Below are 61,723 nucleotides of genomic sequence, written 5' to 3'. Positions count from 1 at the left end.
TGACCCCGGCAGGATGATGACTTTATGATCCTGTGACCTGCAAAGCTAATGCCATTCCCAACAGCCTCAGCTGTACTTTGTGTGTAGCACTAACGGAGCTCAGGAGGTGCCATAGAGAGACAAAAAAACATACATAGAGGCCACGTTTTACGACGCTGAGCCTTTCAAATGTTATTACATGTGCATGAGATACAATCTGTTCCCATATTTTGGTTCATTTGTGTGCATAAATGTGTAAACAGAGAGCCAGATCTATGAGACAGCAATGATTTTCCCAACCTGCTGTAGATGAAAACACGCCCACTTCCATATGAGGAAAGCACATGAGTGATATGGGACACTGAATTTGATGAATTCACTGTTTGTCAGACTGCAAATGAGACAAGAATTAGGTTGGAAAAGTGATAGTTGCTGCCAGAGTTTCTGGGGGCCAGGCCTGCCTGATTACTGCACAAAAACTCAACTTTATAGCTTTATTCACTGATTTTGGTGAATCTGGATCACAGAACTGGGCCCAGAAACCTCCCAGTGAATGCTGAACCAGGACCTATACACCACCTGTGAGACCGACAGAGGCCTATTTCATGACTGGGAGGATTCTGCGGTTCTGACTCTGGGGACGATGAAGACACGGCAAGTTCAGGCAGGGACAGGAGAGACGTGCATCAGTCAGCACATACCTTCAGAGGTAGGGGTTATGGCGGGGTTGACCCTGCGGTGGCAGGAGCCAAACCCAGCAAGAAACCCTCTCAGTGCATGAAAGTCAGTGCCCCATACTGCTATTTTCCAAGCTACTGTAGCTATCACATGCAGTTGAGGTTTTCAACATATGCAAGTGGTTTCATGTAACGTAGGTTGGGGGAAAAAAAAAGAAATGCATCCTGTTGCACTGGTTCTCTGTATACACTTATCTTAAAAAAAATAACCAAAACATGGAAAGGAATTGTATCTCATGCACACAAATTCAGCAAAAAGGTGGGAACAAGTTGTACCTCATGTGCTAGCAACAGCTTTTCAAGCGCTCGATTTAGTGAAACGTGGCCTGGATATTTTTTGTCTTCTCTATGACAAGCTCTGTAAAATTAAGATGGAAAACACGGTACGCATTACACCTGCTAAACATCAGGGTTTAACAGGTAGCATGGCTGTACACTTTTAGTCTTGTTAAGGTCTCACTGTGAGCAGTTTTAATTGAGACAAGTTTTTACCCAAGAAAGAGTCCCTGTGAGGACTGTTGACAGTCAGCTCTGAGCATTATCCAGAGAAAGGCACGGCGTCTGGAAAGACGAGATACTGAAACAGTCTCTCAAAGCTTTGTGTGTCAGTGCCAGACGTCACCTGATGACAACCTGCATTTAGACATTTGGTTCCACAGATTACATGAGTCACAGTTATGTAAGTGAATGAGTTTGTCATCATAACATGTAAATGAGACATATTTAATGTGACATGTCACGACTAAAGAAAGAAGGAACTATATTTTATAATGTCGGTTTTGATCAAGTGTTAGTCCACCACCAGCCTCCAGAGCAGCTTCAGTGCTCCTTCTCGTAGATCCTCCATGTCTGTGGAACTTATTCCCTTATTGTTATTGTGTGCGATGGTGGTGGAGGACTCCATGGGTTTTCAGTGGGTTGAGTTCTGGTAACTGCAAAATCAAACCATTCACCCTGTATGGAGTCATCTGCATTCACTGTGTGTCTTCACTTATTTACTCATGTTTTTTCCTTTGATTTGTCACCCAGCTGTAGATATAGTGTAGACAGCAGAGTGTGACAGTTCAGTAGCTTTCTCCCAAGACATTGTAGTGAAAAACAGAAACTTCATGCAGCCTGCAGCTGCTATAAGACAGACTTTTACACACACTGTGGCAGGGAATGATGTTTTTATTGGACACAATCCTGGAAATGTTAAAATAATCAGTGCACAAGCTGCCCGCCAAGTGCAACCAGAACCAGTAATCTACTGAGTACAATCAAGGTATTTTGAATTTTTAACATCCATGCAAACACTTTGGCAGCATCCGGGATTGTGCAATAAAAAGCCAGTCATGTGTAACTATTTGCACTTAACCTCGTGTGTTTTCTGCGTATTAATCTACTTGCTAAAGCCCTCACAGAGCCGGAGGTGACCTGATCAAGATCTGCAGTGGCTGGCTGGCTCCTCAGTGAGAAATGGGCCAGGCTGACGTGTGTCAGCCATGATAAATGAGCAGGTGTTTGGGTCAGTGTTAAGTAAATGGAGTCATTATTGATGACCTCAGAGCTCCCTGTGTGTTGCCAGTATCAGTGATGACTTCCAGGCCCCTGCTGCAGTAAAAGGGGATGTTGTGATTCCGTGGGTCAGGGAAGGACTCACAGCCTCGGGGCCAGGCTGGTGTGTCTGCCATGGCGGGGTTAAGTTGAGTTACATGCACTGATGACCTCAAAGAGGGAAGTTCATCGGCACTGAAGCTCTGTGGCAGACTACGTGTGGCCTGGCTGTTACTTGTTCCTGTCAGAGCTCAAAATTACATTTATGTTTTTACATTACTTTATTCCCTTTACAGAGAAATAAACAGTTAAATGATGGTGAAAAAAAGATGAATGATTTGTCACAATATGTGCAGCAAAACACAAGGTTTCATGTACAGTGAGTGAGCCTTTGTTGTGTGCAATAAGAGTAATAATTAGAATTAGAAGAAAAAAATGAATTAGAAAAAATACACAAAGGGTAACAAAAGTGAAAGGATAAAGCCACACTAGGAGCTAGATGAGGCTCTATTCAGGCGCTCTAGCTCAATGCTAGGTAGAAGTTATGGATCAATTTGCTGTTTTGAGTTGTTTCAGTGAATTTTACAATTGAACAGAATGTTCGCATTGTTTGAAATCATGCCACCACTTCACCGTTCAAATCCACTTCAGTATGTACATCAGTAAGTGAATGCAGCACAACATTCTGCGCTGATTCTGCCTGTCGTCAGTTCAGGAGTACATTCACTGTTTCATGTGTATGTCCACTAGTTATCAAGACATTTTGCTTAAACCAAAAAATGTCAAAAAAATTGTTGAAAAATTATAAATATATGTAATATAAGTGTCGTGTACTGTATATTGACCCAATGTGTTGGTGGATTGTGCAGTTTCAGGATACAGAAATACAAACTATGTCACAGGTGAAGGCAAACTAAACAAGGCAAACAGCCATCAATATGAATCCAAATCAGTTAAAAGTGCCGCTTTAAAATTTATTTAAGATGTATGTCAGCCAATAAAGTGGTTGAAATGCATCTCATATATAAAAAGGCTTAAAACGTATTGGGCACAAGTTTACCTTCCACTCCATCGCTGTAGATTTCCAGGCAGGAGAAGAAGTGCATGTGGAAAGCCTGAATGGATGAGACGTGATATCATCATCACTCTCAGCAGCAGTTTCTGTTGTCTTCCTCCATATGAAAAACACGGCCAGCCCTCTGTCACTGTCACCTGGGCCAGATACTGTTATCCCATAGGACTGAAGGTATTTGTCACCTCCAGTGTGATGTGTAAGCGTGCCACTCGGTTACACGTCTCTCAGGATAATCTGTGTTTTAATTTACATCGATATGATTACATAACATGCTCCATCTGGTGCCTCTTGCTAGCGCAGGGGGGAGACAAACATGCATATCTTTACACAGGCAAGAATTTAATAATTCAATTAGGGACCATATTGAATGAATAACTGATTCACCACAGTTTACATAATAACATACAGATCATTACTGCCTCTGTAATGCAATTTAGGACGACCATGGAGGACTCATCATTCATGGGAATGTACACTTTCTTGCCCCCCATTACCCTGCAGTAATCTGAAAGTGCTATCATTAATATAAATGACTGTGAACTGAATGGGTTTTAATATGTATTGCATGGCTCATATTGATGAAATTAAAGAATCACAGCATTTGCATTAACCCGTCCATTAACCAACATGTCCTTTTTTACATAAATCTCACTCCTGACTCTTATTGGAATTGATTAAGAAGGTCTTCATGTTCTCTTTCTGGTGTGAGAAAAGCTTGTTGTGCAAGTGAACACTTGGCAAAAAAAGGTGGGGGTAGCCTGTAGTTGGAGGGACGGAGGTGGGGGAGAAGTAGACAAAGCCTGCTGAGCTCCAGAGGTTAAGTCCCCCCACCACCAACAGGCCCACAGGAATGTGTGTGTGAGAGAGTATTGGAGGCAGCATTGTTGTCTGTGGTGCATCCTGCTCTGCAAACAGAGCTGCCATACCCCAAGACTCTGAGGCTTGCACTTGGGAAGGAGCCTGTAATGTGGGAGGTCTGGATACCAAACAGCCCAACAAGGCATCATGTGATATAGTTGCTGTTTGTTGTGTGAAAGCAAACAAACCTCTGTGGAGCAGTTGTTAAGTCATAGATGAACTTTTCCTCTCTTAAGAAAAAGTGCACTGATGCTGTTTAAGACACAGTGAACACAACAAACCTCTAGAACTCAGCAGCCAAGGCCATGGCCATGGCAGTCTTTGAATTATCCTCCTTTCTGTCTTTATTGTTTCCACTTTCACTGCATCAAGTGCAGATTTTTGATTCTGTGTACACACCCTGCTTTCTTCTTCACTTTCTAGACTTGTCTGGTTTGTTGGTGTTTTGTTTTGTTTTTTTCTGCCTATGCTTATGTGATCATTCCGATAAAAAATGTATGGAAAAAAATGATGTAATGAGGCAGGAAGAGGTGAAAGAAAAGGAACCTGAAATCGAACAATCCAGAATGAACAAAGATTGCATCCAGTTTTACTCTGCACAAAGGAAAGTTTGAGATTTAATAATAATAATATTGATTAATATTACAGTTAGCTTATCTTAGCATTACAACTTGAAATAGTACAGATTTTAAAAAAAAAAAAAACAAGATAAAACATGTTAACTACTGAGCTGTAGAAGTGTTGGTATGTGAATTTTGTGACTGTTGGGCAGACCCATGCTAGCTGTTTCCCTCTCTTTCCAGTGTGTACGCTATGCTAAGCTAAGTGGCCACTGGTGGTAGCTTCAGACAGACAGACACGACAGTGCTATCAATGCCATCTAACTCTCAGCAAGAAAGCCTATGCGCGTGTTTCCCAAAATATCAAAGCATAGTCTTAAAGTCTAGATGACATCCTATACATTTGGTTCCTTTGCCATCAATTGTTATGCAGATGATACAGTTCTACATGCCCGTGGTTCCCCTCCAGCCCAGCCTCTTCTCATCTTCAGTCTGCCTTTAATGCCTCCAGATGTCCCTTCTTAATTACAGACTAGTTTTAATTGCAGACGAGATCAAGTACATGGTATTCTCTACATCCATCTGTGTCTCTGACTATTCTGCCATTTACATTTTATATGTATCATATCATTTTTGCCAAGTCATACAACTTGACAGCAGACTCATTCAAAATCAACATTTTTGAACCAAAGCTTTAAAATCAAACAAGGCTTTCTGTGTAGAATAAAAGGAATAATTCAAGATTTTGGGAAGTAAGCTTATTCACGTTCTTGCCATCAGTTGCCACTCTCATGTCTGTGCAGCTGGAGCGAGCAGCCGGTGCAGAAAGACTGGAGGCAGCTAGCCTGGCTCTTTGCAAAGGCAACAAAATCTGCTTAGCAGCGCCACCAGACCTTAATAATTAACATATTATATCTTAATGATTAATCCATACAAGAAGTGTGGAAAAACAAGAGTGTTCCATTTTCTGGAGGGTAATGTGTTTGACTATTCCTGACCAGGACTAGTTGTCAGGCAACTAGCGGAGACTCCAGGAAGTTACTGGTGCTAGCTTATAAAAAAGGGCAGCACACAATCCCCTCTAAAACAGCAAATTGTAGTTTTTACAGTTCAGCTTTGGTATGCATTAAATGAACATGATATAACATGTTAATTAGTGAGCTTTAGAGGTGTTGATAGTTGAATTTCTTTTCCCAGTCTTTATGGTAAGCTAAGCTAACTGACTGCTGGCTCCAGCTACATATTTACACCGAACACACGAGACTGAAAATCCTCATCTATCTCTCAGCATGACAGCAAAGTGTACTTCTCAAAATTGTGAAATAGTCCTTTTACTGTTCAGATTTTACATACCTGCCTTTGATTATAGATGCATTCTAGAGATATCATGCAGCTGGATGGACTTGCTTTACTCATTGTCATCAGATTTATAAAAGGCTCTGCCGTTAAAGCTTCCAGACTACCTCTCCTTACACCTTAGATATTCCATATGTACGCACTCATCTTTTCACACATACTTTAGAGTACTATGGACCTTATAGATGGAATGAACTGCAAACTGCCCTCAAGCTGCATTTGACAGGTTTACTGTCTGATGTTTCCTTATGACTCTTGTGAGCAGTTTGACTGCTAATATGTTGTTGCTTGACTGTCGGTTGTCTGGCGTTAGACGTGCTGTTCTTGCATGTTGCTTGCTTGTTTGTGTGCCTATGAAAGTTTCTTGTTCTCAGGTCTTGCTTGAAATCTTGCTCTCAGTGTGACTGCCTGATTAAACAAAGCCACCTTATGAATGAATCCCGCCTCTGGAAGTAAGAAAACTAAAATAAATGTGTCAAGGATTTTCCTGCTTCAGCACTATTGATCATTGTGACTAGTTCCTCCTCTGCTGTACTTAATATTGTTTAAGTCAGAGCTATTTGTGCATGTTAATGGCCTTGTTGGAGGCCCCTGCTTGAAATGTAGTTACACTTAAAACAACTGTTAACCACAGCAGGACCATTGATTTGTCAAACAGAGTAGTTCTCCACATTTTCCTCCCTGTCTCTCCACCACTTATGTCTGGTGTACAAGTGTACTCTGCGGCACTCTTAAGCACTTCTGGGTTCAAGTGAAGGAGGTGATGTTTTCAGGAAGATTTCAGACAGGAGGAGCTGGAAGGAGCGTGAGAGGTGTCTGGCTTGACTTTCAGCTCAGCGCCGACAAGCTGCACTTCACCTTCCAGCTGCTCTCTGTCCCTTTGGATTCAAGGCAGGGGAGGGAGCAGGGAGGAAGGGTGGGAGGAGGGGTTTGGATGGTGGTGGGGGTCACTGGACGGGTGGGGGCACGCTCTTGGGCGGACAGGCCCTGGAAATTTCCGTTGTATGTTTCAGCGCTTTTCAGGATGGGAGGGGTTTGGAGTTGGAGTTGGAGTTTGAGTTGAGGGGGGGAGTGGTTGGTTTGGGGTCTGGGGACTTGGCAGCCAGCCAGCCACAGCAGGAAGCTTGCTAGTTTCACACGGACAAAAAAAGCTGTCCTGGACACTGCCTGGCTATCTGAGCGCAGCACTCCAGTCATCACCCAAAAAAACAGGAACTCAGAAATGAGGTCTGCACGGGTGGTGGCACATATTGACTGCGACTTACTCACAGCTGCACTCAACATTCAGATTTCCTTATTTTATGTCGACAAAGTAAAAGGCTAGAGAGGATGCATTTCCCGTTTTTCCTTTCAGCTGAGTCACTTCCAGACTTCCATTTGATTATGTCTTATTCTTCAGTTGTCATCAATTCACCCAATGTCCACCTGGCATTTCCACTGTACAGAAGCAGCCAAAGCTGCCAAGGATTCAGTATGGGTTAATATTAATTAGTCATGTGTCAAGTGGCCTTGTTTACTTGGAAAATGTCCTCAGCTGGACTCAATATGTAAACATCCTCATTTACTGAACCTAAACAGGCAATCAATCAGATCCTATTTTAAGTACATTTCACAATAGGGGATCTGACATGTAACTGCAAAGGGATCTAGAACCAAAACAACAGCAGAACCTATTCATAGGCTGTGTGGAAATGGGCCACCTCACAATTAAATATCTGGAAACAAAAAAACAACAGCAACATCAACAAAACAAGCATGGTAATTGTAGCATGAAATGTTTTTTTTTTTTAGACTGAAAGGGATGCCGTAAGTTTATTTGGCTTGGCAAAGGTCCAGCCTTTAAACCGGAGGCAGGAAGAAGTGGAGCAGAGCAAGAGCCAGCAGGCCCGACAGCAGGCCTGGAGAGCAGGAGGTGCTGCTGTGCATCAGGTGGACGGGATGTGTGTGTGTGTGTGTGTGTGTGTGTGTGTGTGTGTGTGTGTGTGTGTGTGTGTGTGTGTGTGTGTGTGTGTTGGAGAGGGGAGGGTTGCAGGGGGCAGGTGGACACTGGTGCAGCTTGCTTGGGGCTCAGGGCCCCTAGCAGGTGGATGCTCAGAGAATAGAAATTAAAAAAGGAGGGATTAAGGGGATGAAAGGAAGCTACGGATTACTTGTCTCCTTTTCTTCACCAAAGATAGAATACAGGCCATGGCTCTCATACCAAAACATCCATTTGTGGGTGGGGGCCACTTTTATTACCGAATGCAACACATTTACAACCACATAGATGACCAGAAACTGCTCATGTTTAGGAAAGCAATGTTTTAAAACAGGCACTGACATGTACAATTTTCCTGTGTGCAGTGTAGCAGTGATTAGTGAAAAGTCCACTAGTCTTAGCCACAAATGTTACATTTTAAACATAAATGCAAATAAGGGATGCATAGTTATTGTTTTTACCATTGATAGATCTATCATTTATTTGTTAACTGTTTAGTCTGCACAAGGTTGAATAATTGTGAAAAATATCAGTCACTCTGGGAAGAAAGAGCCAAAGATATCTAATTTACATCGAGAAAAATCATCACATTTGACATTTTTCCTTAATAAATTGACTTAGAGCAGTAGTTCAAGATTTTGATACTTATTGGTTGTCTTTAGATGAGGAGCTTGATAACATAGTTGTCTGTTAAATATGGAGCTGGAGCAAGTAGGTGGTTATCTTAACATAAAGACTGGAAACAGGCAAACAGCTAGAAGGGCTTTGTTTGAAGGTAATAAACTCCAGTTACCAGTTATCACTAATTAACACATTATATCATTTTTTAGACTGCACAAAAACTGAAGTGTTAAAAGGACAAGTAAGACAATAAGCATTAAACATATATAATGTCTTGATTAGTGAGCTTTGGAGGTGCTGGTAGGCAGGATTTACTAACTCCGGACAGAGCCGGGCCAGATGTTTCCCCTTTTTCAGTGTTAATGCTAAGCTATGCTAACCAGCTGCTGTCTGTAGTTCATATTTACGGTATAGACACGAGGGTGATATTCTCATCTAACTTTCTGCAAGAAAGCAAATAAGCACATCTCCAAAATGGAAAACCATTCCTTTAAACGGTTTAGCAATTAGCAGAGTTGCTATGCATTATTTTTCCCTCAATCAGCTAATCAATTACTTGACTTATCATTTGGATATTTGAAAATACTTTTATACAGCATACATGACTTTTATATTGTACACATATTGTCCCATAATGCTTTCTAACACCTTATAAAAGGTGAACTCCAATAAAGATGTGTGTAAAATGAAGATTAAGTGAATGCATCCTCCTTTACATGCCTGCCCTCATTCCTCCAATTACTAAAGAAGTTGACAGCACTCATGTGGAATAAAGTAAAAGTCTTCAACTTGTGATTCTGCCTTCATTTTTCTGAATGGAAATTAACAGAATCTTATTACATGACAGTGAAATGATTCTTTACTCCCCCACCCTCATGCCCAGGTTAGTTTGTTTCTGTTGTTGTGTATTGGCAAACATGGCCTCTGCAGTGGATTATGGCACACAACATTATTTATTAATGGCCGGGAATGATAGAGCTTCCCCTGATTGTCCATCTGTTAGCTGGCCCACTGTACACACTAATGTAATATGTGAGTCCTCAGGAGGCGCCCTAATAGCCGTTCATGTGTTAACGCTTCACACTATTTATCTGTGTAATAACACTAGCGTTAATTATAATTAGTGCCTTGTCGTTGGAATGTGATTTATCTGTCCCTGAAGAAGTGCAAGACAAACAGCGAGTAAAGCGTGACCTTACCGGTTTTATTTGATCACCACTGTGCTGACAGCAGTTCACCCTCTCACAAGACACCTCTAACATGGGAAAACCTCAGGTCTAATTGCTCCCTATAAGACACTTTATAATCCGTCTCTGAGGACTGCTGTACACATCATTTTACACAAAGCTGCAGATAATTTAATTTCCACCCAGGGAGCTTTCAGCATTAACCTGTAATAGAAAAGGGAGATTGCTGCCAGATTTCTGACACAAGTGCCTCTGTATCATATGATCATGAAATTGAAGCTGCAAAATCAGTTTTCCTCTATTGATTGTTTTTCCTCAGGATAAGAAGAAGGGTATACTTAAGTCGCTCTGAACTCCCCCAAGGCAAATTCATATATTATGTTGGTAATTTGTGATACTTTTTAAATCCTTTTGCAGAAGGCTTTGTGTTCTGAGCATGATTAAGAGACTCACTTGTAACATTGTAGTTTTGAATTTTTTCCACAAATTAGGCCTAAATGTATCCATAATGAGCACATATTCAGCGCAAATTACTTTGAAAGTGAGCACACTACACATTCAAATGCACTGAGTGATACCTTTTACATTATGTTGCTTCCATCTGTCACCAGATGCTGTAATTTATGTTGCACCGAGAGCTCTAAAAAAAAAAAGAAAAAGAAAAGAAAAAAACACCCTCCTTTCTCCAAACATAAATTATAAGGAAAAGGTGTTAGACTCAGCTGCCATTTAATGAAATGTAACAACGTGGATCGGCTGCAGACAGTTTACATAATAATTTTCTTTGGTGGGAAGATAATACTGTTTCACAGTCTGATGAGCAATGCATCAGTAAACTACTCTGCATAGACAGATAATAACATGCTTTATCATGTACGGTAATACTCCAGATAGCTACACAGCAACATCTGATCATCTCTGGAGACTGGATCTGTGTGGCTCGCTTCCCATCTTCATCTTAACAAACACACAGCTGCTACAATAGACTGCAGTGTGGAGGGCTGTCTCACTTTGATCTTTAAATACCCTCTAACGTTAAGGCACGCTCATTGGCTTTGATTTTTTTTTTTTTTTTTTTTTTTTACAACTGCTGGGCAAAATGCAGACGCTCCCTTGAATCTCCCTCTATGTGGCTGTAGTATGGCAGAGAATGCATGAACACCTATCCTCTCTTTTTATTTTTTTCTCCCTCCAACACCACCACCATCTGTCCCTTTCTTCCATTTCATGTGCTCCAGCAATATCCACACCCCTCTCATAGCAACAGCACAACGCCGCCGCCCCCCGCGCCTTGCAGTGAATTTTTCTTCCCCTGGATCTTCGCCTCGCACCATGCAGACGGTCCCTTGGCCCTGCCTGACGGTTCAGTGTTCCCCCCTCCCCCACCAGCCGTGCTCCTGTTTCACTCAAAGATGGCGTCGGCTCTAGAACCCCTGGTCTGTGGCTGCATTTTTAGGCTTGTTGTTGTCTCCGTTTCGCACGGTTTTGGCACCTTCTCCTCGGCGGCTCGACACGAAATTCCGGTGAGTAGCAGCGGAAGCCGGAATGGCGGGGGGCATGAGATTTTTTTTCCACGGTCTGCTTTACCCGAGCTTCCCTCGTAAACCAGAACCGGACCAGCTCGGGCTTTCTGGGGAACCGCGAGAGGTAGAGGGAGAGAGGGGTACGGAGGGATGATGATCGCGGAGGTGGGTGGGGGGCATGGAGGGGGGAGCCGAGGCCTAGCTACTCCGCTCCAGCGGCCTTGTCTTCACCGCACCGCAGGCTGTAGCGTTTACGTGGGAGGGCGGTTGATGGAGGGAGGAAGTAAGCGAGGTGGGGACCGCTTGTAGGGACGCGTCTAAGCGGGCAGAGGCTTCTCGCCCATAGCGACGGCTGAGAAGGAGGCCGCAGAGCATGGAACACTGCAGAATCCGCGGCTATGATATCTTCTTTTGCACTTGCCCGCTAGCCGAGATGGCCGTCTGCAAGTTGCATTGTGCCTTTTACAAGGCCGCGATCTCACGTTAATATCTGAATGACATTCAAGAGGAGATTATTCGCTGTGTTTGCTGCGGTGCGAAGGTTCGTAATGTCTGAAACATCGGACGAAGGAGAAAATGTTGTGTTTTTGAGCCGGAGCGCTGGCTAACCTCTCGTTTCATGCTGTTTACGTTTGGGGTTAGCAGTAACGTTAGTAACATAATCGTAACGTTAGCTCCTTGGCTAGCTTCTAACGTTAGCTTGCTAAACAACAGCTGTTAGCGGGAAGGCTTGTTGTCAAATACTTAGCTGCCTAATATCATATCAGCAACACTAAACTGCACCGCAATAGACTGTTTGGCAATGCGACAATTGACTTAGCTGCGACTTTTAGCTAGCCTCTCAGCTAATGTTTGCTAACAGTCTGTGTTTTGACTGCATCATGTTTACGTTAGCAACTCTCCCAGCCCAGTGGTCAACTTGCTCGTGCAGTTTTAGGGATGATGTTTACTCTTTTCATATCTCATCGTTCCCATCATTAAATGCTATTTCCAGTGGTTATTAGAGGCTGTGAACAGGCTTATTCGTTGGCAGTTTTTGTGTGAGTCTGGCTTTGGTTTGGCAGAGATTGTTTACAAAAATGATAGCTGTTAAGAGGTAACATGCATCAGTAGAATGAATGCTCCTCGTCCTAATTTCCAGTTTTGTTAGTATTGCGTGGCTAAACCTCATGGTGCCTTCTGAGGGGATGCATGGCTTTGTTTATGTCTCTTTGTGCAGCCACTTTGTAGTGTGCCAGTGTTGTCTTAAAAGATGTGTGTTACCCTCTCTCAGGTTGTCTGAATCTCATTGTCTCAATTCATCATCTGTTAAAGGCAACTTTTTGCCATATTTTCTGCTGCATTCTCAAACAATGTTTCACTTTTCTCTTCAAGGTTTTGCTGACCTCTGTCTGTGTGTTAATTTCTCTTTTTGTGCAGGGTTCCTCAGCTACCGAAGTGCAATAGGCATGAAGGTGATCAGCCCTGGCTGCTCCCTGGGGTGAGATATCTGTTCCGTCCCAGAGCTGAGAGGCCCAGACTGCTGGAAGAGAGAACAACTAAAGACAAGGAAACACGGATGCAGGAAAAATCTTCCGGAATTTTATACTACACAGAAAACAGATTTACTGTGTTGCCCTCACCTTTATTGTTGAAACACTAATTTCACATCTTGGAGACCATAAACATCTTCCACAAGTGACATCAACACTTGGCTTGTTTGCCACTGACAGGAAACTGAATGAACAGTTTTTATTGTCCATGCATTGGTATTTTGTGACAGGCAGAGTAGGAAACACCATATTTTTGTGAAAGTCCCTTTTTTTGACCACATCTTTTCTACCCTGACTTGTGTACTGTGGGAGTTTAAGTTGCTAATACACCTGCTACTTCCTCCACTCCACCTGCTTCTCGCCAGGGACTTTCACCTGGCTTGGAGTGGGTGGTGGGTACACTTAATTTTATTGGGTAGGGGGTTGTCTTGGGGTTTGTGCTATGGTCAGCTGCTCATTACCGTGCTGCTCATACTCAGCTTCTGAGGGACTCTCTGTGCGACCCCAGGACAAGGGATAGTAAGCAGGCAGAGGGCAAAGAGGAGGAGGCCGCGGCGCTACGGCGCAGGCCAGGTGTTTCCTTGGCTTACAGTCCCTGTTTTTTGTGTGTGGTCATTTTGGTAAGGCCTTGGGGCCCCCGCACCCACTCAGACCGCAGCCATGGTGAAACTGGCCAACCCAATGTACACCCAATGGATCCTGGAGGCCATCAAGAAGGTGAAGAAGCAGAAGCAGCGACCGTCAGAGGAGCGCATTTGCAATGCTGTCTCCATGTCCCATGGCCTGGACCGCAAAACAGTTCTGGAACAGTTGGAGCTTAGTGTGAAGGATGGTACCATCCTTAAGGTCACCAACAAAGGCCTCAACTCCTATAAGGACCCCGACAACCCTGGGCGCTTGGCTCTGCCCAAGGCCAAAAGTAGTGGCAGCTCTGGAGGAGGTGGAGGAGGAGGCGGCGGCGGCAGCAGCAGCAGCAGTGGTGGTGGTGGTAGTAGCAGCTCTCACTCCCATTCAGGGAAGAAACCGGGACTCGACTGGAACAAGTTGATCAAGCGGGCACTGGAGGGGCTCCATGAGCCTGGCGGCTCCACCTTAAAGAACATTGAACGCTTTCTCAAGTGCCAGGCTGATGTGGCAGCCTACTTGTCAGGCAGTGGCTCCATGGGGCCCGGCCTCTTCCACCAGCAGCTGAGGGTGGCCCTGAAGAGGGCCGTGGCCCATGGACGCGTGGCCAAGCAGGGTCCACTGTTCCAGCTCGTCAGCCGTAGCAGCTCCCTGGATGACGGGACTGGGACAGTGTCTCTGGAATCACTGCCACCTGTCCGGTTGTTGCCCCATGAGAAAGACAAGGTATTGTCTCTACATATACCTCTACAACAAACAAACATCCCAAACTATGTACACACACCTCAAACTTAACACATGTTGATGAAATTCATTAAATTGTAAACACCTGGTCACATTTATTTTGGGCTTTATTGGTCAGAAGGATGTGACATTTACTGTCTGGATATTGTTGATCATTGTTGATAGAAAAAGTTTTATATAAATGCAATGCATGTAAAAAGAGAAATGTGTGTAAAGCACTTTGGTCCGTTGGCATCACATGTGTCTGATCACTAATATCGTTGTGAAACAACATTAGCTGAGGCAATTGTGACAAGAAATCAAGAAATTGGAACCGATGAGAAGTGATCAGTGAAAAAAGAAAACATTTTCTCTGGGTCTTTCTGCAATCCATACAACACACATCCCACTTACATAACTGCTGCTGCACATTTAGAATTGTCCATATCTATCAACTGGCACTTCCCAAGATGTTTGCGCTGCATTTTCTCTGCTTCTGCAACTTGGTCATGGCCTACAAGGTTGTAATTACTGCAGCTCAGTAAGGCCTTTGACTGTGAATATTAGTCGCAAGTTTTCATCCAGCATATGGTATAGTGGTTTACCCCAGATAGCATATTGCAGTTATTTTAGAAGTGGCTGAGAAGAGTATTTGTAAGATCAGGCAGATGCCAGATTGAGCATCTTCCCACGAACTGCGGTGTTTTTTGTTGAAGACATTTTCAATGTGTGCTGGGGAGACTGGGTAAGAGGACGTGTTAGAAAGACTTTGACCAGTTGGTCACTGTTACATTGCTTTGTTGAGTGAATCTATGAGTGACAAAATTCCAGGTGTGCGTGCATGTGTGTGCCAAGGTCCAGGCGAGCAATACTGGATTGATACTTTGTGGGCGGCTAGTGGGCCAGTGTTCAGCAGAGAAGGTAGAGGAAGAGGTCAGGGGAGAGAGTCACATGGCTCCCAGCCTCCTGCTGGGAGTGTGGACCAGCTGCAGGGCTGCTCCCTGTCTGGAGCTGTCAGGAGATAGGAGGAAGAAAGGAAGAGAGGGAACGGGAGAAACACAGACAAGTGAGAGAGAGGTGGTCTGTAGTGGTGCCAGAGGAAGAGGCCGGGATGACGCAAGCTCCAGGCCTCTGTAACCAGAAAGGGAGAGAGAGGCAGAGACACAGAGGGAGAAGAAAGCAAGAGAGAGGGAGAGGGAGAGGCAGACATGCAGGCGACAGAGGAGAGCGGGAACACACCCACTTTTGTAACCTGATCAGAGAGAGCAGCCGGCTGTTACCCTCTGCTTCTAAGGGCTACAGATATGTGTACACACACACGCACACACACAGAAAACAAAAAAGCATACAACTGCATGCAAAGAAAGCAACATAGAATGACATACACAACCTGAGGGCATACTCACACAAGACCACACACAGTTCACATGTCACAAATCCTCTACTTCAGATGCCCACAGATATGCAAACATGCATTCCAACAGCCAGCTTGTAACTAAACTCATTAGAGCTACACACTGTCTGCCAGGCTAGTGGCCCGTTGTTGGATCATATGTCTGTCAGATTATCAGACGACCAGTAGATCTGGAAGACACTAGCCGGACCCAAAACACTATTTTGACTGGCTCCTGGCTTTATCTGGCCCCTATGTGTGTGTGTGTGTAGAAGGCCGTGCAGCCACAGAAGCTCCGGGTAAGGGCGCTCATACACATACACACAAAGCAGGATTAGCCTAGAGAGCAGGCTGGAGTCACATGGGGTCTGCCTAACACAGTGACCTGCTTGGCTGTGGATGGCCTGCCTCTTAAGACGCACAGAGATCAACCTCCTCTTTCTCTCTGACTCAGCTGCTGATCAGCCTGCTGCTCTGCTTCACAGAGCCAAATGAAAACACAAGCAAATTAATTAATATGTCAATGTGAAGACAGTGTTTCTGTGCAGGTAAATTGTTGATGGAGCTTCATATTGCAGCAGTAAGCTCTACCAGATCCTGTAAAGTCAAACTCGACACTGGCACAAAGTGAATTTTAACACAAGCAGTTTTTCTTTTTGAGAAAAATGGTACCCTGTTGCATCAGTGACATTATTCATCTGTCAAAGATTATGAACGTGTGAGTGTGAATAGGGATGTTTTGTTGTTTGTGACTTTCGTCTACTGGCTAGATGGGGCATGGAGAAGCTGCTGCAGCAGTGAGGAAGTTAACATTTGTGTCTGGCATTTACACAAGCCCGTTCACTCTTCTTCCTGCGATGTTTCCTTCATATATCTCTCCAGAGAATGCAACCGTATTGTTGCTCTATCACGAGTGTCTTGCGAGTGGCTGTTGGTGTGTTGTTGATGTATATGTTAGTCTGTGTCTAAGAGATAGTAACTGCACACAAAAGACAGAGTCGGGTGGTGCACGATCACTCTCCTCCATTCCCCTACTCTTCCACTGATGCATCATTGCCATATCGCCCCGCATGATTGCTAACATTTATGAGTGTGAGAGTGTGCGAGTGAAGGTAAGGGGGGTGGAGGAAAATCAAAACAAATGGCTCAGCACTGGCTGTGACCCCATTTGCGGGGAGATTTGTGTACTCAACGCGCTGGTGTTTGTGTCAGAGCGCTTCATTCAAACGGGATCCCAGACCCTATTTCTGTCTCCCCCGTCTCACCCTAATAGGGTACCATTGCCAGGTCATGAAGGGGGAGGTGAATGGGGGAGTGAAGTCAACCAGGGGTCATGGATATATAGATGGCAAACCTCATTGCCTCCCTGAGCGCCCGTTAGCAGTATGAGGCTATGGCTATTAGGTGGGATGGGCTTGACGCTGAGCTTTTGTGTGTGTGTATCCGCGTGGGTATGGAGTTGTGTGTGAGTGAGATGTTCATCCCGTCATAATAGGCGAGAGCAATATCCCTGCCCCGCGGTTGCCCTCTCTTCAACAGCTGGAGTGGGGTGAACCAGAGTTCTCGATGTGGACGTGCAGTGTCACCGTGAGGACGTGTGAAAAAAGTGACTCGTGGACACCACACACACACGGTCACATTTTCGGCTCATACGTGGTGTTATGCTCGCGCTGATTTCCCTCCAAAATGTCCCACTGACCCCTTAGCAGAGGGGCATCCTACGGCTAATGTTTGCTCTGCTGGTCGTGGTTGTGGAGCTGCTGTATTAGGCATCTCTTATTATGAACCATAATAGATATATTTATCAGCTGTAATTCATTCCACTTTACCGGTATTGGAACGACCCCCACCTCCCTGTAACATCACACACATTACCTCTGCTTATGTTTGCTCAAGGTGAAGACATCATGCATGTATCGCCACTCGGACATCGATTATGTGCCCAGGGCGCAACCTGCCTCTTCGTCATTTTCTCTCTCTCGCCTTCCCATCCCCCGTTGCTGTTGCATCATGTGTAGTCACAGGAGATGGTTTTGTGTGTTCGCTGGACGGGTGGAAACATTCTCAGGGTTAGTGCTACACCACAGCAATGCTGGGAAGATGAAGTTGGGTGCCATGAAATGGTCTCTCTTGACTCTGTTGTCAACTTTTCTAGTTGTTCAGTTTTTGGACCATTTATTTTCTTAAAGGAAGAGATGAAAACGTCTTTATTTCTGCCTGCATTTCCTTGGCAGTTTCCATTTTGCCAGAGCTGAGGCCTCAGTTGACCTATTATTAGTGCCTAAAGTTGAAAAGGTTTTTTTCCACTGTCTGATGGCACCGGCTTTAACATTGTGCTGCGCTGCTACCACAGACCCACTTCTTGTTTGACAGTCAGCGGTACACACCAGGGGAGAAATGGAAAAAAAACTGTTGAGCATTCATTTTGTTAAAAGAGCCAGTTCACACAAATCACACTGAACATATTTTCCTCTTTAACTTCAGTGATATCTTACAATTTGTGCATTTTTTGTGATATTTTAATCTGACGTCTGCTGCCACCCCAAATACAATCATCAGGAATAGAATTTTGTTTGTGGTTTAAGCAATGTGTTTTTACTCAAGCTACCAAAGATAATCCGCAGACCTCACTCTCAACAGTTTTCATCTGTCTTTTGACATAATTATGATAAAGGTCTGTGCCACATGCAAAACAGATGCTGGACAGTGCGCATAAACAGTGCCAAAGCTTCGCCAGCGTGTAGACTCAGCCATCATTTGTCTTTTTGGTGAAGGCGTTCCGGTTTGACCCTGCTGGCTGCAGAAGAGCAACCAGGAACAGACACTGCTAGCCGCGAGTCTATAGAAACTGCATTAGCAGCAGTGTCACAGCCCAGGAGGGAGCAGTTACCTCGAGCTCACCAGTGACTGTGATGTGAATGTCATTTGGCACGGGAAGTGTAGCTGTGTGAGGCCTTGCGTATGGCTAACCTCACCACCCCGCAAATAGAGCCAATGTGTTGAGCAGCTGTGGAAGTGACGGCTGGAGAGCTGCCAGGCCCGCTCCGTTTGATGCAGTGATTTAGCTTTGTGCTCCCTGGCTAACCTCCATTTTTAATGGAGGGTGATGCTTGGCTGAAGGGAGGGCATGTTGGCACAACACAGGGTCTTCCTCAGACTGTCAAGGAAATGTAGACCAGTTCATTTCCAGGCAAGCGGGGCTGCAGGGATTTCAGTCAGCTAATGTCACTTAAACGTCCATGCATGCATGTTGGCGCGCTGTTATATGAAAAAGTGACGAAAGTATGTCAAGGCGTGTCTCATGGCTGCGAGCGCTTAGTGCATCTAATGACTTTTGGAACAAGTGCGTACGTGTTTGTGTGTTGCTCTGCTGGCAGAGAATGTCCTGTAAAAGTGATCAATGCGTTTGTGTTTGAGGTGGGTGCAGCCATAAGGGAAGTGTGGTGGTGGAGGGGGGCTGCTGAAATTGGGTTCCCATGTTAATGAGATCCTTGACTTGAGACAAGGACAACAGCAACGCTTTTCCCTTTTTCTCTTTTCTCCTATTGGCTTTTATCCTTTCTCCCCTCCTCCATCATTTCTTCTTCTCCTTTCGTCCTTCCTCCATTGTTCTCTCCTTCCTGTCTCACTCTCATGTCCTCTGTCTTTGGATAACAGAAGCCAGTTTATAAAGGGGAAACGGGGCCACCACTGGTTGTTTTCTATAACCTATTATCTCCCTGTACAGTGTTTCAGACAATGCTACATATTGACCCAAGTATTAATTTCAGCCATATGAAAACAAGAGCTGGAGCACAATGCTCCAGATGATATGGACTGGGTTTGACAATGTTGTGATCCATAAAGCACGGGTAGGTTTTGTCATCTTGGTCAGACATGGGCCCCTTCACCTGCGCGTTTGTGTACAGGCGTGTATTTGTAGAGGAGCCTGTATCCCGTAAGACATGTTTGTATGGTATTTCAAGTCAACCCAGTCACTGCAGCTAGTTGCTAACAGTTGCCACAAGGCGTGTCTTTTTGGCTCAGAACAACATTTTGTTCCTGAATCCTCCTTACGTTGGGGAAAAAGAAAAGAGCAGATGCCAAAGCATGACCACACAGGCTTAAAATAGATACGCACGCCTCCACACACACACACACAAACACACACACACACACACACACACACACACACACACACACGTCTCAAGTCAAATGTCGGCCGTGACACTTAACTCAAACAGTCAGTCGCTGTGAGAAATTTCTAGAGCGGCGCTGTGGTGTAAGAACAGTCCTGGCAGCCAGTGCTGGCTGAGGTAGAAAAGGCTGAAACAGGGAGGAAAAACGGCTCTCAGGAGGAATTTGAGGATTGTGTTTCGCTATTCCAATATCCCTGTCGTGGAGGGAGGATTAGCTTTTCATTTTTTAGTATCTGTTGGGGATTAATTTACAGTGGCAGCCAGTAACTGAAGCCTCACTGTAACGCGCTTCTCTGTACAAGGTGTCTGTGTGTGCGTGAAAGGTGACGCTCGCTCGTTTTCGGCTGCTGTTTACTCGAGCGCTCACAGGGCCAGTGGGAGCAGTTGACCTCGTCCAGCGGGGAAGGGGTTAAGCGTCAGGAATGATTGAGGTGTTGGTTGCACACAGGCTGCTCAGAGGACTGCCGCTGCAGATTTTCTCTTTCTTTACACTTTCCATTTCCATCCGCGCTCTTGCCCTCTGGATTCTTATTTTTGTCCTCGCTCCGTCTTTTTCCACGCTGCTCTACTCCTCTTTTCTTTCTTCCTGTTGCCGACTTCCATTTCTCTCCACTCACTGTTTGTTTTGCGGGCCAATATAGGTGTTTTTCATTGTGCACTGGGATCATATGGAGATTGATAGTGACTTGCGTTGGAGTCTTGTAGGATAACCCAGCACATGATCACCATTGCATATCTTTCTTTCCTGGGTGAATGTAAAACGGTCTCAGATATAAGAGAGCTGATGCTTACACTTATCCTCTCTAAGGCTCAGTCTTCCTCTGCATCCTGCTAATCTGCCTCTCTCTTCACTTTTCATTCTTTACAACCTCCGTCCCTCTGTTTACCTCTTTCTTCCCTTGCTCCCTCACTCCATACCTTTTGTTTCTCTTTCTCTCTGCGGCCCTGTGCTGTTAGGTGGGGGGGTGGGGATGTTGGAAGCAGCCTGACTCAGAAGGAAATGAACCCAATAAATCAAGCTCTTGTCCCTGTCTCCTCCCTGCCAGGACCTGCTGCCTACCCAGCTCTCTGCAGCTATGTGAATTTTCACTGTTGTCTTGCTGAAAACCTCGTAACTCCATCTTCAGTGAATGTCATGTTGTTGTTTTTCCCATTTTAAGAAAATGATGGGGCTGTCCCCAGTGGGTTGAAGTGCATGTCGTGACCACAAATGCAAGCCTCCTGCAAAGTTTCCAAAGATTTCTGATGCACTAAAATGTGCAGAATAGTTTAACGGAATTCCCCCGCCGTGGGATTAATGAAGTCTTATCTTATTTTATGGAAGTTAAGTTGTGATAGAAATGATGTGCATGTGAGAGGACGGAGAGGGAAAGATGTCATGTGTGGCTCTCCTATAAACTCAGCCGTTCTATTAGTGGTTTGCCATGTGATGATTACAGTATCCGCCTCTTAAAATCTGACATTAACACAGGCTAACTTTGTGCTAAGAGCATGAGTGCCGCCAAATGAATTTAGAAGAATGACATGCTTGTGTTACTGACCAGCAGCTAGCTCATAAAATTGCATTAATTGAACAAGCTTCTACCGTCTCAACAAAGAACAAACACGGGCTTCTGAAACAAAGTGTGCAAAGCATGTCTGCTCGTTGCTTCTTCGTAAGCACATCAAAATCCTTCTTTCACTCAGATACTTGAACCACGCAATGTCGGGAGCTCTGTGTGTTAAAAGGGTATTTTATACAAAAGATGCTTCATTATGAAGTGTCTTGAGTGTATCTTGTTTCACAGTATTGAAATATCTGGCTTTGTTATGTCTGGAAAACCGTTCTCGTGCCCCAGGTTTTTTGTTATGTTTTGTTGTGTTACGCCTTAGAATAATTAGTGGCATAATTAAGCTTTTATTGACCCTGATGAACACAAAACGAGGAGGTCAAATTTAAAACAGATCTGCAGATTAATTAGAATTAAGCATGAATAAAGTCACACAAAAAAATGAATTCTCAGCAATTATCCTCTTCAAGTCAGGTTTTGATTGAGTGCAGGTAGACTGTTTCAGGTAGACTGGGAGTGAGCAGCAATGTTCAAGCTCTGGGTTGGATTGAGGTCTGTATCGTGCCTCCAGGACATTGTTGTTTTCAAGCTTGGGCTTTATATTTGGGCATGTGCCTTGTCCCATGTGGTAGTTCTCTTACAGATCTTGCTGCGGTCCTGTTGCCCTCTACCTTCAGCATCCTGCTGCCTGCTGCTGCTGAGAAGCATCCCCACAGCATGTTGCTACCATGCAGTGTTTGCACTGACATGCAGCGCAGAATCACACCGAACATTAAAGTTTAGTAAGACGGCCAAAAAGCTCCACTTTGGTGTCATCAGATCAAAGAAACTTCCTGCACTTTGTCTCGTATGTTGCTGCTGGAAAACACGAGCCCAGATGTCATGTGTGCGTCTGTCTCTTTGTGCTCTGCCATAAAGCTGAGAATGTGGAAGCAGTGGGCCAACAGATGTTCGATGCAGTGTCTCCCATTTTCCTGTCGCTCCTTCAGAGTAGCCATCACTTGTTCTCTCCTCACTCAGTTTTTAGGACAGCTTGCTCTGGGCAGGCTGTGCCACAGTTACATCTTTTTCCTCTTCAACATACTGCACTCGGGGGAGAGTCAGTGCCTTGAAATGGTCTTGCACTCTTCTTCTCTTGATTGGTGCTTTTTAAATGAACCTCAGATTTGTTTGGTGAAATGTTGAAGGTACAAGGTTCATTCATTTATTATTCTGCGACACAGGGTTGTGTAACAAAATGCTTATTGTGTCCCTTTATGCTCCTCACAAATGAGACATCATAAAAGGAAAGCTATTTTTATAGTAAATAAAATGCGTGTAATAGTAAAACCCTATTTTTTATTGTTATTTTTTTTTTTAGAATTGCATCCTCTTTTTGGCAATTTCTGCGGCATTGTGTGTTTTACATGCAATTCCATTTTTATGATCAAATTGTGCGATTCCGTGCGTGTTTTCTGCATGGTGGAGATCATAGGGCCCTCCATGATTTGAGGAGTCTCACAGCCTGAGGAAAGAAGCTGCTCTGTAGTCTGGTGCTACTGCCGCAGATGCTTCTATATCACTTGCCAGACTCCACAGGATTAACAGGTTTGTCTTCATGACAGGATTTTTGTCATAAAATTGACTTTGCATTCGTTCCACCTTTCACCAAATATATCTTGCAGGTGTATTTAACCTAAATTCACTCCTCGATCGCACACAGATGAGCTTCATTTCAGCCCACTGTGTGTCATCTAGAAACAACTGGCTGTACCAGTGATCATGTAAGCGGCTGGTTACTGGAGCTGTTGATTATTTTGCACTTCAGTGAAGAGTTTTGTGGTTAAATTGTGACTGTAATACAAACCTGATTGATATCTGTTGGGTACTACCCAGCAGTAAACAGAATGTGTTGCTGAAAATGTGGTATACTCCCAGGTAGCGCTAAGCTACCACTTCCCCTCAGGGCTTCCAGGCTCCAGCAACTTTCAAGGAGAGTCACCCCATGGCCCCTCCCTCTCGTGTTTGTGCCTGTGTGAAGTGCACCTGTGGTGCTTCAGGGATGTGATTTTTCAGCTTTATTGGTCACACAATTCCTATTTGATACCAGAACAACATGTTAAGTGTTATCCTGCCTTTTGTTTTTGTGGACACAGACCCGGTGTAGGTTTGTGCTTGTGTGCATATCAGTTAGCGTGTTTGTTTTGTGTCCTGAGCACACACCTGCTGACGTGGTTTGTGTTTTCCGGGACACACTTTAAGTTTTAATGCGGCCCCAGAACTGAATGTCTGATGGCATGTTTCAGAATAAGTGTCAAAATGGGACACGGTGCTCTGGAATGAAACTCCTCAGCCAGTACAAGCAAAGGAACTGAGATACAGCTTTTGATCAAAGATCACAGGAGTCAGCAGAGACAATGACACACGATGGCAGCCTCTAACGTGACATGTCGCATAAATTATGGAAGCTCACTCATCACAGTCCCTCTCATTCTCTTCATTATCATGAACTCTCTGTTCACAGATCCACATGCTGTATGGTGTCTTTGTCGTTTTCAGTTCTTGGCTGGTTACTACACACAGCCACAGTCATCCGCTGTGGCAGGACACACAAGGCCACTTTGTTGTTTTCATTTGTACAATTAAGCTGTTAAGTTGACTGACAGTCTCCACTTTCTCTCCCGTGTCCCCCTTTCCCTTCTGCTCTGTCCCTCTGCCAGCCGGTGGCAGAGCCCATCCCCATCTGCAGCTTCTGTCTGGGGACCAAGGAGCAGAATCGCGATAAGAGGCCGGAGGAACTCATCTCCTGCGCCGACTGTGGCAATAGTGGTGAGTGTTGCTTTGTGACCAGTAAGACCTGTGATTCTTTAAAACACCACAGTATACACCATAATGCTGTGTACAGCAGTGTACCAGTGACAGTCTCAAAGTGGGTTTAATCAATGTCAGGAGAGGAATTAACATTTTTTTTTTTTTTTGTAAAAATGCTTTTGCATTTGTTAAAAACAAACACAAGCACAATGCTAAGCACACATCCTGGAGCTGTGCAAAGATTGCTGTGAGTATAATTTTATGAACCCGCACTCTTAACTCTTTCCAGCACACACACTTGAACTACCTCAGGCACTTCAATACTTCTTCCAACTGACAATTGAACTGAAGTATAACCACCGAAAATGTAGTTACACGTCAGCTTGCATTGCAACTGCCTTCATCTGCTTTTAATCTTGAACTGAGTCTGAGTCTTCAACTGATTATTCAGCAGCTCACAGGAATTCTGTCAGTTTATATTTTACCTGCCTTCATCTTTTACTCTTCGACTGCTTTCAGTGTTTATATGACAACTTGCAGTCTCACTGTTTACAATTCATATTGTTTAACTTAACACCTCTCTCATTCACCAATGATGAAGGTAGCACTGTTGCTTTCATTTGTGAGAGCTGTCCTGCCGTCAGTGGTCAGAGCTAGCTTGTCGGCTCTGGCTAGCTTGACTTTTAGCTCATCCTTCTTCTGCACAAAGTGTTTTTCAGTGTGTTTAGTCACAGTAGCTCTGAATGGCATAATCTACCTGGACTCAAGGTACCAAACAAGCGCTTTGAGTTCCTCGCCCTCTACCACACTGACTGACAGCATATAGGTCTCAATTTTTCAGCACACAAACTAGTTGATGACCTTTGACCGGTGCGCATCACGGTTTCTCCCCGTGACCAGCAGTGTGGTCGTGATCTTTGCCTGCAAGCCATCCTTGGACATGGCTGTCAGGCGCTTGTTCTTAATGTGGCTAAAATCGTCAATCACGGTATATAGAATTTTCTATCACAGTAACAGTATATTTCACAATTTAGTAATTATGTATTTTCAATTAAGAAATGATTTAACCATGCCATACCATACTTTGTCATATTTGATTATTCTCTTATTTGGACCTCCCATACCAACAGAAACAACTACCTCACATGAGACAATATCTGAGTTAAAAACCGAAGACTCAGTAAAACAGTAAAATGAATCATCTTTCAAAATTTAAGCTCTGAGGTTTCAGATGAGAGCAACAGAGATGCATTGGAGGTGCATCATCACCACCAACTGTCGCCCTCACATGGTTCACACACCCAAATCATGTGACCTTGCACAGCAGCTGTATTGCTGCATCGCGCTGCCGTCCCGAATATATAACAGATATGAACTCTGGAAAAATGTCCGCAGAATTAGGTTTAGCATTGATATCGTTGATATCCATACTACATGTACATGGAAGCATTGCACTATCAAGGAAAGAGTAGACAGTAATATACAGGCTGGCAGAAAAGAGTACGAAGCAGCCACAACGTCATCAACGCGCCCACTCGCTTGCTGTGTAGCACTGGCAGTGTCTGGTAAGGCTTAAGAGATGGCTCGGTATTGCCAAATCTCAACCAGTGGACGCAGTTCTACTGTTGCACGGTATATACCGTTATACCACCCTACCCTGTGGTGCAGCATACATTTAGCTTTGTTAGCTTTCTGGAGGAAATGTTCCCACATCAAGCTTTGTTTAGCGCACTTCATTTCTGAGTTTGTAGGCTTTTCACACTGCACTTAGCCTGAGGCTAAGGGAGCTGGTAGCTCCAGGCTATCGAAATTGTTTGTGGAGTGAGTGTGTGTATGCAAATTATCCTATAGACCAGTGGTCCTCAATGACATTTGTCCAAGGGCCAGGAACTTTCAAAGCAGACACCGTGGGGGCCAGACGTTCAGTTAAAAAAAAATGTTGTAAGCCCATATCAGTGTGAACAGACCACTGAAACCCATAGAAAACTCATAACTATACTTATCTAGAAAATGCTCTCAGGCCAAGGAGGCAGTTAACTGAGGGGTTAATTAAACCACTTTCTATTTTTTCTTTAATTGACTGAGAAGTTTTGGTTCTACTTTTAACAGCACAAAAAGAGAAAACTGACAGTGCAGAGGAGGCAGAGATGCTGCTGCCAGAGGAGCCGATGACCCTTGTCTGTCCGTGTGTTGTCAGCGTTCCCCCTTCACGCCATTATCTCTTAAAAATGTTTTTCACTACTTGAAGAAATGGACATGTGGCGCGAGAGCTTGTGACAAGTGTCAGCTACATGAGTTTCATGACCAGTTGAAGATCACTGCTATAGACCAACATGCTTAAACTTAAACTATGAACTAAGATGAACATAATGCTTGAACACACAGATACTGGCACAGGTCTATGTTTTCAGAAAAAAATGTGTTCCCTTCAAAATCTCTCTTTCTCTACCAGGAGTTGTAGTATTGTCACAAAGGCCCGACATCGCTTCGTGAAAGCAGAGGAGAGATAGTGTTGCTCCTCTTTCCTCAGTGGTTTTCTGTCCCAGACAATGTCGTCTTGTTTGCTATTCTTCAAACAGAGCAAAAGCATGGCTCTGACAGATTGTCATTTATGTTTGAACACTCCTTATGCAGCCAGGTTTGATTCAGTGAGGGCTTTCAATTCCAAAAGGAGCTTGTTTCTCGTACAATGATGCAAGTGGGTCATGGCTGTCAGTCAGCAGCGACGAAAAAAGTCTGTGACGTTGACGCGCTTGTTTGTGTATGCGTGTCTGTCTACCTGCAGGCCACCCGTCCTGTCTCAAGTTCTCCCCAGAGCTCACAGCGCGAGTCAAGGCTCTGTGGTGGCAGTGCATCGAATGCAAGACTTGCAGCAGCTGTCAAGATCAAGGAAAGAATGCGGTGAGTGGATGAGTGAATATGGCGGACTGGCAGCTTAACAGTGTCTCTGATCGCTCACTTCTCCGCTTAAGTGCCAGATAGAGATGCTGATAGACATATCTGTGGTCCTGGGATTGAACTATTTTAGTCAACCTCTGCATGATTTTACTCTTTTCTCTTACTTGTCAAGTGAGGAATCATTGTTATTCAAATGTTTGTAGGGAGGTTTAACGGTGAGAAGAAATGCACAACATACTGCCATCTGTGAGATGGAGGATAAAATAGGAACCAAGTATGGTTCAAATGTGAGTAGCAAATTCAAGTATTTTAATACATTTTTGGCCATAAATGTGTGAAAGCTCATCAAAAGTTAGAAAGTGCTTCAAGTTGTAGGGACATAAATGTGTTCACACAGTCACATTGTGGGGACTCGCCTTCCTTATGGGGCCAAAATGCAAGTCCCCATAATGTAAATCATTCACTTTTAGGGTGAAGATTTGGTTTAAGGTTAGGGTGAGACAAGTAGTGGTTATGGAAATGAATGCAAGTCTATGTAATGTCCCCAAAAATGATGGAAACACGACTGTGTGTGCTGCACAGGACAACATGTTGTTCTGTGACTCCTGTGACCGGGGCTTCCACATGGAGTGCTGTGATCCTCCCCTCACGCGGATGCCAAAAGGTACATGAGCAGGACAGCTCTGTAAACTCTGAAGCCGTACACAAAGCTCATACATTAAATGACTTCTTGAGTTGTTGCTTCTTCCTCTTCACGAAGTACTAATGTATTCAGTACGTCCTGTTGGTGTCTGCCTTGTCTAACGTGTGTGTTTTCTGTTCCTCTCCCAGGCATGTGGATTTGTCAAATCTGCCAACCCAGGAAAAAGGGAAAGAAGCTTTTACATGAAAAGGCAGCACAAATCAAACGGCGCTACAACGCACCGCTGGGACGGCCCAAGAACAGGTAAAGCAACACCTTCAGCTAATGGTGTCGAGCAGCAGCACGATGCCATGTCTGTGCTTTACCAGTGCGGAGGAGCTTACAGCTGCAACGCCTACTCTCCAGAATGAGCTTCCAGCTATTTTTTCTTTTATTGCCATTTCTCTTCTCTGTGTAATTTAGAAATATCTATATATATATATATATATATATAACAACATAGTATAGGGTACAGTTGTGGTCCATTCGGCACATATGTGGTCCCATAAGCAGAACTCTGGACCCAGCGAGCTTTATTACCCCCTCACACAGTCTCTGCTACACTCCTCTCTTTTCCTTCCACAGGCCGGGGCGGCCCTTCAAGAAGCTGGGCGGGCGTGGCCGACGGAAGCGCTCGGCCTCAGCCAACTCATCCTCCAGCTCGTCATGTGAGGGTTACCCTGGTGATGACCGGCTGCTCTTTTCGCTGCGGGACGATGACGACCTGTCGCAGAGCAGCCTGCGCTTCAACAACAAGACCAAGGGCCTTATCGACGCCCTCACAAAGTTCTTCACGCCATCGCCCGAGGGACGTAAGGCACGGCAGGAAGTGGTGGATTACTCTCAGCAGTGCCGCATCCGAAAGAAAGCCCATCGCAAAGGAGAAGGAGATGATAGGGGGGGTAAGGATTAGCTGTGTTTGTCTGCTTAGACCACATCGCTTCACTGCTATGGCTCGATGAATTTTAGTCTGCAGTTTAACAGCTGGTTGATGTGAGATGTTAGATTTTGCTATAAATTTAAGTATGTTACGAATATGTCATTGTAAATTGAAATTAAGTTCCCGTGTTTGAAATGGATTTCATAAATGGCTGTGGAACTGCAGTCAATGTAAGTGATGCATATGAAGCTATGTGAATGCACTGTGTTGTGTTTATACATAAAACTGTGTATATGCTTAGAAACTATATGTATTGTGTAAGCAATGTATGCTCTTTCCATGTCAGTCCATTAGAGACTTGGTTCACATGATTGTGTCATGTGACTGCACTGTGCATATCTAAGGTAGCCTCGGATACTGTTACTTTTGTCTGATGAAGAGCAGCTGTGCTCGAAATCTCACGTGGCTGCAGTAAATAAGTGGACATCGGAGGCCTGCAGCATGTGAACTGTTTTAAAACTGTTTCTACAATAGCCCAGAGCGGACAAACTACAGAGCACCTTTCACATTTTTCACGAGTTCTGCGGCCACCACAGGTTCTCCTGCCCACGTGGAAAGGGAGGGATGAGGCAAGGGGTATTCAGTTGGTTGCAGACCCGCAAGACCTTATCGCTAGATGTCACTAAATCCTACACACTGATTCTTGAAGTACAGCACAGTAGAAGAGTCTATGCTGTGCTTTACTTGTGTATCGAGAGACTCACATGCAGCATAAACAGGCAAAGCAGGTAACATGTTCACCTTCACTGGTGAACACCACCTAAATGAAGTGGGACACATTCTCTGAGCACTTCATGTCCTGTGGGTTTGAAGGCTTAACTTTGAGCTCAGTCCAGTTGAATTGTTTCGGAAAGAGGAGAGCAAAGGGTGTAGAAATAACAGGGCAGGTGATGTTTCACTCCCATCCCCTGTGGTAAACTAACAAAATTCTTTAGAAAGAAGATATTGTTTATCAGGGTTAATTTTAAGAGAACTGTCAACAGTGTATAAATGCCTCAATGTCCGCCTCCTGTGGCAGTAGCACCATTGTGAAAATCAATCAGTAGACATCTTGGCACCCTGTCTAACAAGCTGCTTACTAGGTTGGCATTAATGTCGGCTGTGTTTCCATCCTCAGACAATCAGGAAGGCAGCGACTGGCGTGATGAAGATGACAAACTGCCTGGTCACGAGAACCTGACTGAAAAAGACATCGAACTGTTCAGACACATCCAGGAGCTGGCACTACAGGTACACAGACAAAATATTAAATGGCTTCAAAATGTGGGGAATGAACGGAGATGGGACAGTGGTTACGCTGATGAAGGGGCCAGATAAAATTGTGGAGTGAGGCAGCATCAGCAGGGGAACCTGGCAGAGACTTGTGCGTCTGTGATTGAGGCTGGAGTCATTGCACGTCATCTTATGTAAACCCACGGTGTCGTGGGGGAGCTGGATTTTAGCTGTGGTGAGAGTGTGGTCAGAAAGAGCAGAGTCAACAACACCCAGGTGTTAAAGATGAAGTCACTGGCTCAGACGAGGCCTGTAGGAGGCAGCCACGTTTGTGGGAGGAAAAGTCAATGAGCTGTGAGAGAGACAGATAGAAATTAATTTTGTCATGAAACAGCCGCCAGATTCAGCACATATATCCAAATCACCCATTATCATAGATGATGAGTGAAGGATTTTTGTGAGGATCAAAAGTTTGGTTTTAAATCAACGCTCGATGGAAATAATGAGGGGTAACTCAAGGACATCAGCTTCAGTCCAGGATAATGAGACGTGTAGGGTTGTCATTGGAAATTTGCTTGAATTTCACATCCTTCTTGTGAGTGACGGCAAACCCTGCTCCGTGTTTGAAAGGATGGGGCTGGTCATTGACCATCGAGTGCATGCCATGTCTCAGTAAGGCACATAAAGTTAGTGCTGGTATCAGAGAACATGTTTGATGGAGTGAACATTGAGCAGAGCAGCTCAGTGTAGTTACCCTAAAGGGGAGACGTAAAGTAGCCACATTAATGACCATTTTCATGCAGCGCCGCTGTAGATTGACCCGAGAGCCATTTGCTTGGCCAGTGTCATGGGACTCATATAAAACACTATCCCAGATAATGACTGGAATATTCACACCAGTATTTAAGTGTTCGATGCAGGCAGAGTAGTAAGAGTTAATGGTGTGTGAAAAGGGTCGATGTGATTATCTAGGCTGAGTAGCAGTGGATTAGACTACATGATCATCATAAAAGACAGGCAGGGATGTGCAAACGGGTCTTTAGAAATTTTGAGGCAGTGCTTTTCCACAGCTCCACTTGGAGCTCCATCACCAAGTAGCAGGTAGCTTAATCTCTCCGACAGTTCAGAAGTAATCTTGATCTTTTCCTGGGTCCTGGTTTGCCTGTATTACCGATGTGTTTGTTAGACACCCATTGTTCTCCCTAGCTGTCACACTAGAGTGTAAGATCCTCGGCCAGTAGTCCCTGGTGTGTAATCTACTTACCTCATGATCTGCTAATCTCTCTCGTAGTAAACCTGGAACTGACCTTACATGTCTCTCCTTCCCTTTCTTCCTTCATCTTTGTTGCTTATCCAAACAGAAAGTCGGGGTGACGGGTCCACCAGACCCTCAGATGCGCTGTCCATCAGTCATCGAATTTGGCAAGTTTGAAATCCAGACATGGTATTCGTCTCCCTACCCCCAGGAGTACAGCAGGTAAACTAATGCACCATAATGAAGCACAACAGCATAATGCACTTAGCTTCCAGTTCCGCTTGTAGGCATAGAAATCACCACCAGCTTAATGGAGCTCAATTACAAGGTTGTTTGCTTTACCACCTACTAGCCAGTGAGGTGATTTGATTCAAATATCCTGATGGTGTATATTGTATTCCATCATCTGTGTGTATTGATGAGACTGTTGAATACAATCTGACATACCATTTTGCTTGCCAAATGTGCTTTGAGTAGGTATTTGAATATTGACCCCCTCAGAACAAAAATATCTCTATTGACCTTTAAAATGTACCAATCCTGTTGTGCTGTGAAAAGGCTTGAGAGACTAGAACCATACAATGCTTAAAAAATGCCAACAAATATTGTCAAAATAGTTGCCCCTAAATGTTCTGTCAATTGTCCATTAATGGAAAATTCATTACAGCTCCAGCAGTCTATTTGTAACCATGCTTCATGTTTCCATTTTTCATTGCACTCCACTTCCCTTTCTCTTTCCAGACTACCCAAACTCTACTTGTGTGAGTTTTGCCTGCGCTACATGAAGAGTCGCAGCATCCTTTACCAGCACATGAAGAAGTGCAACTGGTTCCACCCCCCTGCTAATGAGATCTACAGGAAGGATGACGTCTCTGTGTTTGAGGTGAGGGGCTGTTCAGAAAGACCAGAAGAAAGATGAAATAATGTGAGTGACGGTGGATGACGCTGTAACAGAGACGGATAGGCCTCCTTTGAGCAGGCAAACCACAGCTAGTTAGAGCCACGGTCTTTGTGAAAGAACCTCACATTTGTACCTAATGTTCTAACTATAGCCCTGGTAGTCACCTCAGTCTACACACAGTCGTCAAAAATGGATTCCATGCTCCCATACTATTACCAGGACCCACTAATATTTATTTTTAACCACGGGCAATTTATCATGTGACCACATAATCACAACTTTATAAATATACAGCATGCTGATCGGTCATATTCCTAAGGTGATTAATTGGCAATATTATTTTGTTTCTGACATCAGTGAAAGTCACTGTTTTTAGGAGAATTCATAATTAACAATTAACTCTGGAGCTGTTTTTGTGGGTCTCATAGCGCAGCAGCAGATTAATTCAGTGGATTGCTGTCTGCAGGCCATGGCCACTGCAGCTTCTGTTTCCCCGCTCTGCAGTCCATCCTCGCTCAGAGGAGAGCAGAGATAGCTGGCGAGCTGCCAGCCTGAGCCTCCCTCCCTCTCTTTCTCTTTACAGCTCTTTGTTTCTCTCCTCCACCCTCTCTGTCTGCTGGGGTCTCCAGAGACACAGCTGAGATCATTGCCTGACACTAACTTCTTCTCCATTCACCTTCACTTTGTTCCACAGCTCTCGAATAGCAGCTTAAAGATGAACTTCTGGACAGTCGTGTTTCTGGGACTGAGCAGTAGTCATTTAGGATACTTTGTGTCGTGGTGTTGTACTGATGTGTTTTCTCACTAATCCACAACAGGTTGATGGGAACGTGAGCACAATCTACTGTCAGAACCTGTGTCTGCTGGCCAAACTGTTCCTGGACCACAAGACCCTCTACTATGATGTGGAGCCCTTCCTTTTCTATGTTCTTACCCAGAATGACGGCAAAGGTTGCCACCTCGTTGGCTACTTCTCCAAGGTATGGCCAAGATGCTCCCAGCTTCATCATGGATTTCTAGTTAGAATTTTGTATCATCAGTGTCCACACTACCACCAGTACCTTGCCCTTTTCACGTTGAAAAAATACATACCTCTGTAACAACTGCATGAACCAAAGTGGAGAAAAAAAATACTTTTAAATCAAATGGAATTGAAATTCAATGGCATCTCTCCACGCGGGTACATTCCTACAAACATACAAATGCTCGTGTTGTGTCCTATAAACACTGGGTGCTGTGAGCTCCGTTGCCCCTCTGTGGAGTTTGCAGTTGCAGGTGCTCCCATTAACATACCACCTCCCTGCCAAAACACAGCAGTTAGTGAGCGGACGCAGCATCACCAACACCCTGCTGCACACCCACACAGGCCTGCTCTGTGATGTAGTTTCCATGATTTGTTTTCCAGTGATGGAATGTGTGTGTGTCTTTCCCTCTTCTCCAGGAGAAGCACTGTCAACAGAAATACAACGTATCATGCATCATGATTCTTCCACAGTACCAGCGCAAGGGCTATGGACGCTTTCTCATCGACTTCAGTAAGGGCTTTAGCCTTACACACACACGCACAGTGACAACGCCAATAACTGGGAAATATATCTGTTGATACCCTTTTTGATTGAAAACAAAATTTTCAAAAATAGAAAACTATACTATACTATACTGTGGCGTACATCTTTGATGGCTCATGATGTCCATATCATTGGTTTGTTTTTTCCTCCCTCCTTGCAGGCTACTTATTGTCCAAGCGCGAGGGCCAGCCAGGATCTCCAGAGAAGCCTCTGTCGGACCTAGGTAGGCTGTCTTACATGGCCTACTGGCGCAGTGTGGTGCTGGAGTGTCTCCATGAGGTCCGTGACCGGCAGATCACCATACGTCAACTTAGCAAATTGACTGGGATCTGCCCGCAGGACATCACCACCACCCTGCACAGCCTCAACATGCTGGAGCAGCGAGGAGACAGGTCAGACACAGGACTGACATACACCCACAAGAACACCACATTATTTGGTTCCATATTAAATGGGCCAAGGATGCACTCCAGTGGTTCAGTGTAGTCCCACATAGTTCTCCACATTGCATAGTGTTACATTGTGAGGTAAAGAAGATTCTTAGTGAGCTGTACTTGCTCATAATTTTCATCATTTCCCCTGCATGAGCATGCTATATAAGGTACTACAGTGCAGAGCGGAAAGGAGGATCTGGTTGCCAGACGGTACTCACTCACAAAGTATTAAAGGCTCTTGTAAAGCTTAACCCAAAGGAAGCAGAATATGGCTAGTAGCCAGGTTACACCTTGCATGTAAACAAAGCCACTATTTAAAGTGTCCTTTAAGGGCTCACGTTGTCGATATAATAATATGTGGATGGAGCCTAATGTATTTAGATTCCACTGACCATCAATACACGATAGGTATCCTGCTGCCGCCTTCATAAATTGACTTCAGTTTGAATCCCTGGTAATACTTTGTTCAAAATAGACAGTAGGAAGCATGATAGGCAGTTGACTAAGTGTATTAGCAGTGTTTATGCCAGTTGCTAATGTACTCAATGTCGGGCAGTATTGACATATATAAGATGGTTTTGAGTCATAGTGATATGAACAAAGACAAAATCAGTGGCATCACCAGAAAAAAGTAGTAAAGTTTGACGGAAAGTTGACATTATGAAGCTTTAGTGTATAACACATACATCAACAGGCTTCCCAATGCGAGTATGCATTAAAGTGTCGTAAATGTACATATGCATGTTTATCTACTTCCACACAAGTAACCAAACACATCATCACGCAACACTTCATGTGGGCTCTGCAAGCGGACATCGGTGTGGATGCACACGTACATATTCTGACATACATGATCCTATTCATCCAATTTCTCTATACTTACATGTAGAAAAACATGCATGAAGTGTTATAAAGTTCCTGTTTTTCTGTGCTGTGGTTCTGTAAGGCTGGTACTGGTGCGAAGGGAGAAGCTGGTGGTTAGTCACATGACTCGTCTCAAGGCCCGGCCACGGCAGCTAGAGGTCGACCCTGAGTGTCTCCGCTGGACTCCCGTCATTGTAACCAACACTGTGGTCTCTGACGCCGATGGAGATGATGATGAGGATGAGGATGATGAGGAACCACAGGAGGACAACCGCAAGGAGGTAAATGTTGAATTTATATTTACTCTAGGTGTGTTGATAGATTGATCTCAAGTTTGCTGTATTTTTTTAATTAATTTTTAAATTTTATTTTACTTTTTAATAGATCAAACCAAGTCACAAGGTCGCACCAATGCCCTGGCACATGCGCCAAGGGAAGAAGAGGGACGAGGAGGAGGAGGAAGATGAAGAAGAGGAAAGAAAGGGCTTCCTGGGTTTTCCCATTAGCCAAAGCTCTCCAGCTTCCCCTCCCATTCGCTGTCCACCTCCTGTCTCAGAACCAACACGACCCCCTCCCCCAACTAACGGAGAACGCAGACCACGGGGGCGCCCACCCAAAAACTGGCCTTGGGGCAAGGTCAAAGACAGCACACGGGTGGGACGGCCGCCTAAGATCCGCCCAGTGGAGGATGAGGATGATGAAGATGAGAGAACAGAGGGAGGAAAAAACACAGGCTCTGCCAGCAGCCCCCCCTCCCTTTTCTCCCTGGACAGACAAGCAGAGTCCACAGCTTTTCACTCATTGGACATGGTCAGGCACCCCTCCATAACCCCCACACGAAGAGGGCGGCCCCCAAGGAAAAAGAGAGGCCCTAAGCCCAGACTGACAGAAGGGCCTGGAGAGGGGCTGGCACAGCTTCCTGTGGTTTCCAGGTTGAATGAGTCTCCACCTGTCAGGAAGAGCTGCTTCAGTGAAAGCAGTGAAGAAGAGGAGGAGGATGATGATGAAGATGATGAAGAGAGGAGGGCATGCTCCCCACCCATCCTCACCAAGCCTGCAATGGGGCTGAAATGCAAGGTAAGGAACTGATAGTGTTCAGATTTACTGGTACTGAAATAATGTTTAAAATCACAGAATTAAGAATAATTCATGTTCATAAACTCAAATAATCCAAATGAATTCGCATTCGGTTGTATTTATAACTGGATTTGTGTCCATGACATGCACTTAAATATAATCTTATTGATTTCAGACTGTGTCTTTTAAGTCTGTGGTTGTCATTTTAAACAAACTTTCAAAGGCACACCTAATTCCCTGTCCTGCTTCTACCTAGAAGCCACTGAGGAAACGCCGCTTTCGCCAGCGAAGCCACCCTCACAGCAGCGTGGTGACAGAGACCATTTCTGAGACCACAGAGGTGTTGGACGAGCCCTTTGTAGACTCAGACTCAGAGAGGCCTATGCCAAGGCTGGAGGAGGAGACACCCCTGGGCCACCCACTGCACCGCTACCCCCCAGCCCGCTCTGCTCTGAGACTGTCTGACCCAGCACCCAAAAGGGGCCGACACTCCAACCTCACGGATTCAGAGGAAGACGGTGAGCAGACACAGGCTTTTGATGCCAAAATTTGCAGGGCTGGATTATTGCTTTGTGTATACACAGACATGTGTGCCGCTTATCTAACACTGGGTTTTCTTCTTGCCTCCTCTTAGAGCTGACACCTGTGCTGAAACCTGTGGCTACTCTGCCAGCAACACCATCAGAGACCCTAGTGTCTAACCCTGAGGTCCCAGTCAAGAAGAAGAAAGGCTGGCCCAAGGGGAAGAGCCGCAAGCCGCTGCACTGGAAGAAAAGGGGACCGGGGAAACTACCTAGCGGTGGGCCCAACCAGCAAGCAACCGCAGACAACCAGGCCCAAAGTGGGGATCCTCCTCCACCCAAAATCAAGATGAAGCCTGGCCGCAAACCACGGAGCTGGTATCTGCAGCGCGCCCAGGAGGAGGCAGAGAGACAGGAGCAGGAAAGACAAAGGCTATTGCAGCAGCAGCTGGACAAAGATCCTCAGCTGCTTCAGACAGATGACCGCAAGCGAGTCTGCAGAACCAACACTAACAGAGACAACAAACAGAAAGATTCTGATGAAGAAGATGACTATCTCCCTAAGCCTGTTGAGCAGAAGGTGCCAAAGAGGCGAGGGAGACCGCCCAAGAACCGCGCCCTGCGGCAGCCACCCCAGCCTGCCCCCAAACCACCTCCCACCTCTGAGCCAGAAGAGGAAGAGGATGAGGAGGAGGAGACTGAAAGAGCTTGGGAAGAAGACAAACCCAGCCGTCCACCATCTCGCCCCCTGCTGTCCCCTTCTTCCTCTTCTTCCACCTCAGGGCCCCGGGCCCCACAGTCCCGGCCTCAGGACACAGATATGGGTGACAGGGAAGAAGACGATGACGATGAAGAGAGGGAGGAAGAGGAATACGGCAGCATGGGTAGTGGTGCTGTTAATATCAATAGACGACCAGAAGTCACGCCAGGTTCAGGAAGCAGGCGCAGTGAAGACCATGATGCAGATGATGAAGGTGACGGACACTTGGAGAACAAAAGCAGCAGCAGCAACAATGGTAGTAAGAAGAGAAAAAGTCCAGACTCTGAAGATGAAGATGACGATGAAGATGAGGAGGAGGAGCCTGCCTCCCGTGCAAGCTCTCCTCCAGTCAAAGAAGAACCCCAAGGTGGAGAGGCTTTTTTAGACATGGAGAACAGCGTGGCGCGGGACTATGTCAGCAAGCAGGAGGAGGAAGAAGAGGAGGAGGAGGAGGAGGAGGCTGAGGAGGAGGTGCAGGAGGCTAAGTGTCGGCCCTCCTCTGCCGACCCACAGCAGGAGGAGAGGCGGCGCAGAGAGCAGGAGGAGTCTGCTGCAGCAGCTGCAGCAGTGGAAACAGTTACGGCCATGTCTGTTCCTTCTGAGCCCATGGAGCTCCAGCCTCTCCACCCCGACGACAAGGATGTCACGCTGTTGATGGAACCACAACACACACATCCACACTCCCACCCTCACCAGCACTCTGACTTCAAAGAGGAGCTTGGCCACCATCACCCACACCACCCCCATCACCACTCCAATGAGCTGGACCTGGAGACTATGCAGGCCGTCCAGTCCCTGACACAGGGAGAAGCCCAGGACGAAGAGACTGAACCCCAGCCACACCACGGGGCCTACCAGGACTGTGAGGAGACCCTAGCTGCCTGCCGGACCCTGCAGAGCTACAGCCACACAGGGGAGGCCGAGGAGGAGGCGCTGGCCTTAGTGGAGGAGTGTGGGGCCTCCCAACACAGCAGCCCCCTCCCTAATCCCCCAGTGCCACCCCTGCCCAGTCAGTCTGTGCGGTCGGTGAACAGTCCAGGGTTGCCCTCAAGCATCATGGACACAACACCAGCAGGGCAGAGGGGAGGAACGCCTGGGCCCACTGGAGCAGGAAGCAGTGGTGGAGGAACGGGAGGGGGGTACACCCAGATCACACCAGAGCATCCCAGTTCTCTGTCTGCCCCTTCCCAGCAGAACATGGAGACATCGCCAATGATGGATGTGCCGTCTGTGTCAGACCACTCGCAGCAGGTTGTGGACAGCGGCTTCAGTGATCTCGGCAGCATAGAGAGCACTACAGAGAACTACGACAACCCCAGCAGCTATGACTCGACCATGGGCGGAGGGGGCAATGGAACGGGGAATGGCGGAAATGGAGGGGGGTTGTCAGCTGCTGTAGTTGCAGGAGCGTCCACAGCTTCCTCATCATCAGCCTCGTCTTCTTCAAGCTCAGCCACCCCGTCCTCCTCCTCCCAGTCTAACAGCTGCTCCTTTGTGCCAGCCCCAAGCCTCACATCTTCCACAGGAACTGGAGGATCCCAAATAGCGATGGGCAGCTGTAGCCTGATCCAGCAAACAGGACCAGGGCCCAACAGTGGACCAGGTGCCAATAATGTAGGCAGTGCTGTGCCCCAGCCCCCACCACCTCCACCGCCGTCCAACACCCCAAGCTGTGGCATTAAGTCTCCTCAGAGCTGTGGTGTGATCGAGAGGCCACCCAGCACCAACCAGCAGCAACAACAGCAGCAGTCCCAAAAAAAGGTTCCTCAGCAGCCTCCTCAACAGCAGCAACAAGCCCCCAACCCTCAGCCTCCACCGTCAGCCCCACCGCCACCGCCACAGCAACAACAACAAGCCCTGTCCCAGTGTAGCATGGGCAATGGCTTCGCCTCCACACCCATGATCATGGAGATTCCAGAGAGTGGGGGTGGAGGAGGGGGCCGCACCCTGTATGAGCGCATGGGTCAGGACTTTGGCACAGGAGGCTACCCCCAGCCCTCAGCAACTTTCAGCCTGGCCAAACTTCAGCAACTCACCAACACCATCATGGACCCCCATCCTATGCCCTACTCCCATTCAGCCTCTGTCACCTCCTATGCCACCAGTGTTTCTCTTTCCAACCCAGGGCTGGCCCCGTCACCTCACACTCCCATCCCACAAGGCCAGCCCACTATGACCCCACCTCCTAACCTTAGCTCTGGCTCCATGAACCTGGGTTCCCTGCAGTTGCAGTGCAACATGCCCACCACCAACATCGGTCTGGGACCTCCGCCGCACACGCAGCGGCTACAGGGCCAGATGGCTACAGTCAAAGGCCATATTTCCATCCGGTCCAAAGCCACTCAGCAGCTGGCCCCAGCCCCACACCAGCAGCAGCTCTATGGCCGCAGCTCAGGGGCTGTCACCATGCAGGGCACGCCGCGCACATTGGCGGTGCAGCGCGGTATGATGCCAAATCTCATGCCTACGCCAGCACCATACAGTTCCATGAACATGACGCCCCTCAATGCCATGTCAGCTGGCTACCGAATGCCCCAGCCCATGATGAACAGTGGTTATCACGGCAATCCACCATACATGAATCAGCCAGCCCAGTACCCCATGCAGATGCAGATGGGCATGATGGGAGGGCAGGGTTACCCGCAGCAGCCTATGCAGCCCAATCACCATGGCAACATGATGTACACTGGCCCCTCCCATCACAGCTATGCTGGTGTCCCAAAACAGTCACCTTACATGAGCAGATGAGCAGCCAAGAACTGTAAAAGAAGACATGGGGCCAGAGCTGATACTCGCTGTACTCTAAATGTCCATTACTCCTGTTCACCCTCTCCAGTGCCACGGAGGCACAAGTGAGTGTAGGTGATTGGAGACAGAGAGGGTCTTTGGGTTTCCTGTTTTTCTATGTAGTCATTTTGTCCCTTTTGATTTGGGCTCGTTCCCCTCCCCTCCCAGCTGGCTGTGTATGGGAGCAAGTCAGTAGGATTCCGGGCTGGGTTGTGTACATGGACCTCGGCCGTATCATGCTGCTTCAGGCCAGGCCTACACAGTCCTCTGTAATGTGGTTTATCACAGGCCCAGGAGTCTCCTCCTCGTGATGTGCAGGAGGAGAGTAGGGGAGGACAAGAATGACGAGGAAGATGCACAGAGAAAGACAATACAGGAGTACCTTGCTTTGTCTGACTGCGAATGAAAAAACAGTGGTTAACTGAATATACTCAACCATGCACACAATCTTTTAATTGATATGGGAAGCCTTACCTTGAAAAAAGAGACAATGAAACATTGTAGGCGGACTCTTGTTTTGTTAAGCATAATGTTGAATCCTATTTTTGTTGTCATTGGTTTTTTTGTTTTTTGTTTTTTGTTCTGTTTTTTGAAATACTCGTGTGCAGTCCGACCTCTTATATGCTTTGGTCTTTATATGTGTGGCATTTTGAAATGGTGATACACCTTCTTGCTCTCTCAGAAATACCCAAACATCACTGTGGCCATGCGGACAGACAGCTTTTCACCTAGTTCCAGAAAAGCAGAGGAGTGGGGCCTACGGTGTTTGAGGTGTTCAGTTGTTTCTAGAGTCTCTGGCTTCCAGGATGGACGGTGTTGTACCAAAAACAGCAAAGACACAGAAGAGAGGAGCGTGTTACTGTCTTATTATATGTCCATAAATAAAACAAGTAGCATTATTTTCCAGTTTGTTGCCACTCTGAAACGTTTAGATGTAAATATTCTGGTACTTCCCAATATCCAGCACACACACACAAACACATACTGACTAGCTGTCACCAATTGGTAGCTAGCTCAGGAAAGTACAACATTCAGCTGTTCTTGTCCACACTCCACTGACGGACGGTGTACTATGTCAGCCTTTTTTTAGCAGTTTAGGGAATGCAGAACAAACTGTGGGATTTCCATTTAACTGCTTTAAGGAAAGTCAGTTAACTCTAGCTGACCTCCCCTCCTTAAGTGTTAGTGACCCAAAGAGGTCGAGGAGTCCGCTTTTGAATGGTGTATTTTTTCTGTATATTTTTTTTTATTGTATTTTTCTTTTCTGCAAATTTCTGCACTCCTATTGGCTAGAAATATGGCTGTAGACAGTTAGCCTTTGTAAAAGGTTTGCCTAAATGCCTGATCTAGTGCATGGTTTGGCCCTCACATAGAGGCACACTCATATGAAAGCAGGGTCGGAGGTGAGTAAGTGTTCGAGGTCCTGTTGGTAATGGCGTTCAACTGGCAGGGGTGAAAAGGTTGACCTTGTTGCTCCATGTACCAGTATTCAAAGTCAAAAGAGGAGTTTTCATTTTCTTGCAGACCTGACATTGCATACTTATTTGTGTGTATTGTTCTGTTCTGTACTTATTTTTCGTTGTGTTTCTTTCTGAATTTTATCAGACTGGGCAGCTTTCTTTTATGACACAAGCTGACTCTTTTTGACTTTAGAAAACCTATTGTAGAGAAAATGTTTTTTCTATAATATAAAAGGAAACTCTGACATTGATATTGGTACTGTCATTTTTTTCACTTCTGTTTCAGGAAAAAAAAAAACAATACATATTTTTTAGCTCGCCTCTTGGGTAATAATTACTAAGAAATTCAAAATTTAAAAAAATTACCACTCACTTTTAGTGACTTTAAGATGCCTTTAACCTCTCCATTCCATCTCATCTCTAGAGTTTTTCTATCTTTGTGTAGTATATTAATGCTATTTTAAACAAAAGGACTACAAATATCTAAAGGTCACTTGGCATTCTTTTCTTTTTTTTTTTACTTCTTGTGTGTGTATAGGATGACTTCCTTACATTTAAGAGGCATGTAAAAAGGAGCTCAGTATATTTCTGTCTGTTTATATCGCTTCCCTTTTTGTATCCTTTGTAATTGTACATGTTGCGTTGTATGCTAAGAGAGAGCGCAAAATAAAGAGAGCAGTGGCAGCTGGGCACAGTGAAGGTTGATTTGCGCTCAGCGGCCTCAACTCTCGACTCTGTCCCTGTATGTATTTCCATTTATTCTGTTTTTTTTTCTTTCTTTCTTAGCAAGTACTTTCAAAGAACTCTGTACATTTTAACATAAAATGAAAATAAATTATGTTGAGCCATTCATGTTCTCTTTGAGCTTTTTAAAGTTTCATCTGAGTCAGTTCTGCGGTTCAGTTGTAGTTGCCATCTAAATCCACCCCTTCCAGATTATCTCCAAAGGGATGACGATGCTTTCATTATGCTTAATACCATGCACCTTGTCCAGAATGGTGAACCTTCTTGTACAAACTGAATATTTTAGATTAAGGATTTGTTTTCCTCATTAGATACCAGACAAATTGTGACAACCTCACTTATAGCAGCAGGTTAGTGGTGTGCTGCAAAACAAGCGACAAGACTTGCCCCGTTGGTGAACGCGTATTTAAAAGGCCCTGATTAAAGGTCAGCATTCTTCATAACATTAACACTCATGACTGAATAAGCAATAATCAAACTGTTTAAAGAAAAATCCTTAAATATTATTTTTTAAGAGTCTTGGCTAAGGTGCTTAATCAAACTGTGTGTGGGTGTGGTTTGAACACTGATGGTGGACTTGCAGTCATCAGTTCAGTCACTTGTGGACTTGTCTTGACTGCTTGTGGCCACTAGATGTCCCCATAGGACACAAGCATGGCATGTGAAAACGGGATTGTTCTCTCCTCACCCCACTTCTGACTGCACCTCCTTGAGTGTTGCTAGATTGTTAATCACATGGTCTCACCTTCAATGTAATATCTCTAAACTCACATTTGTCATATTTATCTAATGTTAAAGCTCAATCTGATCAAGTCACTGATGTCAGTGCAGCTGGTGATCGTCGGACTGAAGTCAGTCTGATTACAGCAGCACATTTTGGACCACAATGACTTTCCACTTGCTCCTGCTGAATAAGGGAGATCCCCAAACTATTCACTTGGTGTATGCACACAATGAAGTTCACTTGACTCCATTAAATGCACAATGTCACTGTAATTATGCACCATTGCAACTCCTGCCTCATGGACTGATTGGCTTGCAGGTCTGTGATAAAAGCAGTATCCTACAGAGCAGGTTACACCAGAAGAGGCTGCAGCTCAGAGCACTTGCTTCAGCATCTTCATCACAATGGGTTCACACATACTTTTTGAATCTTCTGAAGATTTAGAAGGGGGAATGGCTGACTGGTTGACTGATAAAAGTGGCATCTTTGTTTCATATTAGCTATATGCAGATTTACAAGCTGACCTGAGCTCATGAGTGTCAGCACAGTGTACTGTGTACTGAGACAACAGAGATTGATCTTTTTCTGCATCAAGAGGCTCTTCGTGGTTGGAACCGATGGAAGAGGCTGTGGACTGGCAAAACTGATATCTGAAATTCTAGTGGTTTGTTCCACTGGCATTTCATGTAAGGTATTACTTCTCATAACCTCGTGGTTTGCACGTATTGAAACTTCATCTAAAGGGTGTGAGCTGCACACCTTGAGCTCTGACATTTTATTCATTGTGTACGCAGTGTTCATTCCACCATGTATTATGTTTTGAAGCCCTTAAAAATCAAATAGTGCTCAGTCTTTAATGCTCTTTTGCTGCTTTATTGAATTATATCAACTGAGACATGTTTGAAGGTTATAACACTGGTAGCTGTTGAGTAGTTAACATGCAACATACAGTGTATACAGGTAAGGGGATATTAGAGAGGTATTTGCCTTGTCCCAATTTGCAATTTCATATATATTTAATATATTGTGCATACGACATTTTGAAGAGAATAGTGGTTTGTATGTAGTTGTAGTTTTGAGCAGGGAAAAGTTTAAGAAATTGAATAGATCATAAGCACTATGTTACATCTTCTGTGTCTTTATTTGTTGTCAAATAACATGCAGCGATCGTTACACAGCAGTAACTAAAAAATAAAATAAATAAAACAATCTTTAGATGTTATTTATTTTGCATAAATTAATGTGACTCCAGCATCAGCATTCCATAGTATTATGTGCAACCTTCATGTCTGCTATTTCACTGTAACCTTGTTTGGGGGGAAAGATGTAAAATTAGATGAGAACAAGAATCTGTCAAATGACAAATGAGAAGTCTGAAGGCAATGACTGAATGCATCAGTGAACTTTCGTATGGGCTCACCGTGTCCGTGGATCTATTTGTTTGAATGGAGAAGGACTCGCAAGATGAAATCTGATACTGCAAACAAAATGTCAGACCAGCTACATCCTACGACCAATCAGCGGACAGTTTTACTGGTGTTTACTGTCGCTCTCCATCCATGGTCCAACCACAGCCAAGTCACGAGCCACCAGCTTCCGTATTATTGACCTATGACTCTATTGGGTAGGCGGGATTTTACGGTCTCAGTGTACTCTGATTGGTTCGCTGCACTCACGTATCCTTTCTCGCATCAGGCTCCGCTCCACCTAACGGGAAGCAACGACGGCTGCGTAATCTTTCATTGGGAAAAAAGGGTGAAAGGCGAGAGGAAAACGTAAAAAATTGTCTTCGGTAAGTCAGTTGCAATTTCTGAATGGCTCGAGTGGCAAATTGTCATTTTTCAGCCAGAGGAACATCGTTCTGTTGATGTATTTTCATCCTCTACACCGGGTGACGGGGCTTTTCCTCTGTCATGAGACTGAGGCAGGAGGAGGGACTGATGTAGGTTAGCATCGTGAATGGAGACGGAGGCCTTCAGCTTCTCCCTTCCTATGTAGACAACTAGTTACTTTGTTGTCAGTCATAATTTTGTGTAACGTAGCAGCAATTTGTCCGCGTTCTTGTAGCGGTGAGTTACATCCGGTCCGAACTCGATAGCGTTGTCGCATATTTAATGAATATTCCGGTGTCATATTTCCCAGACACTTCAAGTTGACGCTAATTAAAGAAGACTTAATGTTAACTTAATGGCGGTCTGTGAAGTAAAACCACGCTAACGTAACGTCACGTGCATCTGTGTGTGCAGAGGTACGCCAGTCTCCTTTAAATTTGAAGTTTGATTCAGTCACTTTTAAATTGACCCAATACACTTCATTTGAATGAGTTTACAGGAGCCACTTATTCACGTGTTGCTGTGAAAAGGTTTGTTCAAATCAAGTGTGTAGTTGCATCGTGTCCGTATGGTAAACACGCACATTTAGCACACAGAGCCATGCAATGCTGCACTGGATGAGCTGCGTTATCCAGAGCTAAGACTTGCTTTAATGCAGGGAGGATGTGTCATGTGAGAGGAGGATGGGCTCTTCTTTCAATGGTGGGCATGGAATTACTGTTCATTGTTTAGTTATTTATTGTTTCTCCTAACACTTGATCAGATACAGACAGAGTTGGGTTATCAGTTTTAACGTTCAGAGACTGTCAGACTTCATTCAGACACTCTTATTCACATGCAAGTCTGTTGGACTAAATAACTGCATACAAATCATTTACTGATGTGTAAAATCCTCTTTTAGCCTCTCAGCCTCCAGCCACAATGATCCACAGCCTGTTCTTAGTTAACGCCTCGGGGGACATCTTCCTGGAGAAGCACTGGAAGAGCGTGGTCAGCCGCTCCGTGTGTGACTACTTCTTTGAGGCACAGGAACGCGCCACTGAGCCGGAGAACGTCCCGCCGGTGATCCCCACACCGCATCACTACCTTATCAGTGTGCTCCGGCATCGCATCTACTTCGTTGCAGTCATCCAGAGTGAGGTGCCGCCGCTGTTTGTCATTGAGTTTCTGCACAGAGTCGTCGACACGTTCCAGGTTTGGGCTCCCTCGCATTTTTCAGTCCACTTTTAGTTGATTTTAAATGATTCATAGTTGACTTTAAATGCCCACACCCTGCTTGTGTTCTTTGTTCTCAGGACTATTTTGGAGTGTGTACAGAGGCTGCTATTAAGGACAATGTGGTAGTGGTCTATGAACTACTGGAGGAGATGCTGGACAATGGCTTTCCGCTGGCCACAGAGTCCAACATCCTCAAAGAGCTCATTAAGCCTCCCACCATCCTCCGCACAATGGTCAACACCATCACAGGTACAATCCGTGCACATGTTAACCATGGCCCACAGCATCTGTGAAATCCAAACTGAGTTGGACATGTTCACCATTTAGAGGACAGCTAAATGTTTAGAACAGGGCTGCCCAAAGTGGGGGCCAAAGTGGAGTACATGTTGTCACTCAGCAGGAAGAGTTTAACATGGACTGCTGTTCATGTGATGAACTCTCTGTTTTCATGAGACAACAGATCCACTCAAACCCAGTACTCTAACGTTCATGCTTTGTTCACAGACAGAGCGCTGAGCTCCCATTCAGCTAAAATGATTATGTGAGGTCACAGATACACCAAATAAGACAGATAGAATCAGTGTCAGCCCTTTCTCTGCACTGTGTGAATGGACTCTGTGTAAATGTGCTCGTTGTTTTTCATTTGGTTAATGTGTGTATTCCAGGCAGCACCAACGTTGGTGAACAGCTCCCCACAGGCCAGCTGTCAGTGGTTCCATGGAGACGCACCGGAGTCAAATACACCAACAACGAAGCCTATTTTGACGTGGTAGAGGAGATCGATGCTATCATCGATAAATCAGGTATTCACTGTGCCATTGCTTCATTCTGTAGCCTCTCTGTTAGTTATGAACCTGTAAAGATTCACAGAGCACTGATGGAAAAATGCAAATCTCTTTCTATTAAAGGAAAAAAAGAGAAATGCCACAGATCCTGATAAATTAGACCATTGCATGGCATGGACATTTTTATCACTATAGCATTCGGTGCACACTCTAATGTAATTTGATTGTTAATTCTCTAATTACATCATTTTGTTTACTGTTGGAGTTTGTCCAATAAACAATATTGAACAACGGAGTAAAGTATCAGATGTCAGCAGCTTCGCTCTGCCTTCAGAATGAGTTTTGTTGTTCATCTGTATAGTTTTTGCTTTCTATCATTTTCTCCCATCAACCCCAACCCTCGTGGTCAGGCTCCACCATTACAGCAGAAATTCAGGGAGTTATTGACGCCTGTGTAAAACTGACTGGCATGCCCGACCTCACGCTGTCATTTATGGTGAGTTTCGTCTTTTCCTTCACTTCAACCAATACTCTGTAGGTCCACGCTATCAGATTCACGTAGAACATTTGTAAATATGTAGATACTCGCCATTAAAATCTAAAGAGTATCAAACAGTGTTGAGCCAAAATGCTTTGGAAAGGGTTTGACTCTGCACAAGAAGTAACAATTATTTAAACAGCTGTAAAGACAGAGGCCTTGAGCAGAATCATTTGAATGATTTTTACAGTACAAGTATTCACATTGTACTTTCCTAACCCCCAAACCATCCTCTGTCTCCCAGAATCCTCGGCTGCTGGATGATGTCAGCTTCCACCCGTGTGTTCGGTTTAAGCGCTGGGAAGCTGAGCGGATCCTCTCCTTCATCCCCCCTGATGGAAACTTCCGGTTGCTCTCCTACCACGTCAGCTCTCAGAAGTCAGTGTCTTCTACGGATGAAACATCTTTCAGCATATTATCCATGTGTTTATTATCCGGTAGTTGCTGATACATACTGCGTGTGTTCTGTCCGAGGCATTTTCTCTCAAGCAGTGCACTAATATTCAAATACAAGAGAATCACAAGACATTTGCACAAATGCTCGCTCGTGTGACTCTGACTTCTGTTGCTTGTTGGCCTGCTTCATCTTCAGCCTGGTGGCGATCCCAGTGTATGTCAAGCACAACATCACCTTCCGGGAGGGAAGCTCCCAGGGGCGTTTCGACCTCACCCTGGGACCCAAACAGACGATGGGCAAGGCCGTGGAGTCGGTTCTAGTCAGCAGCCAGCTGCCCCGCGGCGTCCTGAACGCCAACCTCAACCCGTCCCAGGGAACGTACACCTTCGACCCAGTCACAAAGGTACCTAGAAAGTGTGTCCACGAGTGTTTACATGCCTAAAAGAAGCAAGAAGGGAAGTGTGCATGTGCATTGCAATACAAAGTTATGGCATGAGGTCAGTTTTGTTCCAAGGAATTTGCCTCAAATTTATCTTAATTTACATCTGTCTTCTCAGGATCAGAGATGCCACCAATTGCATTGTTTTTTCCACATTTTCCAAGTGGTAGTGATCTCATACTGTCATCTTATTTTTATTTTTTTTTTGTCTTGGCTAGATGTTGTCATGGGATGTTGGTAAGATCAACCCACAGAAGCTTCCCAGTCTGAAAGGCACCATGAGCCTGCAGGCTGGGGCATCCAAACCCGATGAGAACCCCACCATCAACATCCAGTTCAAAATCCAACAGATGGCCATCTCAGGTACACACACATGTTCTTACCATCACATCGTCATGATTGTGTCATTCCTGGAATTTTGTCATTACTTGTGGAGATTGTTTTTCATAAATGAGATGGTCTGTTAAACAACACCTGGTTTACTCTCACTCACAACAACCAGGCTGCCTCAGACTTAGATTCCTATTTTTTCATTAACTAATGAATATCATTTCTGCTTTACATTTTGAATAGAGAGTAATTTGTCCTCAGCCCCCACACATAAGAGAAGCTTTCACCATGTAGTCTGCTCAGCTGACAACCACCTGACCTGCTCCATCCTGTGGGCACAGACACACAGTGGCCACTAGATGGTGCCAAGTGCAATAAATGCACTTTCTCACATGACACATCTACAGAGCTTATTGTATGAGTTACTCAAATGTAAAACTTCAGCTATAGATGTGGCTGAGTCAGCAGATGTATTTGCTTGCATGAGATTATCTTTTGCAGGATTTAAGGTAATATACAAAGCACTATCTCCTAAAATGATTTGCCAAAGCTTCTAATTTCAACACATGCAAGATAATACAACTAGCATGCATTTAATGCTGTAAGTGTAGTTTTCCGTTTTTGTAATGGAGTCACAGTGCTAAGCATTTGATTTTCCTAAAAACACACAGCTTGCGATCTTTAAAAACCATCTCTGCAGTTGTTGTACATCCCTACCTTGAGCCACCCCCATTCCCCATTTGTTTTGGTGTTGGTGCTGGCATTTGTTGTGGTCCAGTCACACCAGCCAAGTGCACATCAGACTGTGTGTTTGAGAAATGATTGGCATTCTTGTCCTTCAACAGGGCTGAAGGTGAATCGACTGGACATGTACGGTGAGAAGTATAAACCTTTCAAAGGCATCAAGTACATGACGAAGGCTGGCAAGTTCCAGGTGCGGACATAAAGACTGCTGCTCTGTGACTACCGGACCAAACCACCATGAGACTGAGGGGTGATCTGGTGGGGGAAGGGGAGTTGGCACATTCCCTGTGTATATGCATTTGAGGATTTACCTACAAATATTGGAGGCTCCTTGTAGCAGTTGAGAATGGACCATTGCACATAGAAACCTCTGTTGAAGTAACCACATCAAATGTGTGTGCTGGTGACCGTTTTCCACACTCCAAGCAAGAATATTGAATAAATAGTTAATCAAAATAATGCCCCCAAAATAATCCATTATGATAGTGTGAGCTGTCAAGAATGACAGAAAGTCAGTGTTTTCCCATGTTAAGGGGCCTCTGCAAGATAAAACTTTAGCTTTGTCTTACAGTACAGTAGGACTCTACGCTGAGTCAAGAAACTAGTGGCAGTCGATCAGGTGGATCTGCTGTGACAGCCTTTGCTTTTGTTTCACCAAACATGCTCCTAAATGTTGTACAACACGGTCCCACGTTACTTCTCTCTGATCCTTAGGAACAAGTCCTCAGTGCAGCCTACCAATGAAAATGGGTATCGCTGTATTTCTTATCCTCCGTCTTCTTCTCCTGTCCAATTTCTCTGATTCCTTTTCTGCCGTTCTTCTGTTTGCTTTCCTGTTTGTTCTGTTCTTGTGCTCCTCTTTTCCTCGTTGCAATGATTGGATGGTTTCGTCTGCAGCACTGGAGTCAGCACACTGACGTGAGAATGTGACACTGGAGCCGTCCTCAATCATGCACTTTCACATCTGCTCGTACTAACATTTCCTTTTGATGCAGGTAAGATGGATTCAGAGTTACTGAAGCTGTTTGAGCTATTTATTACAACTGAGGTTTCTGGGAATTTTTCAGGTACATGTTCACCTGTTTTATTCAACTTGAATTATTATTTATTCAACAAGGAAAGGATCCAGTTGCTCAAGTAATATTATGTGTGCAACATTTCCATTTCTGTATACTGTCATTAAATTCTGACACGCTTTAACTCTAAGAAAGCTTTTTATTTAACCAGATAATAACAAAACAATGTTGGTGATTTCCTCGTCAGTTTATGTTCACAGCATACAGAAACACATGGCTGAAAAGATGTTTGATACCGTCAATTTGGTGCTAAACACTGTGTCCAAATTATCCACAAATATTTCCTCAGTACAGTTACAGTCAGGGAAACTGTACAATGTGCATCTTAAGACCTGTTGAACAACTGAACTGAAAAAGAATATATTCAACTCTGTATTATGATATCATGGCCAGGTACCTCAGAGGAAATGTTGAAGGTTTGCATTTTGTGTGTGTTTGTTAAAACAGCCTCCAATGGAGTGTTATAATGGTGTAAGAATAAAGATTTGATGTGTTACGACTGAGTGATAACACTGATTATTGAATGTGGTTTTTACTGTGAAGTGAAATATATATATATACACACACACACACACACACACACACAAATATCTCCATGTACATTTCTATTTACAGTTATTTAAATTTATTTATTTATGAATAATCAATAAGTGTAGCCTCAAAATCTGTTTAAACTTCTATGTAAGTATGCTTACAGAAGTGGAGGTATGGTGGATAGCAAACCTTTCGTTACAGAGCTCCTTTTCCAGAGGATGCGGGTGGTGTGATCATACGACTAACCCTCAGCTGAGAACAGGCAACTGAGATACCTGAAGTCTGTCAGCTGGGGCCACTGCTCCCCTTTGAACGGACCTTCAAAGAGGAGCAGGGCCTCCATCCCCTCATGATGTCACAGCATCTGGTTTAAAACCCGCTCATGACATCACAGGAATCTAACGATAATCCACTCTTTGACGTTCAAGTTTCTGACTGAACTTTCAGTACAACACGAGCTTTAATCGCATGACCTCACACACACAGTTAAACTCAGCATCTCAAAGGGCACTTTTAACCCCCAAGTTCCCATTGTGTGACGTCACCCCCCCTCGAGCTGGCAGGACTCCACTCCATAATTTACTGAGGACTTTAACCCCTCCAAAACATTCAACCTCCCTCCTCTCTCTCTCTCTCTCATCAGTCTCTCTCTCTCTCTCTCTCGTTGCCATTGATCAGGCAGCAGCTTGAACTCATTGTTGTCACCGCGCTGTAACTTTTTCCTCTCTCTCCCCTTCTGTGCATGCGACTTTTTTTTTTTTTCAAGTGAAAATGGTATTGTAGGCGCATTTTTACCTCTCGAGTCCATTTAAGATGCGAAGTACTTTTGTGAGATTTCACCTCACTAATTTTCATTTTGCAAACGCTTTTAAGTGAGAACGAATTTCGAGCCCTTGTGAGACCAAGTGATCGCGGGCGGTAAGTTGTCTTTTCGCTTTTCTCTGTCAGTGGTTTTTTTTTTTTTTTTTTTTTTTTTTGTGTGTGTGTGTGTGTGTGTGTGTGTGTGTGTGTGTGTGAGCAGACTTGGATTGAGTTGGGGGGCAATTTAAGTGACCCCACTTTTATGTGTTTGTTTTCAGAAGTTTCTGAGCTGCACATTTAGGTAGCTGTGCAAAATCTTTTACTAAGATAATGATAACGCGTCTCGTGGTCGTCCATAAAATGGTCACTAATAGCTGGTATTTCTCTCTGCGAGGAATTTCAGCACTGTCACGTGGACGTAAATCAAAAAGTGTGTTCTCACAGGGTGAAAGTTTTGTCACCTAAAGCAATCAGCCCAGTGTGGGCCCTCACAGCCCTAATGAGTCGTGTGTGTATTCTGCTGTAGATAATGAACACTATCTTCATGTAAATCTAAATCCGGCTGTTAGTTTTTATCTGATTGCTCTGATCGGTGTGGGCTGACCAGGCTCCCCTTAGGCATGTTTAAAAGCTCCCTCTCTGTGGCCACGTGGATATACAGTAACAATAACAGCAGCGGGGGGCCTCACTGGCACCACTGACCGCCGCGCCACAAAAGTGCTGATTCAACCACGTGTGAAGTTGGCAGAGCGCGAGCTGCTACCGCAATGAGCTAGCCTGAATTAGTCAACATATATGTATTTACATGTAGCTGATTCTGCACGACTTTAATTAAATTCCCCTCCAATATTGTCACCTGCTACCTTTTATCTCATGCCTCATTGCTGCATACAGGCTAAGCAGCTTTGTAGTCTGCAGTTAGCCGAGTCGTGGAGGGAAACTGAGAAAATTTCTGAGCGCTACACCTTAGTGTTATCATACGGTGATACCCAAACGTGTTGAGGCTTCCATTTCCATGGAGGACATTTGTCATTCATCGTACCAACACAGTGGACAGCTCTACGAACTGCTCTTCAACTTCACAACAAATAGGACAGAAAGCATGGCTCCTTGTGTGGTAGAAGTGTTTGCCTCCATGTTAGCTAGCTAGCAAAGCTGAAAACTAGCTAAAAGTTAAAATGTTTCATTGTACTTTAAAGTAAGTCTTAACATTTTGGGTAAACATTTAGATGGCATAATTACTTTGCTACATCCCAGTGTTGTGGGGGAAATAGTTGTTATTGATTTATTAATTTATTTAGTGTTTTTAGACAAAGTTGCAGTAGAAAGCAAACCAGCCACAAACATTAGCAGCAATTAACTTCTGCAAGAAAAGGCCTTTTCCCGCCTTGAAAAGCCCTACCATAGCTGTAAGTTTTTAATTTTGAAATCCATATTAATCCAGAGGCCCACTAGGTAATGTCAGTGGAAATTATTGTATCTTACATATTTCATGTTAAAATGAATGTAGGCGGCTTTTACCCTCCGCTGCATTGATTTTAACATCTACAAAACATTTTCAGTGCAGGCTGTGAAAGCCAGTCAGTAGCAAAGAAACACTGGCTTTTCTCAGCACAATTCACTTTATTGACGGTTGACTGGAGTGTGTGACCAAAAGACAAAGAGGACTGTCCTTGGCATCAACTTATCCACCCCCGTCTTTCATTCAGGGAGACATAAGCCCCCCGTCCATGTGGGGTTTGCCATTAAAATGCAGTATTTTGTCAAACTGCTCACATAGGCCTGCATGGCTGTGAGCCAACTGGACGTAAGGCGCTGACAGCTGTGTTTGGAAACCAGACAGTATGCAGACAGCAATCAAGGGTGTCAGACTGAACTCTAATAAAGGGAAAAGCATCTAGTATTATCAAATGCTGAACAGACAGATATGGCAACTATGTAACTGCACTATGTAATTGGTAAATCTTTCAAGTGAAAAATACAATAAACTGTTGAGTTTATTATACATTATATACATAAAACCTAGGATACTGGGAGTTCTGCCTGTAGTTATTTCCTATGTTATCTGTCTTTACACAGGTTTAGGAAAAAGGCCATAGATCAAGCTAACAAACCAACCCCAACCAGTCATATTTAATGGGTAAATAGATAATGTACCAGTAAAGACACAGATATCCACTTTTTCACAGAAAGGCCTTGGTGCCCAGTCACAGCAGGAAGTGGCACAGAAAAATTGATTTGCATGTCCTCACAAGATAAGTGGTGCTCGAAGCCTGATGGCATTGCGATTACGTGAAGTGGTTATTGTTTTGGGCTGCTTTTGTTTGTGGCAAAATGGAAATGAAGGTATGAAGAAATTACTTCTCATTTGTATAAAATCGCATGGTGTGACGCAGCTAATGTGACAGACTCTCTGGTTCTTTGTTCACTCAAAGGTCAGCAGTATGAATAAGCTTTGCAGTTGGTCAAATGTGCAAAATTCAATGTCAGTGTTTGTTTGTTTGTTTGCTAGCTACTGCATACATATCTGCTTCGTAAATAACTGTGTAATGTGTTGTGTTCTCCGTTGAGACAAAAATCTGAAACCAAAAGGGACAGATGTATAATTATACCATAATAACCAAACAAACAACAATTCACCAGGGAAAAGTACGCTGCTCACATCAGTTTGCAGGCAAGATAGCTAATTAGTTGCTCAGCTGTAGCACATTAAACATCATGTAAATGTACTTGCAAATGTCACATAGACACTGGTGTGGTCCTTACTTCAATACAACGAACAGCATACTGTCTGCCTGTGACATGTAGGCTACAGTGCAACTTTGTTGACTTTGTTTCTTCCCTAGGGTGAAGTGTAACACAGACCCTCTTGCAGTCTGCCACCAACATGCCTCTCCAGCACTATGAAATGAAAAGGAGCATTTCTGATATTTCCCCAAACACCCTTTGTTTCCTATTTCTAATTAAAAATGATCAACAATACATTTGAAAAAGACAATCTTTTATGAGGGAAATATCAAAAGGCGTGTTCCCTTAAAATTCACTCTGAAATTTTAACCATACATCTGTTTGGAAGAATTGCTATAGAGTGATGTTGTAGGCAATGTAATCTCTGCAAACCTAGAAAACAAGGATGTGAATACTCGTTTAGTATTAATGAAGAATGTTTTGTCTTATTCCTCTCTTTCTTGCCGTTTCTGCACACTTCCAGACTGTACCCAGGCTGCAGAGACACCCCAGCCTTCAGCAACGCTGCCCAGACTGTGGTGGCCCACCAGCCATCCCTCAGGATAGTTGAGAAAGATGGACTCCAGACTGAAAATTGCCACCCAAATTCTCCAAGGCCACCCAGGTGACCAAGAACAGAATATAATAATTAAGTTGTCCCTGGAATGCTCAGACAAGAACACAAGATGAACATTAAGCCAACCTTTCTTGGCAGCAGCCTGCAGAATTGAGGGGATTGAGTTTTTTCCAGTGTGGTTTAGTATCTAGGTAGACAAAGTCAACAGCAAAGACTGATCCAAGACAAGTTATCTACCTGCCAAACTTACAGCACATATTCACAGTACATTCGGATGGTATCTGTTGTTAATTTTAAACTCTTTTAAACACTACTGTGTTTATCCATGTTTTTCAATCTTCCTATATAAGAAACAGAACAGGCATAAGGCCGGACAGTCACCATGCCCAGGCCAAGGGCAGGGCCTGGTCCACCACGTGAAGACATTTATGAATTCTCCAGGGACATGGTGGAGACTCAGTCTCTCCTCTTGCATAGGAAATCCTTAGGGGAGACATCTCCTTTGAGCAAATACATTGAGACTGAACACCAGCAAGCGGGGCTCTTCCCTCTGTCTCCCGCTGATGCCTCCCTGGACGCTGCTCTTGACCTCCAGAAAAAAAGGAGGAAGAAATGTGGTGCCTGCACTCCCTGCCTCCGCAAACAGAACTGCAATACCTGCGCAAACTGTCTGAACCGCAAGACGGGCAAGCAGATCTGCAAGCTGCGCAAGTGCGAACAGCTGAGGAAGAAACGGAACGAGTGGGAGCTGTGCGAGGTATGGATATGTTTATTGTCTGATCACGTTACATTTATTGTTTATGGGGATGCTAGGCCAGTGTTAACAGTCCAGTAGTATCCGATTGATAATGGATTAAGCAAAGTAATAATCAACAGATGAATCGTTGATCAAAACAGTCGTTCGTTGCGGCTTTAAAAGCAACATAGGAATGGCAAAACTTACAGCTTCCAAGTTTGAAGTTAGTATGGATCCATCCTCGAGCCTCATTAATCTTTTCTGCTAGCTGTCATTGAGAAAGCAGTCTGAACTAAAGTGGTTTGCGCACACATAAGAGTTTTCCAGTTGCTGGAGGACATTTCCATCAAAAATAAGGGCTGGGGGCTGATGTCGAGATATGTGTTGGTCTGTGCAGCCAACAACAGAGCAGAGCTTAGCTGTTAGCTTCAACTTAATGCTGGCAGCTCACCTTCAAGCAGCCATTGGTGGAGACTCGGATGAGGGGTGGGATGAGCCTGCACTTTATATTCAGATTTAGATCCACGCATCCATTCTCAGTGCCCGCTTACTAGAGTCTCTTGGGGGCATTTGGGAGAGAGTAGGGAAACACCTGCACAAGTGTCAAATGTGAAGTTAAAGTGTTATGTCTGTCGGACGATCGTGGCTGATAAATATAGAGAAAAATCTCAAATGCTGGTGAAGAGACCGCTGACGTTGGAAGTTTGTTGAAGTCACTGAGGTTTTCGAAATGTCTTTAGAGGTTTTCAGCCAAAATTAGGTATTATTTCAACATTTACTTCCCACCTAAAACACACACGCACATTATTCCGTTACACACTCACACTGAGGTTGTCCCAGGAGAAGCATGTGCAGCTTTTAGTCGGAGTGGTTGTGGCATTGTGGTGCCATGCTCAAGATACTTGAGCTGAAGAGGAGAAGAGAGCAGGGAGTGCATCCGTCCACCCACTTGCTGCAGTACTTTCATTACAGACACCATCTTGTTAGAGGTGTCCAGTCAGACAAATAGCTTTAAGCTTTGTAGCTACTGGTGCTACCGTTGACATTCCTTTTCTGTCAAGCCTAGACCTGCTTGTCCTTAGGCCGGCTGTAGAGTCAGTTACTTGTTCCATATGTGCAAAGTGTAGATATGTTTTAGAACTTAACCAAACGGGAAATGACACTGCTTCACATGTGTGCTAACAAACATGGATAAAGGTTGGTGTTGCTGTTGGGATGTAAAGTGAATTTCAACAATTAGAGCTATAAATGCTTCTAAAATTAATTACATACCCAAGCTTTAAATGATCACTGGAAGACAACATGCATTTAGTGATTTTCTTTCTTTCTTATTTGGACAATTAATAATTTTTAGTCTTGTGAAAAAGTTAGTAGTTATTGATGGAACTGCCAAGTGTTTCTGGAACAATTTGCCCATTAATCAGATATCAAGTGTGCTGAGGATACAGATGGGTAATCTTCGACTCATTGTGGTTGTAGATGTTTTCCTTACGGTAAACCAGTGAATAAGTTTTAGTCTGTTTAAACAGACTGTGAGTGGACAGTGTGTGTTTGCATGTCTGAGAGCCTGTGAGGACTACCGAACCGCAGCAGTGGAGAATTCCAGCAGTTGTCTGGGCTTTGTCCTTTGACCTCTGAGGCCTAGAGTGAGGGTGGGGGTTGACCTTAGGCATTTTGCATTTGTGTGTGTGTGGGTGTGTGAAGAAAGAGGAAGAGAGAATGTTTTTAAAGTGTGCACTTGTGTGTTAAGGGAAGTGCACACGCGCGTGTGTGTGGCTCTGTGTGTTTGTACGTGCATCAGCATCTTAAACGGGGGGATGGGCTGTGAAGTCAAGGAGGAGGACAGGAAGATGCAGCTAATGGTCAGCAATGCTGTCAGAGGAGAAGCAGGAAAAACAAGACTAGGCTTCTAAATGTGACCAAGGAACAGACGCTTACGGCTCCTCTAAGAGTGAGTCGGCAACAAAACAAGCACAGCGCCGCTGTCTCATTAATTGGGTTGCACCAGTATTTTTGGAATGGCACTTATATGTCACATCATTTGTAACCATTTCCAAAGCACAGCAATTTCCTTGCTAAAATATTCAGACCTTTTGAATTATTCACGGTCTTTGAAAGCATTTTAAAGCCTGAAAATAGCATCACAAGATACCGAAATTCTAGTTTATAATAATTATTATGATAATCAGATATTCTGCATGCTTATGTGTAATTCATTAATTTTTTTGTGAGCAGCAATTCAGATGTAGGGCTTCTCATGTCAAAATAGCATTGATCAAGTAAATGCAAGGATCAGGTTATAGTTATTAAACTGCGTCTTGTCCATTAGTGTTTGCAGGACAGCATTGCTGCCTGACTCTCCACTGTGTTCAGTTTGGAAAATAGGAACTTGCCATGAAATTATTTTTACTGTTGTTTTGACACAAGATAATTGAACACCCCACACCACTCACTTTGTGCAACAGTAGAGCTTTAGTCAAGAGGAAAAGGCACAAGGTTTGTTTAGCCATAAAAAGGAAATGAGGGCTTCCATCAGCATTGTTGGGGACTGTCTGTCTGCTAAGAGGCTTACATGGAGGAATGCATTTCATTATTAAATCAACCAAAATGAATTGTCTTTTTGGTTTATGAGACAAAGATGTAGGCAAATATCGCTATTTACTGGACCAAGACATAGAAAGAGAGACTCAAAGGACTTAAAACATGTCTTAGACTATTCACACTCACACACAAAATGATCAGATAATACATATTATGATAATCAGAGTCATTAAAGGTATACTTTAGAAAGCTAACTAAGGTAACCTGTCCAAGAGTAAGCAGGTCAATGCCACGTCGCTCCTCATCCTCATCCACTCCTTCAGTGATCATAGAAGAGAAAGCCAACCCCAAATTTACATTTGTTTTGGAACGAGCTTTGTTCACTTGGCGTTTCACCTCGTGATATTGTTGTTGTAGCTTTCTCTAGATGCATGATGCTTATGGTGTGGCACCTGGTTGCTACCTTTTTGTAAAGGCCCGACCTCACCTGTGTGCTGTTGGCTTGGAGCACACACCTGCCCAAAGGTTGCAGCCCATAAATGCCCGGAATACAGAAAAAAAAGAAGAAGAAGAAGAAGAAGAAAATAAGAGAATACCTGCAGAGGGCAGGGTCTCTGTAGATAAATACACAGGCACACACTTCTAGTGGGTCATCAGTGATGAATGATTGCTGTTGCATAGTTTTTTAGGAACATCCTGTTACCTTCAAACATATTCATGGATACCTTTGCATATAGTGGACATCACAGTGTGAAAGTTTAGGATCATGCCTTTGTCACGTGACTTCAGCAGCTGAGAGGGAAGCAGCCGTGTTTAAAAAAGGTTTGCTAATTGCAGCCATTGTCGTTGTCACATGCTCTCCTGTTGTGGGGGCTTTACAGATGTTTACAGCCTCTATATTTCAAAACCCCTGACCTCAGAGGGACCTCTAACCCTATTCAAACCTTTTCTACCCATTTCATTCTTCATCTATCTAAACTGTCTGTTGTGAACACAGCCACTAGCCACAGTCGCTAGCCATGTCTTGTTCAGGTTTAGGTGAAACACACTCAAACTCAGTGTGCTCATCTTTTGATTAGCCCAAATATTCTGTCTATACTAGTTACACATCCTTGTAATTCAGGTAAACAAAGGCTTTTCCCTCAATGTTGCATTAGATTATCAGCTATGGATGGGAACCATATTTACATCTATCAAAAAACTGATTTAGATATTGCTCATGTCCATATTGTGATTTCGATAATATTCTGATTCATTGTTCAGCCCTATTACAGAACACACAATTGGCCATCAAAGATCTTCATTGCTCCACTATTTCTACTGACAATGGTGAGTGTCATGAGTTGGAGCATCAGGAGACGTGCAGTAGGTGTAGCTCTTCTCCATAAACAGCTTTAAACTAAGTGTCCGTCCATCCATCAGTCAATATCCCTCCCCCACAATCCCTCCATCTCTGCCCACTGACCTCTATATGGATGTATCAGCTGAGTCCCTCACTGCCTGGAAACCAAACTACCCGAGCTTCCTTTGTCCATTGTCCAACAACCAACTGCACATTTTTACAGCACGCTATCAGAGCAGCTGTAATGAGCCTCCCTCCCCCGTGTTTGTGTGTAGTGTGTGTTTGAAAATGAAGGTGGGCAGGAGGAGTTTGCAGGTCTGGGAAGGCTGATCTCTTAATAAATGTGAGTAGACAGCAGCAACAGACAGGATGTTTGTGAATGAACTGGGGTTGAATGAAGGCCTGTGTACGTCAGGATTGTGACGCCGTCCAGGATTAGATAGGATTTGCGTTTAGGTGTGATTGTGCCCTGTTGCCAGGTGTCCACTGAAGTCTGAAAGGTTTGATAGATGAAAGATGTGGCCAGACTATTTCACATAGATACACATAGATATCAGAGTAAGATAAAGATGCGGCAGAGGCTCTGTTATTCCTTTTGATGTTTGTATAGCTTTTACTTGTGTACTACTGCCTCTATCCCAACAATTAGTGCTAGATTCATTATTTCAGCTGTTATTAGTTCTAATATCAGATCTACAGTTCAGTCAAGGGAGACCAAATCATTTATTCACATATGTACAATAAGATGAGAAAGTCTTTGATGATTAGACTCTATTGTTGTCATATTTAAAGGAGCAGTGAAGCAGTGACACACTGTCATCTAGATAGTGGTGGTCATTGCGTGAAGAGAATGGCTCAGACCTGGATGGATGTGAAGTGGAGCGGGCCTGTGGTGAGCTCAGCCTGGGCACTGGACATGATGAGCTGGAGGTGAACAGGGTGAAACAGGGACGCGCTGAAATGACAGCAGCAGAGAGGAGAACGGATTTCAAGTTCGACAGTTTGACAATTTGATTGGCTGATGGAGATCGTGACAAAATCTGGTGGGTTGGTAACTGAAAGATTGACCAGCCGTAGTCAGCTGATGAGGCAGGCAGAGAGAGGGAGAGAAATGTGAATGAATGACTTGAGGATAGTCGTGCGGATTGGACTTGCGCTAAGCTGCTATCGCTGCTGCCTTTACTAAAACGTTTGTTCGGCGAACACAGCTACTGCTGCAAGTACTACGATCCTTGCCACCAGTAACGAAGCGCATTAAAGCCAAGCAGCCGCTCTCTCGCTGTCCAGCTTATCACAAACACGCCTGTGCTCACACATAAACACACACACCGACACACACATTGAGACACACACGTGGCCCATCTGACGTCATCAGAGGGGATTTCCCATGCCGTACGAGAGCATCAGACAGACACTACAAACGCTGTGTCACTGTGTGGCTGCCTCGCCTCACCACGCCACACTTCAGCTCCCTCTCTCCTTTCGATTCTCCCTCTGTTTCTGTGTCTCTGTCTGCCTCGCGCTGTCTGTCCCTTTCGCCTCTATCTGCTGTGTCTTCGCCAGCCCGTCTGAACTTTCGCTGACTTTGTCTTGTCTTCCGGCGGTTACTAATTCAGCAGCCTTTTTCACTCTCGCACGTGTTTGCTGTTTTTCATATCTGAACAGACAGTTTGTCACTGTTTGTTTTTGTTCAACTTCCTGCTTCACAAAAGCTGATGAGAAGCATTTTTTTTTCAAGAGGGCTTTAAAAAAGAGAAATGCATCAAGGTGCCGGTACCCAGTTGCTGATTTGGACAAAACCATTTCCCCTTGACTTTTGTGGTTATGTTCAGCTCTCAGGCAGCGACGTGCACTGATGTCTGGTGTTAAAAGGTACAAGCTGAAGATGATCTTTCACGCTCAGAATGTAAACATGATGAAGGCAGCCTTCCAAAATATGCTTGGTATGCCATTCTCACACCGACTGTGGAGAAAGGAGTCGCAAGCTCCCAGTAGCTAAGCCAGTGTGTGCTGGAGTATGCTGTGCAGATCACTTATTTGTATACACCAACATGATCGCAGCTGATGATTTGGGATCTT

At 44.6% G+C, this 61,723-nt stretch overlaps 2 protein-coding genes across 4 annotated transcripts; both read left to right on the top strand.

Annotated features, from left to right (window-relative positions):
• The first annotated feature begins 11,274 nt into the window (after positions 1–11,274).
• On the top strand, positions 11,275–42,409 carry kat6a (K(lysine) acetyltransferase 6A). 3 transcript variants are annotated; one of them, XM_076730131.1, is made up of 18 exons: positions 11,275–11,410; positions 12,830–14,292; positions 24,110–24,218; positions 26,986–27,101; positions 27,302–27,385; positions 27,681–27,762; positions 27,930–28,044; positions 28,366–28,682; positions 29,838–29,950; positions 31,294–31,409; positions 31,929–32,070; positions 32,907–33,068; positions 33,530–33,623; positions 33,817–34,048; positions 35,037–35,235; positions 35,339–36,031; positions 36,291–36,549; positions 36,666–42,409. In XM_076730131.1, the coding sequence occupies exons 2-18, from the start codon at positions 13,603–13,605 to the stop codon at positions 40,058–40,060; spliced, it is 6,918 nt and encodes a 2,305-aa protein (XP_076586246.1). In that variant the 5' UTR covers positions 11,275–11,410; positions 12,830–13,602; the 3' UTR covers positions 40,061–42,409. The 3 variants fall into 3 exon arrangements, with proteins under 3 accessions (XP_076586246.1, XP_076586245.1, XP_076586247.1); XM_076730130.1 differs by having other exon boundaries at positions 36,288–36,549; XM_076730132.1 differs by lacking the exon at positions 27,302–27,385 and having other exon boundaries at positions 36,288–36,549.
• Positions 42,410–44,697: 2,288 nt separating this feature from the next.
• ap3m2 (adaptor related protein complex 3 subunit mu 2) lies at positions 44,698–50,896 on the top strand. Its single transcript, XM_076731377.1, has 9 exons — positions 44,698–44,819; positions 45,761–46,053; positions 46,155–46,326; positions 46,743–46,880; positions 47,273–47,358; positions 47,645–47,778; positions 47,993–48,200; positions 48,455–48,599; positions 49,412–50,896. The coding sequence occupies exons 2-9, from the start codon at positions 45,781–45,783 to the stop codon at positions 49,510–49,512; spliced, it is 1,257 nt and encodes a 418-aa protein (XP_076587492.1). The 5' UTR covers positions 44,698–44,819; positions 45,761–45,780; the 3' UTR covers positions 49,513–50,896.
• The last annotated feature ends 10,827 nt before the right edge of the window (positions 50,897–61,723 follow it).

The sequence above is a fragment of the Chaetodon auriga genome, chromosome 5 (assembly GCF_051107435.1).
Source record: "Chaetodon auriga isolate fChaAug3 chromosome 5, fChaAug3.hap1, whole genome shotgun sequence".
In the NCBI taxonomy this organism is placed as follows: domain Eukaryota; kingdom Metazoa; phylum Chordata; class Actinopteri; order Chaetodontiformes; family Chaetodontidae; genus Chaetodon; species Chaetodon auriga.
This window is presented reverse-complemented; position numbering and strand designations above follow the sequence as displayed.

What these genes read in the sequence shown, in the direction of transcription:
- kat6a (XM_076730130.1), top strand. Translation starts at nt 13,603, where the DNA reads ATGGTGAAACTGGCCAACCCAATGTACACCCAATGGATCCTGGAGGCC. An exon ending in TGCCCCATGAGAAAGACAAG is followed by an intron (nt 14,293 to 24,109) that starts GTATTGTCTCTA and finishes TCCCTCTGCCAG; the next exon opens with CCGGTGGCAGAGCCCATCCC. An exon ending in TACCCCCAGGAGTACAGCAG is followed by an intron (nt 31,410 to 31,928) that starts GTAAACTAATGC and finishes TTCTCTTTCCAG; the next exon opens with ACTACCCAAACTCTACTTGT.
- ap3m2 (XM_076731377.1), top strand. Translation starts at nt 45,781, where the DNA reads ATGATCCACAGCCTGTTCTTAGTTAACGCCTCGGGGGACATCTTCCTG. An exon ending in TACCACGTCAGCTCTCAGAA is followed by an intron (nt 47,779 to 47,992) that starts GTCAGTGTCTTC and finishes CTTCATCTTCAG; the next exon opens with CCTGGTGGCGATCCCAGTGT. An exon ending in CCTTCGACCCAGTCACAAAG is followed by an intron (nt 48,201 to 48,454) that starts GTACCTAGAAAG and finishes TGTCTTGGCTAG; the next exon opens with ATGTTGTCATGGGATGTTGG.